Consider the following 72089-nt stretch of genomic DNA (forward strand, 5'->3'; position numbering starts at 1 on the left):
GTTTCTCCCATCACAACCAGTGCCTCATGACAGGTACTTCAAAGGTCTATGGTATGTACTGTAGTGCTTGCGGAAAAGATCTTTATGCTGTTTTGTTTGGTATGAGCAGCCAATGTGGCAGCCGTGGGTTTCTTCTCCCCATCTTGACCATTACACTGACCACATTAGCCACTGAATAGTGGTAGTTTATAATGTGCTGAGGTGTTTTTAAATAAATAAACACTCCTTTCTTTTGTGTGTCAGTATGATATTTCCAAAACCTATCTTAGTTGCTTTGTTGTTTTCATGTCTTATTGCCATAGGACAGAGAGAGATAGTTAGAACATTGTATTGCTGTTGCTTTATCTGTTATAGTTTGTTATATATCTATATATATATATTGATATACTATATATACAAACCATTATAGGAAAATATATTATATAATACTGTGAATGTTTATATTGAACAAAATGTTTGACAAATTTGGTGTTTTGTATTTAGGATAGTTTAATTTTAATCACATTTATGTACAAGCTGTGTATTTGCTTTTAAGAGAGAGAAACAAAACCTCATGTATATGCATTGCAGTTACTGCCATTACAGACAAGTGAATTATTTTGTAAATCCAAGAGTTGTTTTTCTTTGTATTGTTTAGAAAGTATCATGTTTATGCAGCAAGTTACATGTACTTGCTTTCCAGGGTTTATGGCCTTTGAGCGAGGTGAAGGATCAATCCGTTTTCCTTAATCAGTATCCAATGATTATCATTTAAGCTGAGATGATTATAAACTTCATTTCAAAAACTTCATTATGGACATCGTTAAAAACTTCATGATGGGCGAGATAATTAAATACCTCATTGCAAACACTTCATGATGGGCGAGATCATTAGATACCTCATTGCAAACACTTCGTGATGGGCGAGATTATTAAATACCTCATTACAAACACTTCGTGATGGGCGAGATCATTAAATACCTCATTACAAACACTTCATGATGGGTGAGATCATTAAATACCTCATTACAAACACTTCATGATGGGCGAGATCATTAAATACCTCATTACAAACACTTCATGATGGGCCAGATCATTAAATACCTCATTACAAACACTTCATGATGGGCGAGATCATTAAATACTTCATTGCAAACACTTCGTGATGGGCGAGATCATTAGATACCTCATTACAAACACTTCATGATGGGCGAGATCATTAAATACCTCATTGCAAACACTTCATGATGGGCGAGATCATTAAATATCATGAAATACCTCATTACAAACACTTCGTGATGGGCGAGATCATGAAATACCTCATTACAAACACTTCATGATGGGCGAGATCATTAAATACCTCATTACAAACATTTTATGATGGGCAAGATCATTTAAAAACATTACAAACACTTCATGATGAATACTGTTAAAAATGATGAGTAAGATCATTAAAAATTTCATTACAAACTCTTGATATTGTTAAAAAAAACTTGTGATGGGCAACATCATTAAAAACTTCATTACAAACACTTCAGTATGGACATTGTTATAAATTTCATTGTGGGCCAGATCATTAAAAACATTGCAAATACTTCGTGATTTCACTGCAAATAATTCATGATGGGAGAGATCATTAGAAACTTTATTACAAACACTTCATCATGGGCAAGATCATTAAAAAAAAAAATTCCAAACACTTCATTATGCACATCGTTAAAAACGTCCATAATGGGTGAGATCATTAAAAACATATTGCTGAGGTGAACTTCTTGATGTCTTCAGTACCATCATTGCCACCAGCTTGCCAAATAGACATTTAGGCAAATATTTAATATACATTTTTCGTTGAAGTAGGTAAACTGATACTGAAATATTGTTTGCCACTCATGTAAATCTCCATATACCATCATCCCACCAGTATTTATTAACATTTCACACCAATGTCTAAAGTTTTTGCATTTGTGTTACTCAGTTCCTGGCAATATTGGCATACATCAAGAGTAGATCCGGGAAATTGGAACAGGGGATGAAGGTTCTGCCTTTTGTTATGAGACTTGCAATTTTTGCACATTTTCAGGATATTAAATTGTTTTTAAAAACAAAGAGTACCAGTGAGGTACATAATACACCCATCGGATTTGATGAAAAACAATAGATATTAATGAATATGTTACAGGTATGATTCAATTCTAATTATGTGAAATTTTTGCAATGGAATGGAAGAACAGTTTGTTTTGGACCAACTACATGTGAGGTTGGATGGTCCTGTATGCAGGATTTGATCCTGAGAAGGATTTACTGTTATGTGCAGTAGACCATGAAAAGTAGGCCACAGAGACCTAGTAATAGTACGTTACACACCACCATCCCAAGCTGTTCCTACATGTGAGGTCCTGCTTGATGGTCCTGTATGCAAGATGGACAACAGACGGACAATGCCATACTATAATATGATCCATCATAGACGGGTGTATAATTTTTTTTATTACAAAGTGTTTTGGATTGCACAAGTGAATAATTTGTCCTGTATGAGTTGATTATATACTGTGTCAAAAGAAACCCAAGTAAGTACAAATACCGTATCTCCATTATGACAGTGTAGTGTCATAAAAATAATAAACAAGAAAATATAAATACCGTGAACATAGTCTCCACTATGAAAGTGTAGTGATAATCTCCATTATGACAGTGTAGTGTCATAAAAATAATAAACAAGAAAATATAAATACCGTGAACATAGTCTCCACTATGAAAGTGTAGTGATAATCTCCATTATGACAGTGTAGTGTCATAAAAATAATAAACAAGAAAATATAAATACTGTGAACATAGTCTCCACTATGTTAGTGTAGCGTCATAAAAATAATAAACAAGAAAATATAAATACTGTGAACATTCTCCACTATGATAGTGTAGCGTCATAAAAATAATAAACAAGAACAATTATTTGTACAAAATTTACTTCCATTTTATACATTTTAAGAATACGTATAAATAAATAAAAATTAATTAAAACAAAATTCCGAGATAATTTACAAATGATTGCCATCAGATCAGGGCTAGCTCTGGGTGATCAGAACATTTCGCCAAATTTCTCAAAAATGCAATTCCTATAGCTATTGTGCAACAAAATATCAATTATTACACAATTTGTTTTCGCCAAATTAAAATAAAATTTGCCAGTTGTTCTCAAAATTCGCAATTGTCGAATTTGGCGATTGTCAGAGCTAGCCCTGCATGTGAAATATAAATAAGAGTGTTGCCAGAAGAGGCAACAAAGCTTCTCTTTAATATAAACACAGGTTTAGGGTTTCTTTACTCAAATGGTTATCACAATGTTTGTATGATATGTATGACACAATAATGGAGAGCTGTACTTTGGGGGGATGGGGGGCTTGCAATGGTCAGATGCCACCCCAAAAATGTGCCCCTTTTAGAAGTGACTTTCTTCTTTAGAAGTGCCCTTGTAATGTACATGTAGCTGTCCCGCCATATATTCCTCAGAAGATAAACAGTAACAGCAGGAGGGCTGGTTATACATTAAAAATGGGGGAGGGAGGGGTACAATGCATTATCATCAGGGTTGGTGGTATCCCTCTGCCCCTCCCACTATCGATGTCCATGAAAGATGTATATTTTTTTAATGGGCCCCCACCCCCAATACCTGTTTCAGATTTAACATGATATTCATTGGTGAACATTCTGTCATGGGACAATTCCTCAACCTCAAGAAATCCTAGACTGGCCAGAAACACAGATCAACTGTAAAAGCATTTGCCTCTAATTCCATTTCCAATTTAAACAAATCTCTGCCTTGTAATCATGGGCCTTGTTACAACTATCGTAAAACTGTTCTTTGTTTCAACAATAACAAAGTAATAATATACAAATATGTTTTCTTTAACAGGTCAAATATGTGATAACAATTTAAAAACATTTTCTCATTTTCAAACTCACACTTACAAGACTAAAACTTCAAATGTGTGCACTACAAACAACAAATATTGACACAATATTGTTTACGAGGGTTTTCTTTCTTTTTTTCTTTCTAAATCCCCCCGCCCACCCCCAACTAGACTGAAACCTGTGTTAATTTAAAAAGCCTCCTTAGGGACTAACAAACCGTGCTCTATACTAGTGACTGCTTAATACAAGTCAATTTTTAGCACATTAGATGATTTGGGACAAAATAATAGGTCTCCTTAAGAATTCTGGCTGTTTAACAGATGTCTATTTGTTATGATATTATATATTTTATCAATTAATATTATTTTATTATAATTTTTGGGCAATATTTTTATTTTCCTTCAATTGTAAAATTTATTTTAAAATCACACTTAGCAGCGTAATATCCAACGGTACATTTAAATAAAATTTAAATGCTTTATTCAAATTATATTTTCACCTTTTTTTTCTACATGAAAAATTATTTTATCTTCATTTAACTGAAACAAAATTGTATTTGCTTTCTTGCTTCTTCCCCTAATGTTTGTTAATGACAATATGGACATATTTATTTATACTAGGAATGTGTTAGTAGAAAACACTTTAAAAGGTGATAATAGAAACCAGTGAACACTTCAGATGAAAATGGATGGAATAAAAATAATGTTAAATTTAAAACATGATAGTCATTCCCATACTCTGTCTCTCATTCACTTGAGATTCTTGTATTTTATATTTTAAAATATTAATTAACAAATAATCTTCTCCCTTCTTTTTTTAATATATAAAGGGGCCAACAAATTAATCCTCAAGACGATACCCTGCTTTTAAAAATCCACTACTAACATTAAAATTACCTAAATATATACAATGACTTTTTCTGTTTACCTGCCAGCTTCTATTGTCTGTATAAAACACATTTGCCGCATTACAATGTACAATTTGCCAGTCGGCAGTTTAAAATGTCTCCCCTTCAGTGTTTATCTCCCTTGGTCCAACAAATCTTTACAAAACAATGTCAGCATGTTCACTACTGTACAATGAAAATAAATAACATTTGTTGAATTTGCTGCAGGTCAGTGTGAGATTTGCTGGTTTGCAGGTTAATTTTTTTTTTTATCTCGCTTTCTATCATTTATCTCCCTTGATCCCAAGTGACTTCATCAAACATGTCGGCCTGTCGATGGCTGTACTTGTCCTTGAATTCTGGACCAAGCATTTCCAAGTCCTGACTGTCTCGAATAACTCCCTGAAAGAAATTTTTAAAATGATGATAAAATAAAAATAGAAAATTGATACGTGATCATGGTGATGATGATTCTTTGTAAATAATGTTTGCTTGTTTTGTTTAATGACACCACTAGAGCACATTTGGCAATTATGACATACAGTCTTATAGAGAGGAAACCCGCTACAGTTTTCCATTAGTAGCAAGGGATCTTTTATATTCATTCCAGACAGGATAGCACCTACCACGGCCTTTGATATACCAGTCGTGGTGCACTGGCTGGAACGAGAAATAGCCCAATGGGCCCAGCAACGGGGTTCAATCCCAAACGAACTGGGCTACGTCCCTCCCCTTATTTCCAAACACGGTTCAAACACTGTCCTAGATGTTCAACTCGGCTGCCTGGATGGTGATTAATGTGATAGTGGCAGAGCGAAGTCAAGAAAACATTGTCCGTTTATGAGAAGCCAGCACATTTTCAACTATGGTGTCAGTCGGTTTTATGACAAGTTGTTTAGAAAATGAGAAAAGAAACCCGTACAGTTCTCAAGTCTACTTTCATGTGGTAACCGTGTGGTAATGTGAACCTTTCTACACTACTTTCATAGAATTAAATATCTTGCCTACAATAAACTATGTTGGTTATGAAATAAAACAAAAAATGTCAACATGAATTAATTATAAATAATAAAAATAATAGTAATTAAAAAAAAAAAATGCATTGAGATGACCATTTGTAGGTGCAACAATAAATTACATTTCATTGATCTAAGTAGATCTGACAGTTTGTGAGAAATGGAGCTAAATGCAAACACTTGTAGTGCAAAAGTTGACATTGTCACTGTCGTAAAAGTAATAACTATATCTCACCATCTGACTTGGTCATGACTAAAATCTGAAACACATTCTTAACAACTATGATAAATGACTCTTCTACCTTCAAGTACCTTTAGATTTTCCCAAAATTTTGTCCAGATAGAAATCGTGAAAAAACATTACATTGACCTAGATTCCACATACAAAAATGTCACCTATATTGATTTCGCTAAGATCTCCTAGGACAAAATGCATGCAATTTTTTGCCTTCTGCCAACTTGCTTTTTCATGGAACAATCTTCAAGAGGGTTGGAAGCCTCTGATGATTGTGACATAATTAATATGATGTCATGAGGATTGCCCATACTATAACACATGTCATGACGTTGTTAGATTACGTCACATCCTTTGCCAGAGTATTTCATAAATAAGCAAAATGGCAGCCTACATGTTTTTTGTCCTTGGAGATTTGAGTAAAGTCCATATAAATGACATGGTTACCATCTAGTATGTAGAATTTGTGTCATTGCAAAAAACATTTCACGATTTCTGTCTGGACAAAATGTTGGAGAAGTCATTTATCGTAGTTGTTAACAATGTGGACTTTAGACAAGAAGGTGATCTCACTTTGGGTAAGAATCCCAGGAGTTTTCCGGCGTGTTCTCTCAGCAGCCTCTGTCTCTCCTCCTCGATGATCTGCTGTCGGAACTTCTCCATGCGCGCTCCCTCCTCCCGCTCCTCTGCCAGACGCTCTTGTTCACGCGCGTACTGCGCCTGCCTCTGTTCCAGCAGCGCTTCCACAGCACGCTTGTGTTCCAGCTGCTTCATGCGTCGCTTCTGGGCGTTCATCTGTTCTATACGGTCGTCCTCCGCAAACTTCGCCAGCATCTGAAATACATAACAATGTCATATTTTAAATAAGGGTTGTCTTGGGTGGTTTTTTTTTTTATCCCACTGCCCCCTTTCCTTTCTTTCCTTTGAATTCCATCTCATTTTTTTTCCTGATCTGGCAACTACCCCTATCTTTAAACTTCTGTCACTGTCCAACTCCACATCCCAGTCCTTGTCTCTCCTACTGTGACACGTGCCTGTCTCTTGTGGCTGTCCGTGTCACATATCTGCCCATTTCCCATCAGCTTTTAGCTGTGGGCGCAGCCTGACCATTTTGGAGAGTGTTCGGTGGTTACTTCTGGCATTGTTAAGAGGCATTTGTAACCACCTACTATGCTCCCCATCCACCGGTGGTTGTTAGTTAGTGCTGGGTCAGACCAGCTTTATTAGCAGCAGAGGACAAGGATGTCAGGTGGGTGCAGGGAAGTACACAGAGACTGCACCCGTGGGGGAAGTTGAGACAAGTAGGTGATGGTTTGGACACCTCAGAAGATAAGAGTCGGAGGAAATTGACAGACAGGGTCGAAACAGATTGAAATCGTGGGAAAAATTGGAAACTTTTTATATTAAGATAATGAGAATGATAGGCAGAAATGATTTTAAATACGTTTCATATTCATATGTCTTCAATTGGACAAAACATAGTGAAATTCATTTTGTATAATGGCAGGGAACATTTTGTCAGCGATTCGCTACTCAAGTTTCAGAGATCGCTACACAATTTTAAAACATTAAACAGTAGTTGATAATCAATTTTCAATTGACTATAAATATCGCTAATCAAGATTTTGAAAACAAAATGTTCCCTGAATGACACCACTACAGCACATTGATTACTTAATGACAGGGTTCGACAAATCCACTAGGCCTTGGTCTCACCTAGTGAATTGTTGGTCTGGTCAAGTGGAAATTATCAACTATTACTATAATACAAAGCTCCTGTGAGGGCTAGTACCTTTCACAAACATTTGTGGAATACTGTTAATGATGTCAAACATTAATTTTTGTTGAACACTGTTAATGTCAAACATTTGATATTATGATTATTCACCCAGTCTTCAGTTGGTTTGGTTTCTTTAACAACAACACTAGAGCACATTGGTGAATCAATCATGGGCTACAAGATGTCCAATTGTTAATAATTCTGACACAACGTTTTGAGTTGAAGCCACTACATTAGCAGCAAGGGATATTTTGTCTGCACTTTCCCAGAGACAGTACAAAACATACCATATAGCTACGTCCTATACCAGATGATGTGGACACACCCTGCTTAAATTATTTTTACAGAACACTGACATTAACACATAAATAAAACTAAAATGCATTTCATATTGTTGGTTCTTACTTGATTGACTTCAGGACTGCATCCAAATATCAATAAAGAAATTGGTTTAAACAATATTTTTATTAGCAAATCAAATTTGAGATTGGCCAACAGGCAAGTGCCTATATTAAGGCCTCTCCCTACATTTAACAAATATACATGTTATACATCAAGATGGCTAGAACAATATTACAATAAAGATAACACGGATAGTTGGGGGAATAGAAGAGAGGAGTGTGTAGAAGAAACAAAGAATAAATAGCAAACAGTTAGAATGGTTAAATGGTTAAATGATCTCGAAACGCTTACTATTAATAAGAAAATTCTGAACAGATTTAAATATAGAGATATTTTCTTGGACACTTAAATTTGAATCTCCAAATAGCAAAGTATCACACTTGAGATTATAATAGTTCAGTAAATGGGTATTGCGAGCTGCAACATATATTGGGCAAAAACATAGAAAATGTTCTGCATCTTCAACTGGATGGCCACAAGTACAAGAAGGGGTATCTGTTACATGTCGTACAAATTTGTGACCATACAAATCACTGGTACCCAAACGGAGTCGGCTATGTAGAATCTGTTGCCATCTATCACCTTCATAAAAATAAGATGGAACAGCAGGGTCGTGTTTGTTCATTTGTATTTTAAACAATTTTAATGAAGAAGAATTTCTAATATCAGGCAAAAGATTATTCCATAATTTTACTGCTGAAGGAAAGAAGGAGTTCGAAAACAATTTTGTTTGACAAAAATATGTTTGTAGATTCTCTTCATTACGCATGTAGTATTCATTACTTTCTGCAGCAGAGCGAGGTAGTTGTAAGGTTGAAAAAGTTAGTAACATGTTATTTGAAAGTTTATATATCATACAGAGTTTGTCGCTTCCTCCTTTCTAGTAAAGGTATGAAACCGGTTTCTCTATATAACAATTGGTGAGATGTTCCTCTACAGCACCACAAATTGTACGAAGAGCATCTAATTGGAGATTTTCAAGGGTGTTTGCCTGATATATAGTACAGTTGTCCCAAATTATATCTGCATAGTCAAATATGGGAAGAATAAACAATCTATATATTTTTTCTAATGCCTTTCTAGATAACCTGAATTTGAATGAATGAAGAACATTTATCATTTTACTGGCCTTATCCACAATATCTTTTATACAACAGTCCTATAAATAAAGGAATTGAATGTTTGTTTAATGACACCTCAGCACATTTTACACTACAGTTATATGAAGTCTAACATGGTTATTTTGACACTTAACGAGTACAAGAAGGAAACACAGGCTACTCCCACCAAAAAGCAACAAGAGGTCCTTTGTATGCACATTTCCACAGACAGGAAAGCACATACTAATACCTTTGATACACAAGTCATGGGGGAGGTGAGGGCTGGTTGAATAGGAGAAAACCCTCAAAAGACTGATCAGACACAAGATATAGCAATCATAAAAAAACGGAGTGGATGGATAGATAGATGGAAGGGTGCTCTGATAGACGGACATCCTGACAACACAAACTGGCAGAAAAAAAATCTGTATAAGCGCTGTATGACTGACCTGGATCCCACCCCTGCTGAATACCAGATTCCAGACTGCTGAATAATGAAACTCTGTACCCATCACACCCCAGACAAGCACTGTATGACTGACCTGAATCTCACCCCTGCTGAATACCAGATTCCAGACTGCTGAATAATGAAACTCTGTACCCATCACACCCCAGACAAGCACTGTATGACTGACCTGGATCTCACCCCTGCTGAATACCAGATTCCAGACTGCTGAATAATGAAACTCTGTACCCATCACACCCCAGACAAGCACTGTATGACTGACCTGGATCTCACCCCTGCTGAATACCAGATTCCAGACTGCTGAATAATGAAACCCTGTACCCATCACACCCCAGACCAGCACTGTATCATTTAGCTACATTCCATCTTATGCCAAATATCAGTCTACAGAGTTGAGTGATTAAGACTCTATACCTGTTTTCTGAATTCTTCCTCCTCTGCGAGCTGAGCCTGCATTCTCATGGTCTTGTACTGCATCTGTTTCTGGTGGGTCTGCTGTAGATCTATTCTCTGTCGTAACTTCCTCTCCACTTGCTCCTGTACAATCAAACAACAGTCAAAAATAATATCAGGGTTCAAATTTTAACACAGCACTGACAGCAATTGCCATGCACCCCCCCCCCCCCCCAATTTAAATTCAACCACTGTAATATTAAAGAATAAAAAAAAAAATAACTGTATTCATCCACACCATATAAAATAGCACTTTACTATTTAAACACAAAACTGTAGTTTCTTGTAAAAGCTATAATAAATTTTTTGGCAATGTTTTCTCATAATTTTTTTTTGGTTTTTTACTTTATTTTCATCAATATAGATAAAGACAAAACAATAGTTAAATTGAAGAAGTATACCATCAATGGATGTAGGTGAGCACAGGATGGATATAATTAATTACTGTGGAATATATTTGTCTGTATGTTACCTTTTCCATCTGTCGGTCCTTCTCCTGCTGTTCTTCCATATACAGATCGAGTCTCACTCTCTCCATCTCTTCACGCTCTGCTTCCTTCGAAGCAATCTGTTCCGACAACTGTAAATAAAATAAATAAGATAAATACATAAATAAGTAAATAAATAAGTAAATAAGTAAATAAGTAAATAAATAAGTAAATAAATAAATAAATAAATAAATAAATGAAGAAAGATGAAAGAAAAATAGATAAAACATAATAAAGAAAATAACAATAATAAAACAGAAAAACTAATTAAAAATAAAATTAATTAATGTATCGACTGAAAAATAACAATAATATAATAAAATCAACTGGAACATTGAAAATGTGCCGATGACGATGCACACCACTCGAATGTTTATGCTGTAACTCTAACTTAACCCTAACTCAAGTTTCAGAATGATCCAGTCAAAACTTTAAGACTTAGACTGATATTTTTCAATGTCAAACATAATTTTAATTCACATCAAGCATTCTGAGAGTAGTGCTGAAAGCAATAAATGTTCCCTACTGGGCCCAACAAATCTGCGTATCCCCTAAGTTAAGGGACATAACACGACTGGTAAAACTACGAACCTTGTTCTGAATTTACTAATACAACTGTTAAAAGTACAAACCTCCTTCTGTATTTAGTAATACGACTGTTAAAAGTACAAACCTCCTTCTGAATTTAGTAATACGACTGTTAAAAGTACGAACCTCATTCTGAATTTAGTAATACGACTGTTAAAAGTACGAACCTCATTCTGAATTAAGTAATACGACTGTTAAAAGTACGAACCTCATTCTGAATTAAGTAATACGACTGTTAAAAGTACGAACCTCATTCTGAATTAAGTAATACGACTGTTAAAAGTACGAACCTCATTCTGAATTTAGTAGTACGAACCTCGTTCTGAATTTAGTAATACGACTGTTAAAAGTACGAATCTCGTTCTGAATTAAGTAATACGACTGTTAAAAGTACGAACCTCATTCTGAATTAATACGACTGTTAAAAGTACGAACCTCATTCTGAATTAAGTAATACGACTGTTAAAAGTACGAACCTCATTCTGAATTAAGTAATACGACTGTTAAAAGTACGAACCTCATTCTGAATTAAGTAATACGACTGTTAAAAGTACGAACCTCATTCTGAATTAAGTAATACGACTGTTAAAAGTACGAACCTCATTCTGAATTAAGTAATACGACTGTTAAAAGTACGAACCTCCTTCTGAATTAAGTAATACGACTGTTAAAAGTACGAACCTCATTCTGAATTAAGTAATACGACTGTTAAAAGTACGAACCTCATTCTGAATTAAGTAATACGACTGTTAAAAGTATGAACCTCTTTCTGAATTAAGTAATACGACTGTTAAAAGTACGAACCTCTTTCTGAATTTAGTAATACGACTGTTAAAAGTACGAACCTCTTTCTGAATTTAGTAATACGACTGGTAAAGTACGAATCTCATTCTGAATTAATACGACTGTTAAAAGTACGAATCTCGTTCTGAATTTAGTAATACAACTGTTAAAAGTACGTACTTCCTTCTGAATTTAGTAATACAACTGTTAAAAGTACGAACCTCGTTCTGAATTTAGTAATACGACTGTTAAAAGTACGAACTTCCTTCTGAATTTAGTAATACGACTGTTAAAAGTACGAACCTCATTCTGAATTAAGTAATACAACTGTTAAAGTACGAACTTCCTTCTGAATTTAGTAATACAACTGTTAAAAGTACGAACCTCGTTCTGAATTTAGTAATACGACTGGTAAAAGTACGAACATCCTTCTGAATTTAGTAATACAACTGTTAAAAGTACGAACCTCGTTCTGAATTTAGTAATACGACTGGTAAAAGTATGAACCTCGTTCTGAATATAGTAATACGACTGGTAAAAGTACGAACCTCCTTCTGGAGTCTCTCCATCATCTCCTCGCGCTGTTTCTTCTGCATCTTCTGCCCAGTGTCGCGCTCATGCTGCAAGTTGGCGTACTCAATGATGCGGCGGTTTTCCGCCTCCATGCGCTCACGTTCCTGCATCTTCCACTCCTCACGCGCCTTCTTAAACTCGTCGATGTACCGCTGGGTCATCTGCCGTTTCATCATCTGTCGCTCGATCTCCCTACAAACAAATATCAACATGTCATACAATCCAGGACCCTGTTTCATGAAACAAATGAAGCTAAGGTTCATTGTAGTGACTTACATCAAATTAGGGATGGGACGGTTTCGCTTTTTTTATTTTTGGTTCGGTTTGGGTTTTTTGGTCCACGGTTCAATTTATTTGTGGTTCGGTTTATTCACGATAGTAGTACAAGTACGCCAATTATCATACATACATTTTAATAAACTATTTTACTATTTTAATTCTAAATACATTTGTATAAAATTATATCTTGACTAGAAAACAAAAATTGGATTTTTACCATGTCATGTTAGTGTGTTGGGTCAGGGATATTTGGGCTATGAGTCCCCCAGGATTTGAGTTCAGAGAATTGGTAAAATAATTTGGGGGCGAGAATGCTAAGGATAGTCTCTCCGGTGTTTTTAAAATTCAGTTGTCTTTAGATGCATTCTGGCAAACATAATATATGGATGTGACCGTGTCATGTATATGTTATAGAAATCTAAAAGAAAGATATATGTCAAGACATATTTCTGTAATGTTTATTATTACTTTGATGATGTCAAATCTTTGATGAGAAGTATAGATATTTTTTAAATATGGATTACTCGATATAAGCACAAATACATAACATATAGGCCTACTGTTGATTATTTAACTCAACACAAGTTACATAAAAAGCTATCACTGATTTAAAAAAAGAAAGAAGATAAGCAAACACAAGTGCATGCATATAATATACAATAGTGAATTATTTAACTAGTTATTATTATTTATTTATTTTTTGCTTGTACTGAAAGTGAAAAAATAAATCTGTAAAGATTTATTTTTAAAAATATATAAAAATTGCAAAGTAGTTTGCGTACATTGTAGTTCAGGAACTGTGGACAATTTCGTCCCGATAAAAACTTACAGAAATTAGCGATGTTGAATCATTTTAAATTAATATGACGGAAACTGGGTGCCATTTTATAATTCTTAAAGTTAACACGTGTTTACTTTTTTTTTTAATTTTGACAGCTTGGACAAAACATACTAAAAAAATTTATTCTCATGGCAGATTAATCACTGAGGTCAGTCCCTATTTTGGGATGTTAATTTTTTTACAGACATTTGTGGGTTCTGTGCAGGATCCGAACAGCACCTATTGCCCGTGCAAACATGTCTGGTTTAAGGGAATCGAAAGCTGTGATTGGCCAAAATACTTTAAGGGTCATTGGGATTACCAGCAATGTGCGGAAATGTTTATACATGTACATTTTTTAAAAAACCCCACGAAATTGGGAAACAGTGCACCGAACCGTGGGCCTAAAATAGCAGTTTTAGGTAACATCAAATATGGCAGATATTTGATTTAGCTTTTCATTCATTTCAGATGGTAAATTAGCCACCTATATTTTCATGTTTACCTGTTATTTCTATTCCTAATGAAAAATAATAATTATAGCTTTTATAAGAAACTACAGTTTTGTTTTTAAATAGTAAAGTAACCTTATGATTAAAGACTTCTGTACAAATAAGTTAAATAGTAGGGTACATGTAGTTCTAGACTATTTGGAATATATCGTGGATGTATTTGATGATACTGATGCAAGTAACTTTGCCAGTTGATGTCCAGACCGATCATTTCCAAATAAATAATATTGATGGTTGACATTTAAATAAGCCTTTCTTAGAATGTGAGCATGGTCAAATGGATGGAACACAGCCACAAACCTGAGCACTTTTCTGGAGAAAACCCTCATAGGCCATGTTACCCCTATCGGGTTTACCCCTAGCCTCTTTACCCAACACCCTCCAAACCTCCTTTTTCCAACTGCCTCTCTAGGATAGCAGTTTCCCTCCCTCTATCCTCCATAGTGCTAAGAAAGAAAAGCCACTTACTTCTGATCCATTTCATAAATTTTTCACAACCTCCTACACTACCTCTATGTGATTCCTACTGCCCCCATATGACACCCCCACCCACGTTTTCCTTTATTTCCTCCATAATTAAATCACTCACTTCTGATCCTCCTTGTATATCTTGTGTACGATCTCGTCTATCATGAGTTTCTCCTTGTGACCCCCTACTGCCTCCCTGTATCCCCCCCCACCCCCCCCATTTCCCCACCTCTCCTCCATAGTACTGAATTCAAGTAAAAGTACTCACTTCTGATCCTCCTCGTATATCTTGCGTACGATCTCGTCTATCATGAGTTTCTCCTTTAGGAACTCCTCGTAGGCCTGCTGCCTCTTGTGCTCCTGCTCCTCCAGCTGTCTCTCGAGCTCCTGCTGGTAGCGGACCTGCTCCTTGTACCGTTCCATCGTGCGGGCCTGCTCTGCCTCCTCCGCACGCTCATGCTGCTCCTTCATCTCACGCGCAATCTCAGACTCTCGCTTCTGTAATGTAAACACACTTTTACTTCTCATAATGAACTAAGGGTGGACAACCCTACTGAGTTAGACTCTCACTTCTGTAACGTAAACATGCTTTTACTTCTCATACTGAACTAAGGGGGGACAACCCTACCGAGTTACACTCTCACTTCTGTAAGGTAAACACGCTTTTACTTCTCATACTGCACTAAGGGGGACAACCCTACTAACTCAAACTCTCGCTTCTGTAATGTAAACACGCTTTTACTTCTCATACTAAACTATATAAGGGGGACAACACTACTAACTCAGACTCTTGCTTCTGTACGGTAAACACGCTTTTACTTCTCATACTGAACTAAGGGGGACAACCCTACTAACTCAGATTCTTGCTTCTGTAAGATAAGCATGCTTTTACTTCTCATACTGAAGTTAACTTCTCAAACTGTACTTAGTCGATTACCCTACTTAGTTTTCTGATGTCAGACTCTCGCTTCTGTAACGTAAACATGCTTTTACTTCCGATACTGAACTAAGGGGGACAACCCTACTGAGTCAGACTCTCGCTACTGTAATGTAAACACGCTTTTACTTCTCATACTAAACTTAGGAGATTACCCTACTGAGTTTTCTGATGTAAATTGGTGGTTTTATTGTCAGACATTTAGCTTTATTGGTGATGTGTTAGGGTGACTCAGATGGGATGTACAGTGAGGTAGTTTATTTTGTTGTGTGTAATTACCAGTGTACCATGGCCATTACAGTCACTTTATCAACCAAATATGAAAATAAACTGGAGGCATACTGAAAAATTACTGGAAACATACAGCAAATATACTTGAAATGTTTTGCAAATATACTGGGAGATATACTCCAAATATAGTGGAGACATACTGCAAATATACTGGAAACCTACTGCAAATATACTGGAAACATACTGCAAATATACTGGAAACCTACTGCAAATATACTGGAAACATACTGCAAATATACTTGAAACCTACTGTAAATATACTGGAAACATACTGAAAACCTACTATAAATATGCTGAAAACCTACTGCAAACATATTGGAAACCTACTGCAGATATACTGGAAACCTACTGCAAATATACCTACGGCAAACATGCTCAAAACATATTGTAAACATAATGTAAATATGCTGAAAACATACCATTTGATCAAACCTCAGAGCATCTTTCTCAGCCAGCTGGGCAGCTCGTTCCTTGTTCACGTAAGCAGCCTTAAGTTTTGCTTCCAACTCCCGCAGTTCCAGGCTGTGGAAAAAACACTCACAAATGAACAACACTTTGAGCATCTTCTCTTTCATGAATAATAACCTAACCTCTTTAACATGTATGTGTTTTCCCCTGCTAATCTGTACTGGTCCGAATGTCTCAACATCCACCGACTGGCTAAACTGTTCTACTGTCAGGGCTTTAGATTGCATCAAAGTCAAAGCGATAAACGTTATTGTATATGTATATATGCCCAAAATAATCACACCCAAATTAAGTACAAAGATGCTGACCTCAAAATATTTCACCTCAAAACCACTGAAATGTTAAGTTTAATTAGATCAAAATAATCTGAAATGCATTTGTGAATATTGATAACTCTCCAACAGCTGTTAATGACAGTACAGAACTAAACCGACCTTCCTGCACTCACAAAACATAGGAAGTCCCCGTTGTGACCAAATTAATGAAAGCTAAAGCTTTGACTTTGTCACGGGTAAGCAAATTTCAGTCCTTATTTTCCTGGAGGTCAACATATATAACTTAAAAGTTAAAGAATGGTGTATAGTAATTGAACACAATTAACCAGGGGTGGGGAAAAGCACTTTTTCCCCGGTCTGGGACCGATTCTCGATCTCTGAGACCGAAATTATTTTTACAAAATGTGTGTTTTGACGGTCCCACTTTTGTCATTCTAGTCGGCCCGAAGCACCTGTCCATTTCTATTACTGGAACAAATTCCTATTCATCAATTGGACCGGCCTGCCCAGACATCGGTATCTTGTGCATGATTTAAAATAATAAATAAATAGTGGTCAATATGACTGGTGTTTTAGATGTCTGTGATTTTAAAGTCTGCCATAAGTCGGACGGTCCTACAGTAATATCAATCCACTGCTACTAGGCTAGACATTTGTCAAAGCGACTGAGCTGGTCATGAGATTAAACAGATGCCATTCTTGGTAACAAAGCTATCAAGGTATTACACTTCAGTTAAAACAAAGGACCCAGAGTGTGCAACTGGTTACAATCAACACCTGTCAACACCTGTGTACGGAGCTATGTACGGTCAAGTGTTCGAGTCCGAGGCAAGAGGCTTTTGTGAAATATAAACTGCTTGAAATAGCATAAAATATACTGATAATAGTGATATAATCTATACATGTATTTTTGTTGACTGTTCAATGTAGTGTATCCAATAATTATAAAGGACTTCAAGTGGGCATGAGCAGAATAGCTACACCGGCCATCTCTAGAGACAGTAGAGGTCAAATGTCATCCAATCAGTTACGTTATTGTTTTGTCTAAACATGTGCTAGCTCACGCTGTCAAATGCTTCAATGGTGTCATCTTTTATTAATTTTCAGGACACTGTACTGAATACTCATACTTTTTATACATACATGGGAGCTAAAATTCATAACTTTTATTCCTGATGTGATCAAACATTTTTTTCTTTCATGTTTTGATGTTTATCGTTTCACGTTCATGATTCAAGATAAAAATATAAAAACGCCACTAAGATTTAAAAAAAAAAACACTAATTGGAAAATATTGCCTTTTAAATGATTTTATAATTTTTATTTTTATTCCTTTCCTCGCCTAACCCCTGAACCTCACGGTAGTGATGACATCACATGGAACCGATTGACAATATTATTTTCCCCACCCCTGCAGTTAAGCATGGCTGCTTGGTGTCTTAACAGTGACGTTATTTATACACTTTATCAAGAGACAGAGGTGGGAATCATAGCAAAAGTGCAGCAAGGGGCGGGATGTAGCCCAGTGGTAAAGCGCTCACTCGATGCACGGTCGGTGTGGGATCGATCCCTGTAGGTCTTGTTCAAGCCAGTGCACGACGACTAGTATATCAAAGGCCATGGTATGTACTACCCTGTCTGTTGGATGGTGCATATAAAAGATCCCTTGCTGCTAATCAAAAAGAGTAGCCCATGAAGTGGCAACAGCGGGTTCCCTCTCTCAATATCTGTGTGGTCCTTAACCATATGTCTGACACCATATAACCGTAAATAAAATGTGTTGAGTGCATCGTTAAATAAAACACTTCTTTCTTTCGTTTTTTTATATGCAATATAAATTCGGTACACGTTTTGAACATGGCACGGTTTCATTTGCAATGCAAACTGGTCGCCATTTTAACTTTGCGAAAACAAGGCAGAGTTTGGAAAACCCTGTTTACCTGTGAATATAATGCCTATTTTACCACATCCACATGATGTTTTCTTATATGCAAGTATGTCTTCTGCAAAAGTTGTCAGTGTTTCTGCCATAAAGACATTTTTGGGGATGGCGCTATGAAATTTAATGCAACCACAGTCAACAGGGGGGTATGGGGGACCTCACCCAGAAAGAAAATGAGTTACATTTAGGGTTAGGGTTAAGAAAATCATACAGTAATGATAAGAGTAATTAATTTTGTCAAATTGTTAACTTTAAAAATTAAAATCTGCCCAAATATTTGGGTATGGTGCCATACCCATTTTACCCTCTGGCAGAAACCCTGGTCGTCCATGTTTATTATTTGTTTGAACCCTTCATTTGTAACCATACTTTTTTTTATTTCCAGTGGGGTTTTCAATATCGGCTATTTTTGTTAATTTCCGAGATTGGAATATTTTTTCTTTGTATCAAAATGAGAACCAAAATAAATTGTTTGTTGAAGTTAATCCGGATTACAAACGAACACAATTACCATGATGTCGGCCGTTCTTATCGTTTTATGTGACATTACCTGAGGACTTCCGATACTGACCCATTTGAAACAACTCGGCCATTTGATTCTTAATTACACTTCAGCCGAGGTATTCCCAGGGAGTTTGTTTTGAATTACATTTTTTTTTCTTTTTTCACTACTTTTTTGTTTTTGTTGCAAAATAAAATCATGCTGACAAATAATTTTATATATGAAAAAAAATTAAATAAAAAATGAGGGAAAGAATTTTGAGCTAGTGATTATATATATATATATATATATATATATATATATATATATATATATATATATATATATATATATATATATATATATATATATATATATATATAGGCTAATGTATTTTTATATTTACTAACCCGGATGACTGGCATTTTTTTTTTTTTTAATAGACCTACAAGCCTGGAACATGATGAATTTCTCGGCAGTCACAGTGTAATGACTAGATGTTAAGATACAATGTACACAATGTATATGAAAATAATGTTATACTGACAGTCCAGGTAGAAGGAAGGATTGTAATCTGCATGGTTAATTATGTTTTAAGCAAATCGTATTTTATTTTATTGACAAACACTAAAATATTGTTCTATGTCCAAACTTAATGTTTTCTCATAGTATAATGTTGTTTGGATATTGATAAATGTATTTACTTTACCATTTGAAAAAGTTTAAGTTGGGCAAGTAAAAGTGCACGAACACTGCCACTTAGATATTGCTCGAATCTTTGTAAACTTCAGATAGGATGAATAAATATGGAAAGACAAGTTGAGGTTGAAAGTTAATGAAGAGCAGGGAACATTTTGTTCAGTATTAAGTCACAATTCGCTATGCAAGTTTCAGAGATTGCTACAAAATTTAAAACATTAAACAGTAGGGGAGGGGAGGGTTAGTTGAGCCACTGGGTTAGTTGAGCCACCCCTTCCCATTTCTCTGTAAAGAGTACTTTCAGACAGGTGGTGACACCTATTGACAGCTGATGACCCACTTTGTCCTTGACCTAAGAAATAACATGTCTGCCATTTGTATAAAATTTGAGAAGGAAAAGAGTGTTTTTCACATGGAAAAGTTGATTTCAACAAACAAGGTAAGTTGTTTACTATTTAAATAACTGTAAAGATTGTTAAAGTTATATTAGTGGTAATCAATAGTATAATAACTTATGTCTTTTCAAAACAAGTTTGAATCAAATACAAGACATAACTTTTCCTTGATTAAGCAAAATGTCAAAATGGTGGGAATGGGGTAATTTGTGCCACCTTGAGTTGGGCAAGTTGTGCCAGTTGGGGCAAGTTGAGCTATGGCTCATTTTACCCCATTGTATTTTTCAGGATGTTTTGTGGAAGACCTAAACATGTAGATATATAACACATAATATGCATCAGTATGCCACGTCTCTATAAACGAAAAACCAGAAGGGGAAATACCCCATAGATATCTTAGAGAGAGCTGCTGCGGATGTTAGAGGTGGTAAAAGTATACGCTCTGCAGCTAAGGATTTTGGAGTGGACAGAATGACATTAAAGCGTTTTATCTCAAAGCGTGATGTTGACCCTGAAGCTATAACTGGATATTCTGCCATCTCTAGATCACATGCAGTGTTCACACCCAAAATGGAAGAGGATCTTGCAAATCATGTGAAACAGCTTTGTGATCAATTCCATGGTTTATCTCTACAAAAATGTCTTAAACTTGCATATGAATTTGCATCATGTAACAATCTGCTTATGCCAGACAATTGGCAAAGAGATGGTAAAGCAGGAAAGGACTGGTGGTTTGGTTTCAAACAAAGACGTCACCTAACAATTCGCAGCCCTGAGGCAACATCTATGGCTAGAGCTACGGCTTTTAACAAACATTCTGTCAGTCAATTCTATGACAATTCTGCAGCTGTAATGGACAAGTATCACTTCCAACCTCAAGATATTTATAATACTGACAAAACTGGTTGTACAACGGTGCAGAGGCCTAGTAAAATCATTGCTGAACAAGGGAGAAAGCAGGTGGGATCCATAACCTCTGGTGAACGAGGACAGTTAGTAACAGTAGTTTATACCATTGGAGCCTCTGGTAATGTGCTACCCCCAATGTTCATCTTTCCAAGAGTGAACTACCACGACCATTTCATCAGAGGTTCTCCAAATGGTTCAATTGGGCGTTGCACCAAAACAGGCTGGATGAATGAGGATATATTTGTGGATTACTTACAACACATAATTCACCATACAAGATGCACACAAGAACGTAAAATACTTCTGATACTGGACAATCATGAAAGCCATGTTTCACTTCGTGTTGTAGACACTGCCAAAGCCAACGGAATAGTTTTGTTAACCTTGACACCTCACTGTTCCCACCGCCTTCAACCCTTGGATAGATCAGTATATGGGTGGATGGATGCGTTCGAATCCAGGAAAGACTAACAATATACGACATCCCTACTCTGGTGAATGAAGCCCACCTGTCAGCGATAACACCAAGAAATGTGCTATCTGGCTTTAAAAACACAGGGATCTATCCATATAACAGAGATTTGTTTGCAGACACTGACTTTGCAGATGCTGACTTTGCAGCCGCAATGGTCACTGATCGTCCCATTAAAGTAACACAGCCTGGCCACGAAGGGGATCAACCTGATTCCACTGATGATACCACTGCTTACTCCCTTACAGGTGCTCCTAGTTCATCAACTACTGAAGCTCAGTCTAATGCTGAACATGTAACTACAGATGAGATCCAGAACAGCATGGAAGGTCCGTCCACCTCTCTGAATTACTCTGAGGATGTGACAGGATATGTGTCACCATCTTCAATTTTGGAACTTCCTAAAGCAGAGCCACGCAAAAATGTAACTTCGCGTAAGAAAAGAAGCACCAAGATATTGACAGATACTCCAGTTCGAAATGAGATAGCAGCAGCTCTGGTTAATAGTAAACCCAGAGGGCAGAAGACAAACAAATCAGTTAAAAAGGCCCTGTTCAAAACCACAAATGTTCGGAAAAAACGACGAAAGGTGGCATTACCTCTTGACTCTAGTAGTTCCACTGATGATGATAGGGAAATGGAGTTGACCGACGAATCCGAATATGAAGATGATGGTGTTGACGAAATTATTCAAGGTGATTTTGTCATTGTCAAAGTAGCAGGAAAGACACGCGTCGTTCATTTCATTGCTAGTGTTGACTCTATTGACGGTGATGAATTTGAAGGTGTTTTTCTTCGAAAAGTATCTGGGAAAGTTCAAACTGGACCTAGTACCTTTGTCAAAAACCCTGATGATGTTGCTTCCTTCCCTCGTGAAGACATTGTATATAAATTGCCTGAGCCAAACCAAGCTGGAGGTACAGTTTGTAGAGCAAATCAGTTAATTTTCAACTGTGACCTTAGCTTGTGGAACCTATAGGCTAACATTAATATCTATGTCTATAGCAAGCTGTTGACATTACAAAGGTATACCCAGTGAAAGCTTTACTGATACCAAGATGGTTTTGTTTGACATTTTGTTAATGATGTGTTTTTCCAATTAATAGTAACCATGTTTGTGCATTCTGAAAACAAAAAACATTTACTGACATTAAAATTGTTATGTTTGACATTTTATGATTAATTGCCTTTTGTTGTTTGGTTACTGTAGAGTTTTGAAGAACGCTTTTTATTATATGTGTGTTCACATTTCTAGTAACCATGTTTGCATTACTAAAGTGCATTCAGAGAGCCGTATTGATGTTAAGACCGCTATTTTTGACCTGTCAGACCACATGTATTTGATCTATCATGCTAGCATCACTGGTAAGTATGAATGACATGATGATGTATGCATTACAATATTGATCATCCTCTAATATCTCATATCTTACACACAGGACACAACTTTGTAAAAAGTGGCTCAACTAACCCGCCCCTCCCCTAGTTGTTAATAAATTTTCAGTTGACAAGAAATATTGTTAATCACAATTTTGAAAACAAAATGTTCCTTGAAGAGCCCAGCTCAGCAACCTCTGTCTAGCTCTAAAATTTTGCCGTAATATCTAAATATTACATTTCCAAAATTGTAGAAACCCAGTTAAAATCAAATTCTCCAATTGTTTTTCAAACTGCAGTTTGCAAAGCTGGCATGTACCAGAGCCAGCCACGGGACCACTGAGCTACGTTAACCCCTGCAAAACGAACTGACCTAGTTTCGCGAATCTGCTGCCGTGTTTTCTCATTTCTCAGTTCTTCCTGTTTCTTCCTTGCCAGCTCCCGTGCCAAATTCTCCTCCTGTTCGTACTGCTGACTCTTGATCAACCGGTCGCGCTCCGCCTTAAGTAAACACAACTCACATGGTTACTTTCAACTCTACTTCACACTCATGTGGAAAATTCAAATATATCATTAAAATTACATAAAATGGGGAATTTAAACTGCAAATAAAAAAAATATAAAAAAGCAAACGGGTGCTGATTCAAAGGCAGGCTGCTTAGGGTGCACACCCTATCCTCCAAATTTAATGTGCCCTGAAAATTCTATTTAAAGTATGAATTTAATGGATTTGTCTCACTGGTGAAGATATAATCTTTGGGGTGAGCTAGATGTTTCTAACGGAAGATTAATTTTTAATAATGCATGTTAGTTTATTTGTATGTGCTTTTTTGTTCATAATGCACCACCCCCACCCCACTAGGAAAATCTGGCATCTGCATTTGATGGAGAAAGGGTGAAAACCTGCTGCTAGCACCGGCCACTTCTCCCAAAACAGCAGAGCAGTGGATCTTTTAAACATGCACTTTCCCATTCATGTATCATAGTCTGGATTGGACGGGAAACGTCCCAGGTCCATCAAGAGCGATGAGAGTGAGTCCAGTGTTCTCGCTGGGTGAAAATTAAAGGAGGGCGGCCGCTCGGCACCACACCCTTCAAAAAAAAAAAAAAAAAAAAACACCAATAAACGAAAAGAAAAAAAAAAAAAAAAAGGGGGGTGGGGGGTGGGGTGAGTAGTTTGGTTACCATATTGTTGTGTGTTGGTAGACTTTGTGAAAAAACATACTCCTTATTTTGCCTACAAAAAAGTGCAAAGGGGTTTATAAAAAGACTCGTCTTTTAATTGAACCGAAGATGATATCGGTCTGACATTTACGGGCAGTTCCGGTTTTGCTGGACCGATCAGTTTTAATATTATTATTTTTAATAAAGATTTCAAGATATACGAAAAACAATAAAGATGTTTGTAAAGTGATCTCCTAATGTCAGATACATTTTTGTTATTTCCATCTTCATCGAATGAATCAATAGCTGTGATAAAATATTATCGCCAGCTGATAAAAAGTAGTTTTGTTTTTGTAAAGACGGTGTAAATATTATTTGGCACTCAAGATAAATGATTTTAATGATAAACACTACCACTTCCGTTGTTTTTATAAGCGTTCATATCCCCTCAAAAAAATGAAAAGTATACAATATTTTATAAAGAACTGCTGAATAAACAGAATAACAGAAAGTAAAAATCATCAGTTTCAACCAATTATATCTGCAACTGAGGACAAAATATCAAACGATAGTTAGTGGAAACAAAAGACAGAATGACCGTTCTGATCACGTGACAAATTTGGCACCAAATAAGGTTTTTTTTCAATCGGAGATTGCCGAATCAGTAAAAAATTAAATGTTTTCATTGCTTACATAAAATATAACTTTTATTGTGTCTATCAAACATACAAATGGATACAAATATTGGACAAAATAGAGGCTGTTAAAAATACTGTTAAATTATGTTACGGTAACTGTCGTAAATGTTTCGTCAATTGCTTTTTTGTACACAACGCGGTTGGTTTCCTTTGATGTCCAGTGTGCAGACTGATCGTTGTTTTTTGTGTGGAAAAAAGTGCATTTGGAAATAGCAGAGATAGGTGCTGGAAAATAAAGAGGGGCGCTCAAAAATAAAGGAGGGCGGGGAACGTGAAAGGAGGGCGGCAAAATGGAATAGCGGGGAGGGGCGCCCTGCTTAAATGGAGCAGCGAGAACACTGGTCCATAGAGTGAGAGAAGAGTTGTATACGTACCCTCAGTATGGCTTCCTCCATCTCTCGCTCCCTGTTCTCGACCTGCTGCCTGCGCAGGATGCGTTTGTCGACGACGCGGTTCTCACGCTCCAGGTTCGACTGGATCATCTTGGCGCGTGCCACATCGCGCAGCCGGTCATGCTGCTTCTCCTCGTTCTCACGGTTCTGGTCCATCATCTTCGTAACCATGGCCGCACGACGTATCGTTGCCTGCAATCAAAATTAATGTAAAAGAAAATTAAACAACTAGTCCAAATTGACTGACATAGGTAATTTTGATGCCTGATAAGTGACAAACTGTGACATGTAGAGGCGAAACATAGCCCAGTTGTAAAGTGCTTGCTAGATGTGTGGATGGTTTGGGATCAACCCCTGTCAGTGTGCCCATTGGGCTATTTCTCATTCCAGCCAGTACCCAATGACTGGTATATCAAAGGCTGTGATATGTACTATCCTGTCTGTGGGATCCCTTGCTACTGATGGAAAAATGTAGCAGGTTTCCTCTCTAAGACTATATGTCAAAATTACCAAATGTTTGACATCCAATAACCGATGATTAATAAATCAATGTGCTCTAGTGTTGTTAAACAAAAACAAACTTAACTTTAGTTATCATCTAAGGTCGATGACAGTCACTCTTCGCACCCTTGTTTTGGCTTTGTACACAATAAATATAATGTATCTTACTGTAATTTCACTTGAAATTCATATTACGTAAAAGATTCAATTTTTTAATCACAAGATTTTCGTCAAACACATTCAGGTACTTTATTAATGTTCAAGCAAAAACATTTCAAAAGCAATTTGACATTGGAATTTTTCCAGCGTTCTTTTATTCAGTTTATAGTTATTGTAAAGAGATGAAAAGTGACATTAAAATAAAAACTGGTCTACTAACCTTGACCCCTATCAAAATTCTATAACAAGCAGACAATGCTGTTTACATGTCAGTATGTTTTTATTTTTCATAATTGTGGACAAAATATTACGTTTAAGTTTTAAAAGATGAAAGAAATAACATATACCTTTTGTCAAATATATATATATATAAAAATTACCATTGGATATGTTTTGATGGTAGGACTTTCCTTTACTATTAGCACTGTCACATATAAAGAATATTATAAATACTTATCATAGAGTTAGGGTTAGTGACAGTGCCAAAGGAAAGTCCTTTCATTTTATTTATTGTGTATGAAAGGAACCAAAATAGTGATTTCCCTAGAAATTTGGCAAGGCATGGTAGACCAAACACTTTTGGGGCACTTGTATTTCATTAAAAATACACAAAAATTAATTGAAATAAACATTAATGTAATTTATGTGCTTGCTTTAATAAATGAATGGCAAAAGATATAAAACTTTTTAAAAGGCATATTTTATTAATTAATCATACTTTTTTAGGTGTCTTATAAAGGCAATTTTAGAATTAATTACTGAAAAAGGCTTGTTTAATCTCAGGGCAGCATGGTGCTGATTAAGGCAAGATGGTGCTAGACTATTAAGGCATGGTGCCGCACCATGCTAAAACAAGCTAGGGAAAACACTACAAAACAAGGGTGCAAAAAGTGACTGTTGTCCTAAACTAAAGTATACATGTGGAATCTGTCATGACATTGTAATGGGTTTTTTTCAAGATTTCTGGACAAAATGTGGAGGAAATCTAACAGTAAATAAAGGTAGAAGCGTAATTTATCGTAACGGTAGTTGCTGGCAATGTGGTTCGGACTTTAAAATCTTAATTTCTATTGGACACGAAAATACAATCCCCACGAATATTAAACCTTGTACCATACATTGATCAGTGCAAATATATTTTAAATGTCTCGGTAACAAACTTCAAAATAATCATACAGTTAGTTTCCAATGTCGAAGAAGACACACGCTTACCATTTTAATACTGTTTTGAAGTCCCCTTTATTCAGATTAATATGATTAAATTTTATTCAATGCTACTTTCATAAATTGAGCTTCCGTTTGTTGTGTTGGTATGGGCAGGTTTATTTTGTTGTTAAGGTCAAATAGAGAAAAATTAAATAAACTTTGTCAACTATTTGTGTAATTTGCTAACATGCTATACAATTATAACGACAAGTATAACTCCAATGTATGAACATAAATGTTTTACAACGTTCACAAATTAATTTTCTTGATATAAATTTCAAATTCAAAATTGGTTCCCCCTTTGTCAAAATAGCCTGCTCCAAATGAATAGATCGTTTGCGGGTTATTCTGTCACGTGAAGCGTAGCAAACAGTTTCACGATAGGTGTACAAATATTTACTGCGGGCGTAACAACTAATAATAGGTGTTATGAAAAGTAGAAAATTAACAAAAATAGACAAAGCAAAAATAGTTTCACAAATACGGATATCTGGTGAATAATGTAATTTTAAAATTTGCCCAGATTGTGACGATAATTGGTTGGCGTAATATTATTTACTGCTACACTGCTTTTTGTTCAGACGCCATTAAATGGATTTTGTATTAAAGTAATGATTTAAACAATAGTTTATAAAATCGGCGCTTTAACGTGTAGTATACGTAGTTTAAAACAGAAACAGAGTATCCTTTACATTGTTATTACACGATTTACATACTATTTAAATGTTAGGTTTATAAATGAAAATTGTACACGTGTTCTAATACTGTTCAACTTCAAGTATTCTATCATCATCATGTTCCAACAAGTCTCACAGTTACAGTAAGATGTGTAGACAGTCAAGTGGCTAAGAAATTTTAAGCATGCCTATACTATCCAATTATTAATTCATCAAGATTAACATTGACTGCAAGTCGATGTGTAAGCACAAGTCAACATCATCTGCCCAACACATAAGTTCCCATAACGCCTGTACTGCTGTACATAGCAGATCTGAACGGTTCCAGGCAATTTTGCTCGAAACGGAATTGCAGTAAAAATAACAACTACCATCACGTTTTCCCACCCTAATCATGTATTGTGATCTATTTCGAGCTCATGGAGACCAAGACATACTTAATGTGTATTAGCCGACTCCGTGGATAAGCCGACCTCTTAAAGTCTTAGTTTGACCCAAAATATCCAGTACAAAATCATCGGCCTCGTGTATAAGCCAAAGTAATTTTTTGTCCAGTTGTATCAATTTCAATACTGTCAACAAATGACTTATGCTTTTCTGGTTCATTATATTGTTTTCCCATTAATTATTACAAACACTGTAATCGTGATCACAGTCATTGCAGCAATGCTAACGTCTACCATGCCGTGCAAAAATAATTTAGAACTGATAAATCATAACAGAAAAATAAATAATTCCAAGCTGTAACAACATATCACTGCACACAAGTAATTAAATTATTCACTGGACAGCAAAAAGAAAAATCATTACGGCATGTTTAATCCCCCACCACACACCGACACAGAAACAAAATTCACTGTATATGGTATGGTCATGTGACAATTGTGGGAATTGTGGGAGTAATTAATGTCCTAAAATTCATGTTATGTTTTTTTAGTTGGTAATGTTAATAATGAGCTTAATTTATTTATGGCATTACATTAGTTTAATGCACCCTCCTAACAAAACTATAATATTAGAAATATGATACTTGTTTGAAGAATAAACAGTTTTGTGTCTCAAATTCACTATATGAAAGACTGGTCCCAGCACAGGTCAGACAAAAATGGGCAGTTTGAAAGAATACGTTTTTACCATTGAAATGACAATAAAACAAGTAATTTTTTATTGTTATTCATCAAACTTATAAATATAATGCATTCAAGAACAAAAAAAGTGCATAATATTGCATAATAAAGTGTTTTATTTATACTGTGCACAAATTATTGTTACATAATCTGTGAAAGGCTTTAAGAGTGACAAAAATTTATGTTGTGGTCGGGAGTATGTTTTTTTATTAGAATTTTATGCACCAATTTGTTGCCTTCGTGTATTAGCTAACACTTCTTTTGGAAAGTGTTTCTAGACTTCAAAAGTCGGTAATACAGTGCTCTACAAAGCGAGTAAAATACTTGCCATGGCGACTAAAAACATTCCCTGGCGTCTAAAAAATAAAATCACATTCGCCAGTTGGCGACTGTCCAATAATTTTACTTTAATCTGTAAACAAAACTGGACATTGGAAAACACTGTGGACCAGTAGCAATTTATTTTCCATAAAACATTTTCTATCAGTAATTTGTTTGAAAAATAAAAGTTTGAGACCTGTTAATTGGACTATGAAAAACGATTTTCCAGTATTCAAGAGTAAACACAGTGATGTTAAGTGGGAGGTAATACTTCATTAAGATGTTAATATTGTTATTTCCCTTAACTAGAATATCAAGCGTTTGGAAATAATTCGGCCCCAGTTCAGTTTTGAACCAAGTCGGTCTTGTCCCATTTAGAGCCAGGTTTTATTTGACACTGTTGAGCCACTGTATGTCTTTACTTGTCTGTCTGAAACTCAAACGTTAATTATCTTAAATGTTCGACTTATATATCATCTCGTGCTTATCGTTACAACGGGTCCCCCCTCGATAACGACGTCTTCAGTTGTGAATGTCGTTTTAATCACGATGGAAGTCATGTTCACCAGTGGAGGATGAAAACATGGTTCTATTTTCATAACTACTTTAGACGGCTTTAAAGACACAACTATTTACAAAACAGTATTTATGGATTTACAAGGCAGTATGTGACGAAAATAAATATTATTTAAACCAAAAGTAAGGTAGCCGATTCTTGGTACTAGTAACACGTTGACGCCTGGTAGATATTATCACGATGCTTTTATTTAACTTTTAATGAGTACTGCAATTTAAATGCATAAATTTTAGCAGTGCCATTAAAATGGTAATGCACCTAAATTCGTTTAATACAATTATTGGGTATGGAATTTGGTAATGATAGTTAATAGTCGTTCACTGTTTTAGTGGAACCGGACACAAACGGTAAGTTGTAAGGCCAAACAAAAAAATAGGTGTGTTTCCGGTCGACCGACCATCACTAGTTTACCCCACCCGACCCTAAATTTTTTTTCTCTTAAACTGAAAAAAAAATAAAAAAAATAAATAAAAAAAAGAAGTAAAAATAAAAGAGAACAACATCACCAAATAAGAGTATTTCCTTCCTTGCACATTGTTTACGTACTATTATACGATACATTTTGCACATGTAATTCCCTTCCGAAAAACATCGAGAAATTATGGAAAAGCTTTTGTAATAGAGTTCCTTCCCCTGATTAGCTACCACCGAACAGCTTGGTCGGTCACGGAAGTAACCGAATGTACGAACATAGCCTTGGTACAGGTTATTTCGATATTTGAAACATCTGTTTATGCCACAAATCCATATATATCTTATTTATAGATAATGTTATATAAGTACACACACATTAAGGAAGAAAGGGAAGGGGGAGGGGGGGGGGGAACCCTACCTACCTACCTACCCTAATTTTTTGGGGGATGCAATCGGAAACACACCTATTTTTTTGTTTGGCCTAATTACTATTTAACAACTAGGAATCACCTCTTGACGAGTTCATTCAAATGCAGTCCTAATAACAATTACAGCATTAGTAATGTGCCGTAAAATGGCGGATGAATCGATTTAATTACAAGTATATAATATCTGGCTACTAAATATAAGTGGCTGGCGACTTAAATATTATACTTTACTGGCCAGGGAAGAGTAAATTTGAACTTGCTTTGTAGAGCACTGTAATACACGGCAATATTCAAAAGTCATTACAATGCATATGTACCCAATTTGAACTGGATTCAGAAAGAGTTGACTAATTACTATTATATAACAAAGCCTATTGCTTTTTGTTCTTGCAATTCTGATAGATTCACCAAATTTTGGTTGATCTGCCATAATTTATTTAAAATGTAGCATTTGGTTTGGTTTTCTAGCCCAAATATTGAGTACATAATTGGTTTCTGTTGTTTCTGTCTTCTTTTTTATACAAGTTTATAATTTTTACTCACATATATTCACTTGAATGTTTTATAAATACATAAAATAAAGTTCATATTTGAATCGTTAAGTATTATTTTCATGTATTTTTTTAATTTTTATATTTTAGATAGTTAATGTCGATTAAAATTAGGCCAAAAATCTTTGGAAAAAAAGCCGCGTTTACTTAGGGTATTCAGTGTTCGAGATTACATTTTTTGGGCAGTATCCCAGTTGGATACTAACTTTTCAAAATCTGGTATCCCACCTGAGAATTTAGTATCCCACTTAAATGTAATTCATAAATAACATCGTAACAGACTTGGGCGACACGGTTCTTGTTTCCAGTCTATTGCAACGCCGCAATCGCAATCATGGAATTCGTAAAATTTGCATTGAAACGGAATCTATTTTTGAATAATATTAACATAAATTAATATTTGGCAGTAATTTATAAGTGTTTCTGACATTATTAATGACAAACCTACCTATATAAATTTTCTGCAGATGTGGAATCAATATCTCAAAATTTGAAGGGAGGAAACATCCAACAAAAACAATAGCGACTTGGCGGTTCCCAGTCTATTGCTACGCGGCTATTGCTCCAGTGTAGCATAGACTGGGTACGAGTTGGGGAGATATTGTTATGGCATAGCATTAGACTGGTACAAGCTCGAAAATACTGTTACTTAACTTCACCAGTAAATGACGACTTTCATTGTTTAGTAAAAAATAAAAACGCAGGATTAAAAAAAAAAACCCAACATTATATGGTATCCTGGTGGGATACTGGGTTGTTGAAGTCTGGTATCCAAAATTAAATTCTGGTATCCCCGGGATATCGGGATACCATTAATCTTGAACACTGGTATTTGTGGCCGCTGTCCAGTGTTTTTGTCCATTATTCCCAATAACAGTGGTTTTCTGACCAGAATATTTTTTAAAAAACAAATTATGATTCATATCCCAATATTTGGTGATTTTCGTTGTTGGTAAAACGATCAAATTTATTATCAAAATAGCTGTCACAATCAGCTATCGATCCCTGAAAATTACCGTTGCTACAAATGGAAAAATGTAGCAGGTTTCCTCTGATGACTACGAGTTAAAATTAAGAAATGTTTGATATCCAGTAGCTTATGATTAAGAAATAAATGTGCTGTAGTGGTGTCGTTAAACAACACAAACTTTATTTCAAGCCCTGTAAACATGAAATATGGATATTTGAAGAATAAAATGAAGATTATTGATTATGTCAGAGGTATAGGTACAACAATGTGAAAAGCAACTACATATTCAAAATAACGGTAAATCACTATTTGATAATTCTTGTGAGGTTACCATTGATTAGTTATGGTTTACAATCTTTATTTCTTTAATGTATTTGTACGTTTATTGTTTGTTGTTTAATCCCACTATTTTCCTTGACTTTCTTCTTAGACCAGAAAACAGCATGGCAAATCCAGTTCCAACGAAGATTGTGCTTAAAAGCACTACCAAGATGTCACTGAATGATCGGTGAGAATGCCAAGGCTGTGATTGGCTAATTCAGTCTTGACGTGCTGTGATTGGTACCCTGCTTCAGTTCATCACTTGTATGATTTGAAACAAGGGTCATAAGTGGTTGATCGTGATTGCTTGTTGATCCAATCAATTCTCAGCCAGGATGGAAAGATCTGATTTCATTCGGTTGCATTGGTTGCCATGGCTAAAGACTTTAGTAAATGCCATCTTTGATGATGCTGTAGATGACTTTGGTTAAATATAATCTGGGCTTCTACAACGAGATGTTGAAGCCCTCTTTTTGTTCCCCACATTGTTGCAAGTGTAAATCATTCAAAGAGTTAGAATGCAAGGATGGAATGCCCTGCAAAAATTGTTGAAGACTTCTGAATTACTAAAAATAGATGACTGATGCATGGGCAAAAAAAGTGCTTCACAAAATTTGTCAGGGATTTCACCTTGGATGCATTCATACAGTAGTGAAGCAAGATAACTAAAGGCATTAAGTTATATAAGATTGAGTGCAATGATTGAAATGTTCTGTGAAAAATGCTAGACTTGACAACCCTTAACATGCATGACACACTGAAAGCAGGGCTATCTCTTGATGTTTGATCAAATTTGCCAGGTGCTAATTTTAGAAACAAAGTGAAATTTTATTTTAATTTTGTTAAAAAATATCATTTAATGATTGATATTTTATTTGAAAATTACTTGTAATTACTAGATAATTTGGTGAAATGTTTTGCTCACCTAGAATAGCTCTGATTAAAGCAGTTTGTGAGAAGTGCTTCACAAAATTTGTCAGGGATTTCACCTGGAAATTTTATGCATTCATAGCAGTGAGTTGATAGTGAATGCAAAGGTTGAAATGCTCTGCAAAAATTGCTGAAGACTTCATATAGTTTTAGTCTGCATGAATTGTTGAAAATCATTCAAACATTAAAGAAGTGCTTCACAAACTTTGTCAGAGATTTCAACTTAAATTTGTATGCATTCATGAAACAATGAATAGTTTGTATTGGCAAAGAATGCAAAGGTTGAAATGCTCTGCAAAAATTGTTGAAGACTTGTGGTAAGCCTGATATGCATAATAAAAAAGTGCATCACAGAATGTTTCAGGGATTTTACCATAAATCTGTGCATTTGTCAAATTGATGTCCACAATTTGTTGTGATAAAGAATGCAAATGTTGAAATGCTCTGCAAAAATTGCTGAAGACTTTTGTGGTAACCCTGATATGCATGATATATGCATGATAAAAAGTGCTTCACAAAATTTGTCAGAGATTTTACCAGTACATTTGTATGCATTCATAAAATGAACAGTTTATAAAGGTGAAGAATGCAAATGTTGAAATGCTCTACACAGAATTGGTGAAGACATGTACATAATAACTAATATGCATTATGAAAAAAAGTGCTTCACAAAATGTCGGATTTTGCTAGTACATTCGTATGCATTCATAACATGAACCATTTGTAATGTTGAAGAATGCAAATGTTGAAATGCCCTGCAAAAATTGGTGAAGACTTCACACACCCTAATATGCATGAAAGTCATCAAGAAGTGCTTCACAAACTTTGTCAGGGATTCCTCCTCTTGAATGCATTCAAGCAATCTTTCTTGAGCATGTCAGATGAAGATTATTTGTTTCCTAAGATTGTATACATATAATCGCTTTCAAAACCAGGTTATAATATTTAAAACAAAGTTAAATGGTGGGTTGCTAATGAAGAATTTTTTTTGTTTTTGAGTTAAACCTGATTGCTACTTGTAAATCAGGTAAATCTATCTTTTGTCTCCTAACCTAATTGCCGTGTACTAAGAATTTATGACATCATAAACCTGCTAAGAACTGCTCCCATGTTATGTTTACTTCAGTTGTAGATGTTGAAACTACATGCATGTAAATGTATGCCAGTTGATAACAGAAAATTATTCATCTTAAAGAGTGAAGTACATGTAAAACTTAAACTAAACATTTTACAGTTCATTTTTGGTTCAGTCCATATCGGTGTGTTTATATCATGTTCATTTGTAGGCCTACATGTAATTGAATGATATGACACATCTGTTTGACAATATAAACAAAGTTGTATTACATTTCTGTTATTGGAGAATTTCACATCATATATGATAAAATAACCACTCATTGAGATAAATAAGAAATGAAGAAAATCATTGCCTTTAGGATTTGCATTCATCCAGGTGTAAGCAGGTAAAAACGGTTGAACTTTAACTTATAGGAGGTGGGTGACATTTTGTTTTTGTTTTCAAGTCCTTGAAGAGTAAACTTAATAAATTTTAGGACATACATTGTGTGTAATTGCATGCATTTGACACCTGTACATATACGAGACACACCTGTACATGTATGAGGCACGCCTGTACATGTATGAGGCACACCTGTACATGTATGAGGCACGCCTGTACATGTATGAGGCACGCCTGTACATGTATGAGAGACACCTGAGTTTGGAACACAAAACAAATTTAAAAATGGCTACTGCTTGCGTGTACATCATGTAAGTAATTCAGCCAATGAAAGTTCTGGAAAGATAAATTTGAATATTTACACTTGCAACTTCTTTGCTTTCGTCGCCAAGCTTCACGAACATTCAGAAAACGAGACCGCAGCCCGCACCGTCGCCACAGAACATCCGATCCAACATCGCGCAGCAGCAGCAGGCCAGTGCCAAGAATCGCCGGCTGGCGCAGCAGTTTGCAAACAGACCCGGAATGGGTTCGCCTAATTCACTGTCCGAGGACGGGATGGCAAATAGAGTAGGTGTGGTCACTGCTATGAAGAATACAAAGGTAAACATGTATTTTATACATTAATTTCTGATAATACAGTAGTTGAAATACGAAGAGATTCAGGGGTTAATTCCACCTCCAGTATCTATCAACTTGGGACACTTTAGGAGCTGTAGCGATTAATAATTTTGTTTTGTTAGGTGCTTCCTGAAAACACTGGCCTAGCCAGGATTTTAGATTGGAGGGTGGGCAACCCACACTATGTATGTATGATTTTATAAAATTTAATACAGTAATTTTTTTTATTAATGGTCTGATTGGGTTCTCCGCCCCCCACCCCCTTCTCGCTATGCCACTACCTCTACCTTAAAAGTGATGTCACCATTTGCAGTCGGGTGACAGATTATTTCAGAATTTTTCAACCACTAATAATTTCAAATGTCTTCTAATGTCAACTTTTGCATCTAGTTCTAGATTCTGTGTTTGTGTTTAGCTCAATGTCTCATAAAATTATGTTCAGCCATTAAAACTTACATTTGCAAATGTTCATGTCAGTGTGAAAATTGTTTTACTTTTAGGTTGCCCTTTTCTTTTTCAAACTTGCATTTTCATTCATGATTGAAAAGAATTCAGCCAAAAAGAAATGATCATCGCTTTATTTTTTGTAAAAGCACCCATTAAGCTATTTCTCGTTCAGCCAGTGCACCACGACTGGTATACCAAAGGATGTGATATTTGTTATTCTGTTTATGGGATGGCACATATAAAAGATCCATTGCTACTAATGGAAAAATATAGCGGGTTTTCTTTATGTCAAATTACCAAATGTTTGACATCCAATAGCCAATAATTACTAAATTGATGTGATTTAGTCGTCGTTAAACAAAACAAATGTCAACTTTTTTTTCATGATTGAAAAGAAATTGGGAAGGAGGGGGAAGAAATCATTACTTCTTTTTTGCTCTTTTGTAAAAGCGTTTTAATCATCATAATAATAATAAGGGCAACATCCTGATTTTCAATTTTTGATTCTTTACACAGAGAAGCCTACAGCAAAGACTGGGTCGCGGCAACATCAAAGCACGTCTCAACTTCGCAGCAGTTGGTCGGGGCGGGGACCAGATGGGTGGGCGTGGCCAACCGAGAGGTCGTGGCATGCGGCGAGGTCGTGGAGGTCAGCGCGGCTGGGTGAACCCCGTGGGAGACGGTGGCTTCATGTCTCGAGGTCGCGGCTTCCCTAGGGCCCGAGGACAGCCGGGAAGAGGAGGGTTCCGCAGTCTGTCAAGTAAGATGGCGTTGGCAAACCGGCAGCATTTTGTCGTCGTCTTCGTTAGCATGTTTTAGACGTACAGCCAATGTGTTTATTAAAGTATTTTTATAGATATATGCCAGAGCTTTAGATCACTCTAGGTACGGGATTTAGCCTAGTCGATTGAGTGCTTGCTTGAGGTGCTTGCATCACAAGATTGAACCACCTGGTTGGATCCATTCAGGTGATTGGGGTTTTCTTGTTCCAACCAGTGCACTACAACTGGACAAAGGCTGTGGTATGTGCTGTCCTATCTGGGAAAGTGCATATAAAGATCCCGTGCTGCATTAGGAAAAATGTAGCAGGTTTCCTCTTATGATTACGATTCAGAATTACCAAATGTTTGACATCCAATACCACGATGATTAATTAATCAATGTGCTCCAGTGGTGTCGTTAAACAAAACAAACTTCAGATCACTCTAATTTGGGTACAACAGTTTTTTTGTATCTGTTCTGAGCACACAAAGGCCTTTTTAGTGCAGTAATGTCTATAATAGCTGGTAAAGAGTTGTACGTATTCAGAAATACATTACAGTAACAGTTAGGCCAAAAAAAATATATTACTTGTTTCCTATTACATGCTGGAAAAATATAGGGTAGGTAGGTAGGAAAAACATTTTATTTTGGAAAATAATTTTATTTATGGATATTAAATAAAGGTGTTGACTACCGATATCCAAAATAACCTCTGCATGTATAGAAATGCATTATGCAAACCATTCATCACAGTGTTTTCCCTAGAAATGAAGTAAGGCATGGTAAAGTGATGTTTTGGGGGCATATTTTATGTGCACTTTTAATTATAAGGGCTTCTTTTTCCATTATACAATTTTCAAAAGGACAAAAACCTTATGGCCATTTTATTTTCTATATCTATTTCATAACTTAATTTAAAAAAGGAAATATGTAGTACTATTCACATAGGTGTTTTTAAAGGCTTCTTTTTACATGGGCAACTTATAAATTTATAAAAGGCAAGGCATTTTGATTTTGAGGGCAACATGGTGCTAACCTATCTGTGGGAGAGTACATACAAAAGACCCCTTGCTGTTTAATAATAGGCAGAAGGTTTACTCTCAAACTAACACTTAACTTCTGTACTGGTCCAGGACAGACTTGGTTGCACCTTAATTGGATAGAAACCAGTAAATTAAGATATAACAATTTCTTTTTAAAGAGAACTGAAAAGAAGGGTTCTATATTTATCTGTCCAACAATAACATTTAAAAAAAATGTTATGAATATTATCTTTCCTAGTATATCTAAGAAATGGTAGACTTACCAATTTTATCATTTGCAATGTTAGTTTTATTCTGTATGCATCCAGTATTAAAGTACACATTTGGTTTGAAGCAATCAATTGGTCCAATGAATAGAAATGCAGTACAAGTGCTCAGGATGCTCAAACGAATGTTGAAAAGTAAAGTTTGATTTATTTAACGACGCCACTAGAGTACATTGATTTTTATCTTTAATATCGTCGGCTATTGGACGTCAAACACATGGTCATTCTGAAGTTCCCAGTGACCACATACAAAAAATAACGAAACGCATCGAGATCAGTAAACTCCATCAGTATAGGTAAACATTCCCTCCCCTAGATTATCAGAATGTCACTAAACTTCTACAAGGCCAGTTTGTCGCTGGAGTAAATAATTAAATACAGTTATTATTATTATTATTATTATAATTATTATTGTTATTATTATTATTAACCAGAACACCTCGCTACGCTAGATGTAGAGTAAATCGGAAAAGATCGCATATATTCGTGAAAACAATTTTCCAACTCTTCGCCCGATATCTCACGAAAGTTACCGAACTTCAATTTGAAGGGAAGTAACTCCATCATTCAATTGTTAGAAGAAAACACTTCGTGGCTAACGGGTCGCCAATAAAACTAAATTTGTGACAGTAAAACCACCGATATACGTCCGCAAATTGGAAAACACAGATGGGTTATCCCCTAAATGACACCAAATTAGTGCTTGTGATAGTTTTGGAATGTTTTCGTGGAAGTCGTTGTTATATTAAAAAAAAAAAAAATTTGGATATACAAAAAAAGGTTTATGGTTGGCAGGTTCAAAATTAGGGTCGGTCAGGTAACCGGAAACAAACAATATTTTATGATACGCCTTATTATAAACCAATTACAGCTTAACGTTTCATTGATTTTGAGGTAAAATATTTTGGGCATACCCTTTATTGCCTCAGCTTTGGTGCAATCTATGCAGGCTTTCTGCCATGAAATAATTTGAAAGTACGTAACAAAAACAAAACAGATCATAAGTAGTGCCCCTATTAAGTGCTTATGGGTTTGAAATCTTTTAGAAATGGACTCTGCATTAAATATACAGAACAGCAGTTCTCTTACTATAATCTTTCTAAAATTTACGAAAAAATATATCTCATTATTTTCCAAGATTTTTAAGGTACGTAATTTTACCCTTTATACCCTCTGCCAGAAACCCTGATAAGTAATGTAGAAGGGTGTGTTTGAGTAGCAGGGTGTTTATTATGTTTGAAAATAGGAAGCTGTTTGAGAAAAGTTGGCACATAATATTTACTGAGTGCAGAGAGGTTTGTAACTATAAGCTTGAAATGTAATGCAGCAGCAATAGCCAGTAGAAATTGCTGCATTCCACCTACTAAGGAACATTGCAGGGTGTTGCTAGGATTTCCCTATCCAAACTTAGTTGTTATATCAAATTGCCGCGTTTCACCTACTAAGGAACAGGGTTGCACAAATCGGTTGTCCGTGCGCCCGGGACAACCAAAATATGTTGCGGGCAACCATTCTTTGTTAAACAGTTGCCCGTACGGGCAACCAAGAAAATCATAAAACAAGTAAAATGAAAAACAAAACTTCACGACACTCAGACAGTCACGGGCAATTCAAAAGTATCGAAACTGATAACTTGACTGACAGGCGATATAAATATCCACCCTAACGCTGCCATCCACTCAGCGTCCACCGTGCATCATAAAACAAGTAAAATGAAAAACAAAACTTCACGACACTCGGACAGTCACGGGCAATTCAAAAGTATCGAAACTGATAACTTGCCTGACAGGCGATATAAATATCCACCCTAACGCTGCCATCCACTCAGCGTCCACCGTGCATGATTTTGATGAGTTCAATGCAGACAGATACGTTTCAGAATGGTGGTTATTAGCAAAGGTTACAAGACATGAAAGGCCACAGACTATATCAACAACCATCCAGTTATGAGCAAATTTTTTGGCTAAGCCATTTTCTATCTTCCGATGTGAACAATCAGTTACATATTCTATCCGACACCTAACATGTAATAATAATAACAAATATTAACAGGGATCTCGCGACTGGTAACGAGAAGCGGTGTCATCAAGAATTCGGCATAACAATGTTTGCTTATTTTAATAATCACAGTTATTAATTTTAACGGCAACATGTATGCAAGAGAAGTCTGAAAAATCTGTAGCGTGTTATTTTAACTTTGTAAAGTCTTTGAGCCAAAGTAATAAAAACGGACCGAAATTGCATGTCAGTTTCAATACACATTCTAGTTCAGGGCCAAAGACGAGTAGGCTAGGACTGAGTTCAGCTAGACCAAGCAAAACAAAAACGTCCGCTAAACTGGTTTATGCGCTTCACGTTAAACCCAATGTCCACGTCGGGAACCAATCACATAGTGCGCGAACGTTGGGTCAATGTGCATATAGGTCACGCTTGACAGTCAGCCGAGACTGTTGCAGACATTAAACAATACGATTACACGCAAGTAAATCTTGATGTAAATTTGTGAGAAAAAACCTCACCACCAAATAGTTGTTTGCATCAATGAATACTTAATTGTTGTTTCATTTGTTTATTTCCGTTGTCTTTGTTAATTTCGCACTCATGCATTTCGCGATCGCGGGAAAAGATCATGCAGTATTTATACAAATTGCGGTTAAACGTACACTGAATACAATTAGTTAAAAATAATCATGATATTTGTTAGATAAAATATTATATAAATTTGTTGACTGTGAGGTGACATCTCAAAAGTTAGCTAGATTTTAAAAAGACCGTAAAATTTGAATTCATTATCTTTTTAATCAAAACCTTTTGACGTAAATGGATTGTAGTCATAACGTGAAGTCAGCATTCTTAGGTTACATATTTTACAAGATGAAATCAACAACAAGCATATAACACGACGCGGAAATCAACAAAATGGCGCAAATTACGAAATTGTTGGGGTGTGGAATAGATGGGTTACTTTAAAATACAATTAAAAGCAGTTCAAACCAAAATAAAGATTGATATTTTACAGAAATAATGAGCACTGTTTAAAAAAAGAAGAGTATTGGCTCTCAGATTTTTATTAATGCCATAGGCCATAGAATTTGGGATGTGTTTGCAGAGGGCATTGTCTTCCAACTGCATATCTCCCCTCACCCACTGAAAAATCAAAGTAGGCTAATATATTAACTGCCCCTACCCCCATTGCTGTCTTTGATTTTGATCAGGGGGTAATTTTGTTATTCAGATGTATTCCAGTTTGTACATAATTAGCTGAAAAAGAAGCTACACAAAACAATTTTGGCTAAAACATTTTCATTATGGCAAATAAAAATCCCATCTGGCATTTTTTTTGGCTACAAGTATTTTTAATCCTGTATGAGCTCTGAGTTCATCAAAGTATTATGACTCTGACAGCCCAAATGAGATCGAACCGCCTCTGTGGATACATTCAGCTGATTGGGGTTTTTCTCGTTCCAACCAGTGCACCACAACTGGACAAAGGCTGTGGGAAAGTGCATATAAAAGATCCCTTGCTGCATTAGGAAAAATGTAGCAGGTTTCCTTTGATGACTACGGGTCAGAATTACCAGATGTTTGACATCCAATAGCCGATGATTAATTAATCAATGTGCTCCAGTGGTGTCGTTAAACAAAACAAACTTTTTTTCAGCCTAAGCGAAGATGAGCTGTAGTTAAATAATGTTAAAAAAGAAATAAAACTAAACTGATAAGTAATGATAATAATAAAAACATTTTAAATTTTAGTGTGTGTCAAAACCTCAAATTTGGGCGAAAATTAGTTACAATCCATATGAAAATAGTTATTCTTTTGCAAAGAGCCCATACGTCTGTGGTTGTATTTACTATCCTGTCTATGGGATGATACTGATCATTGAAAAGAATAGACCATTGCATGGCAGCAGAGGGTTTCTTCTCATTATCTGTGATCCCATGCCATATAACTAACTAAATATGTGTTGAGTGCATCATTAAATAAAAGTTTAAAACATTGTTTCTTTCCTTCTTCCAATGAAGTAATGTGTTCTAGTGATGTTGTTTGGAAACAAAATAAATTTTTAACTTTTTTCAGGAGGTCGGAACATGCGGCGGGGAGGAGGAGATTTTCGTGGGGGGCGAGGTGGAAGAGGAATGACGTTCAGCAGGTAAAAACAAATCTCCCAGTAAGAGATGAAAATCCCATGCATTTTAAATAATCATTTGTTTTCGCAGAGTTGGTGTAGGCCATATGTTTGATAACCCTTTGTGGACCTGTCAGGGTGTTTTTTCCATCTCTGCTATTATCCTACAACTGGGATATCAAATCTTGTTGTGCATTGTTGTCTGTGGAAGAGTTCACATAACAGCTCACTTGTTGTTTCTCAGAGTAGTTTATATGGTGGCAGCAGTATTTTCTCGCTATCTAAACTAAGTGGGAAAATAACTGTTAACAACATGGCAACGTGAAACATATTGCATACAACATGGCAACGTGAAACATATTGCATACAACATGGCAACGTGAAACATATTGCATGCATGTGAGGTCATTAAAGATTGGAGTCTAAACTTAGTTTTACAAGCACAGACCCAGGACTTGCTGTTGAGGACATGTTACTGGTTATTAAAGAGAGAAGTTAGTGTAGTGGCCTTGCACCTCTTTAATGAGCTGTCGACTTGATCTAGTTCAGTCAGTAGAGTGCTCGCTTGAAGTGCTTGGGTCATAGGATCTAACCCTGTCGGGGAACCCATTTTCTCATTGGGTTTTCCCTTCCCAACCAGTGCCCCATGACTGGTATATCAAAGGAAGTGTAATGAGCTGTCCTGTCTGAGAAAGTACATATAAACAATTCCTTGTTGCTAATGAAAAAATGCAGAGGTTTTTGTCTATGGCTATTTGTCAGTGTGCGCTAGTTCTGTTGCTGATGATGACTATTGTATCCATGATAAAGTGCTTACATCTATAGTTTATATTCTTCCCATCTGTTTTCCCTATTTATCTGAACCTAGCTAACGTATGTTATGTGGTTGTATTGTATACATTAATTTGTTGTATTTATAAAACATTCATTACTGAACTGAAATATATTGTTTTGTCACATTCTATGTCAGATAAATAATATTTTGCGCCAGTTTAATATTTGGTCTTTAAGAAAAATAGCACACAGGAAACTTTGTTATGCTGATCCTTACTATATCAGGCAACTATTCTGATTTTTGTTTTGTTTAAATGAACTTGGTACTATTTATTTCTGTGTCGAAATATCTTAATGCTCCTGGACTATGAACTAATCTAAAGGTTACGAATGAAGTGGTGACAACACTACACCTAAATGTAATAAATGTGCTCTCATTAATCAAGGTGATCGAGCATAGCTCATTTTTAGCTTCAAACTGATTTCTGCTTTCTTGGTTGAATAAAACAATACACAATTACCTCTCTTCTAGTTCTTTGCTCCTCTGTACATTAATGAATACATTTCAGAGCTTCTAGAATTTTTTATAAAATCTACTAGCCATGGGATCAGTGATTTTTAAAATTTACTAGCCACGATTAAAAGTTTACTAGCCCTACTTTACTTTAATTTCAATACAGTTTTACTAATAGTAATAATGTCACCTACTAGAGAGGGAGATAGAGCTTAAAAATACTGGAATAGGGGATGGGTGTGAGGTCGGGATATTTATATATAAGTTTACAAAATAGACTTAAATACAGCATTTGACCATTTTTTTTCACTAGCCATCGGGCATGGCAATAGTAGATATTTGCTAGCCCAACATTAAATATCACTAGACATGGGAGTGGGGCTATCATAATCTAGAAGTCCTGTATTTATTGCTGTGTTTATTTTACATTTATTCTTTATTCAAAGCCTGGTAATGAAATATTAATTTAATACACACATCAATTACTAATTATGTGAGGAAATAAAACATTGTTGGAAAAATATTTTAATATGTTTGTCCAACAAAAACACAGGCCTCTGAGAATTGAAAATCTGCGTTACCCATTTATCAGTTCCGTAGAAATAAATCCAGGTAACCCATTTCGTTTTTGCTTAATCTGTTATATCCGCATAATCTGTTATATCCATATAATAGGTGCTCAAAATTTTACGCAAACAAAAAATAGGTTATGCAAAATTAGATTTGTGCAAACAAAAATACCATTCTCGCAATTTTCAGAGGCTTAAAAACTTATTTTTTCCCCCCTCCCCTATCTTTACTACAGTTACTACAATATAGAAAAAAACCTACACCTCGGGATTGTTTGTAATTTGTAAAAGCAAAAAGTATGGATCTTTGATTGTTTATTAATTGCTGATGGTTGGTTGAAACTGGTTATAGGTCCGATTCCCAACACTACTAGGTACATATACATGTAACCGATCCTTTGAATGTATTATCATGGTATACCTGAAATGGATGTAGCTCGGCTACAGTGTATGCCATCTCTTTCCTATTGTGCCAGGGGTCGGGGCGACCAGAATAGTCGATTCTTTCGAGGACGAGGAGGGGTCAGAGGTCGTGGGAATTGGAGAGGTTTCCAAGGCGATGTGTAAGATGGATGCTATATTCTAGATGTTAGCATGTGGGCGTAATTTTTGCATAGAGGGTCAGTGTTTATAAAAGTTTATGCTCTTGGTTCATGGCTCAAACTTTGTGTGACTGTCTATGGACATTTCATATGGATTTAAGGTACAGTTTGCTCAGACTAAGATTGTATGCAATTTTTAGGTAATCACAATTTTTATTGAACTTTAAACTTTAAAGAAAAAGAAATGGCACTTAAAAATTCTGAAATGCAATATTAATTACAGTTCATCTAATGTTGGCTTTTACAATAAGAAAATGCTACAGCAAAAGTAGTTTGCTGCTGCTGAAATACACTTTGTATCAGCATTTGTATTTTAAATGTCTGTTTTAGTATCTGCTCAATAGAATATGCATCATCCAAACGAATGATGACATTAATCAGTTTTACGTTTCACACAGGATTCAAGTTTTACGTAAAAATCCGTTTTCTGTTTTTTTTTCCTCCAGTGTGATAATTTTAGATGTAAGAAAGAAACTATGATATGCTAGATGACTTTATTTTGTTGTGTACTGTATCAGTATTAATTGCCTAGTATCTATTAGTACCATTGTTTATTACATGACTAGATATGCTACATTTTAGTTTAAAATTTGTATTTTCAGTATATATTCCATTAGGATAATTTTGTAACTTTAATGTCCATTTATACACTTAAAGTTTGAACCTGACTAGATTAAAACTTTTATAAGCATGAGCTTTGAACCTCAATTTATTTGCATATTCTTTCCTTAGCTTTAAAGCTGGTTTTAGTATGCCCATAATATGATGATTCCCTGGTGTGTATTTTCACTAACATTTACGTTCACTGCATGACAGGAGCATTTCAGTCATATATTACATTGTATCTGTTGGTAAAAAAAACTTAGGAATCTGACAATAAAATCTGTTATAAAAAATGTGAGACTGGAGTTGCAGGAAACAACATAAAGAACTTTTATGCTGAATACATAGCACCAAGTTTTCAAAGGGACTAATACTAGTAATAGTAATGCAGTCAAGTATTATTCCAACATTTGTTATTTTGTTAGCCATGGAGCACGACATAGCCTAGTGGTTTGTCTAGGATCGATCCCCATCTGTGGTCCCATAATTGGGCTGTGTCTCGTTCCGGCCAGTACACCATGACTGGTATATCAAAGGCCTGTTTAAGAGGCCATCTCTAGATACAGTGACATCTTTAAGAGGCCATCTCTAGATACAGTGACATCTTTAAGAGGCCATCTCTAGATACAGTGACATGTTTAAGAGGCCATCTCTAGATACAGTGACATGTTTAAGAGGCCATCTCTAGATACAGTGACATGTTTAAGAGGCCATCTCTAGATACAGTGACAACTTTAAGAGGCCATCTCTAGATACAGTGACATGTTTAAGAGGCCATCTCAAGATACAGTGACATGTTTAAGAGGCCATCTCTAGATACAGTGACATGTTTAAGAGGCCATCTCTAGATACAGTGACATCTTTAAGAGGCCATCTCTAGATACAGTGACATCTTTAAGAGGCCATCTCTAGATACAGTGACATGTTTAAGAGGCCATCTCTAGATACAGTGACATGTTTAAGAGGCCATCTCTAGATACAGTGACAACTTTAAGAGGCCATCTCTAGATACAGTGACATGTTTAAGAGGCCATCTCTAGATACAGTGACATCTTTAAGAGGCCATCTCTAGATACAGTGACATCTTTAAGAGGCCATCTCTAGATACAGTGACATCTTGACAACACCTGACAGTCCTTTTTTAAATAGGAGTACATAGCTTCAGCCAGGATACCGCTTAAAAACCAGACTTTTTATTTTATTTCATTCCACATGTGTACAGTTTAGATGGGTTTCGCTGTATTTGACACTGGATGAACTGGTAACATTTTCGTACAAGGACTTTTGACTGCAAGACTGATCAGTGTTGTATTACACTTGTCACAGCTACCTGATGGTTATTTCCATACTTGATCTAGCATGTTATTAAGTGTTCGTTTTGTTTGCATTTTGTGTGACTTACAAACAATTGAATTAATGTCAGTTTACTACCAATGTTACTTCAGCAGGGTTCACACTGGAAATCATTTTGTTTTAGCCCATTTTTACATTTTTGAAAATTATTATGAAGTGGCTAATTTAAAAAAAAATCTTTGCCAAATACCCAATGTTGTAGCCACTTTGTATACAAATTAGCCATTTGTCAATGTACATGGTTAATTACATACATGTACCAAATTTTCAAAAATCTACTTTTTATGTTTACTTGTTTTGGACTTGGTGAAATGTTACAACATTTATGTGTATTTGAGATGAAATCTTTGAAGTAATTGATTTTGCATGTAGTGTCATTTGTTGGTCTCTTGTGGGGCAGGATGTAGCCCAGGGGTAAACCACTTGTCTGATGCATGGTTGGTTTAGGATGTATCCCTGTAAATAGACCCAATGGGCTGATTATCGTTCCAGTCAGTGCACCGTAACTAGTACATCAAAAGCAGTTGAATGTACTATCCTGTCAATGGGATGGTGCATATAAAAGATTCCTTGCTACTAATTGGCAAAAATATAGCTGGTTTCCTGTCTAAAAATATGTTTGATTTACCACAAGTCAAAATGACCAAATGTTTGACATTCAATAGCCGATGATTAATAAATCAATGTCCTCTAGTGGTGTCGTTAAACAAAACAAACTTAACTTTTGTTGATCTTTTCTTCTTTTTTTTTCTTTTTTTTGTCCCCCAATTAAGGAATCGTCTATTTTGTTGTTCACTAATGGGTGCAAGATGTAGCTCCGATGTAGAATGCTCAGGATTTCAGTCAGTGCAAAACATCAATAAATGTTGAGGTAGATGCTGTCCTGTCTTTCAGAAAGTGCTTATAAAACATCAATAAATGTTGAGGTAGATGCTGTCCTGTCTTTCAGAAAGTGCTTATAAAACATCAATAAATGTTGAGGTAGATGCTGTCCTGTCTTTCAGAAAGTGCTTATAAAAGATGCTTTGCTGCTATTTAGGAGTTCCCTATGTATACAGGCATAAAGCCACATTCATGTATCTTTTCCCCATGGTTATGGGTCATCAGAATTACTTTATACATTTGGCTTCAAATTACATGTATACTGCAGAAATATTTAGTTATGTTTTATGCATGTTGGGTACTGGAACAGTTGACTTAATGTCATAGTCACAAATGAACAAGAAATGGAGTGATGCATAAATGGCTGTGTTGAAGGTTTCCATTCTGTTTCACTGGATGGTGCAACCAGAGTAAAGTGAGAATTCAAAAGTAGGTGGGAAAAACCAACATACCGGGGGGGGGGGGTTCAGCTTGTTATTTTTGTTTTCAGCTTGTTATTAGGTACTTTTAAGAAACCAACTGTGGGCTGCTTACTAACTTTATTGTCATATACTCTAATGGGGATGGGCTCATTCTAGCGACATTGACTAAAAGTTCAAAAACATTTTAGCCAAATTTGATTGTTTTAGCGAGAATGATTGCAAAAAAATACTGATTTATATTAGTTAAAGTGGGTTAATAAAAGGAAATGAAACTTACAAATGTAATTTTCCAAGCTTGAAAAAACATATATATTTCTTGTGAGTGTCAGTGGAAAGAAAATTGGGTGACTGTTGTTTTTGGCCACAGGAACAGATTATAGCAGGTTGCATTGCCCAGGTGTCATGTATAACCACCCTCCTACTTTTTCCCACATCCCTTCTTAGTCCCCTACCGGTCCAACCGGAGGGGACTATAGGTTCAATCTCTGACCGTCCGTCTGTCTGTCCCACATACGTTTTCCGGATGTTTTTTGCAGAAAGCTTTGAGATATTCAGCTGAAATTATAGTTTCATCATGTACTGTTACAGATAAAGTATGACTTTCATGACGATTTACCCGTTTTTGATAGAGTTATGGCCCTTGAACTTAGGAGATGTGAAAATTTGTTTTCCGAACTCTGTCTTCAGAAGGCCTTTAGATATTGAGCTGAAAATTTGTGTATAGGTTTATCACATACTGTTACAGATCAAGTTTAAGTTTCATGGCGATTTACCCATTTTTAATGGAGTTATGTCCCTTGAACTTAGAAGATATGAATATTTATTTTCCTGATTTTTGCCTGGAGATACCAAGATGAAAGTTTGTATATAGCTATATCATTTGTATATAGCTTTACTGATCAAGTTGAAGTTTTGTGGTGATTTACCCACTTTATGGCCCTTAAATTTAGAGGATACGAAAAATTGTTGGGCCCATTTATTTTTAATTAGCAGCTAACTGTTACATAAGACTGAACAAGTTTCTTTGTAAGATGCTTGTCTACATGTACATGTAATTAACAACTGATGTACTCATGACAGTTATTGACAAACGGCTGTCTAGTGTATCAAGCAGTTCATTCATTATTGTATTTATAATCTAAATAATCTTGTCCTATATTTACTTTATTACATATGTTTGACTGTGCTGTTGTCGAATGGTCTGAGTGTAAAGAAAGTTCTGTTCAGTAAGTGAACACTAAACTGATGTCGCATACAATGTATGTCTGTATTTCGTTATGTTCGATTTGGCTTTGAATGTCTGGAAATACGTTTTGATGGTTCTTGTCAAATGACCTACCAGGTATGTCAATTAATTTGAGCCTGTCATAAAAACAAATGCTAGAACAATGTTACTGTTTTCTATTATTAATCATTTAGTTAATGATACAGTGGACTCCACCCCCACCCCCCTTCCCCCTTAAACCAGACACCCATGGGCCAACTTAGGTCCAAGTGAAACAAAAATCTTGTTTTTAGGGGTTTGGATTGAGCCTTTGTTTTTTGTTGTATATTAAATTCAATTTTAGTTGCTCAATGAAAACTCTATTGTATTTTGCAATCTTTGACTGCAGCTGTTCACTTCACTCCAAAATAGCAACCCAATATCAGAAACAGTCTTTACTAGTTTTGTGACCACCAACATTTGTTGCTTATGTTGCTTTCAGTTGCACTTTAGTAGTGATCTTTTATTAACATTAGTTGTTCATTTTGCTTTATAGAAAATACAAAAATAAATCTATGCAAACAGAGGAAGTTGTCAGTTTCTTCTTAAATATTACATCTTGGTTGATAAATTTAATGTACACCGATTTTATAAAACGAAACTTCATTATTGTGGCACCCGGTTCTCAAGAAAATGTTTTTGAAAATTGTATAAAGATCTATAAATTTTTTATTTAATTACTATGTTCAGTGACAGGGAATTTGGCGAACATCTGCTGTGTGACTGAAGTCTTCCTGAACTCATTGTAAATGTGTGCATCAAAAAAAAAAGAGAAAAAAAAAAGGTTTCCAGCATATTTAAGAATTGCTCTTGTCAACAGTGTGATCTAATTAGAGAGTAAATTTAAAGCAGTTTGGTTTGGTTCCAAAAGAGAATCGATGGCGAAGAATGTTAGCACTCCATTGAAGAAATGAACTACAAATCTCTAGTTGACTTCATGGTTGTCATGTACTGTGAATGGTTTCACTAGTCGTGAGCACCCAAGCACTGTAAATATAATAACCTGTGCACTATGACTAATATAATAACCTGTGAAGAATCACGACTGTAAATATATTAGGCTGTGAACCACAACTATAAATATAATAAGCTGTGAACCATGACTAAATATAATAAGCTGTGAACCACGACTGTAAATATAATAAAGCTGTGAACCACGACTAAATATAATAAGCTGTGAACCACAACTGTAAATATAATAAGCTGTGAACCACAACTGTAAATATAATGAGCTTTGAACTACAACTGTAAATATAATGAACCACGACTAAATATAATAAGCTGTGAACCACAACTAAATATAATGAACTATGACTGTAAATATAATAACTTTGAACCATCACCGTAAATGTAATAAGCTGTGAACCACAACTGTAAATATAATAAGCTGTGAACCATGACTATAAATATAATAAAGCTGTGAACCACGACTGTAAATATAATACACTGAAACACAACTGTAAATATAATGAACCACAACTATATATATAATACACTGTGAACCACAACTGTAAATATAATGAACCCCGACTAAATATAATAAGCTTTGAACCACAACTGTAAATATAATGAACCACGACTGTAAATATAATAAGCTTTGAACCACGACTGTAAATGGAATAACCTGTAAACTGTGACTAAATATAATAAGCTGTGAACCACAACTAAATATAATGAACTATGACTGTAAATGTAATAAGCTGTGAACCACAACTGTAAATATAATGAACCATGACTGGTGTTGCAAAGGGTTCTTCTGTAACAGGGTGATATCAAGCACGTTGTGCAAATGGGCTTAAAGAAATTTGATATGTTTCTCCATGGTGATGACATACATGTACATATAAAAGTAAATTTCAAATCCATGCCGTCCACTGAAATTAACACAAACAATACATATATTTATTGATTGTAATTGATGATGCACACAAGTGATAGTTAAAGCACCATAAGAACAGAACAGAACAGAACAGACATTTCAATGGGCTTTTAACCTGTTCTCTGAGAATAAATAAAATACTACACTACATGTATCATGTACCATTTATCTTACAACTCTCCTAAATATGTATCAAACTTAATTTTGCTTGTTAGTTGCAGTTTGAAACCACTTAAAAGGAACAGATGGTATTTAGTGGTCGTTCATGTGCAGTGTTTCTGCCAGAAAGAAATATTTGAGTATGGTGCTATCGAATTGACTGCAACCACAGTCAACGGGGTATGAGGGGCCCTCCCGCAGTCAACAGGGGGTATGACAGGCCCTCCCACAGTCAACGGGGTATGAGAGGCCCTCCCACAGTCAACGGGGTATGAGAGGCCCTCCCACAGTCCACGGGGTATGAGGGGCCCTCCCACAGTCAACGGGGTATGAGGGGCCCTCCCACAGTCAACAGGGGGTATGAGAGGCCCTCCCACAGTCAACAGGGGGTATGAGGGGCCCTCCCACAGTCAACTGGGTATGAGGGGCCCTCCCACAGTCAACGGGGTATGAGGGGCCCTCCCACAGTCAACGGGGTATGAGAGGCCCTCCCACAGTCAACAGGGGGTATGAGGGGCCCTCCCACAGTCAACTGGGTATGAAGGGCCCACCCACAGTCAACGGGGTATGAGAGGCCCTCCCACAGTCAACGGGGTATGAGGGGCCCTTCCACAGTCAACGGGGTATGAGGGGCCCTCCCACAGTCAACAGGGGGTATGAGGGGCCCTCCCACAGTCAACGGGGTATGAGGGGCCCTCCCACAGTCAACGGGGTATGAGAGGCCCTCCCACAGTCAACGGGGTATGAGGGGCCCTCCCACAGTCAACGGGGTATGAGGGGCCCTCCCAGTCAACAGGGGGTATGAGAGGCCCTCCCACAGTCAACGGGGTATGAGGGGCCCTCCCACAGTCAACGGGGGGTATGAGAGGCCCTCTCACAGTCAACGGGATATGAGGGGCCCTCCCACAGTCAACAGGGGGTATGAGAGGCCCTCCCACAGTCAACGGGGTATGAGGGGCCCTCCCACAGTCAACGGGGTATGAGGGGCCCTCCCACAGTCAACGGGGTATGAGAGGCCCTCCCACAGTCAACAGGGGGTATGACGGGCCCTCCCACAGTCAACGGGGTATGACGGGCCCTCCCACAGTCAACGGGGTATGAGGGGCCCTCCCAGAGTCAACAGGGGGTATGATGGGCCCTCCCACAGTCAACAGGGGGTATGAGAGGCCCTCCCACAGTCAACAGGGGGTATGATGGGCCCTCCCACAGTCAACGGGGGGTATGAGGGGCCCTCCCACAGTCAACGGGGGGTATGAGGGGCCCTCCCACAGTCAACGGGGGGTATGAGAGGCCCTCCCACAGTCAACGGGGGGTATGATGGGCCCTCCCACAGTCAACGGGGGGTATGAGGGTCCCTCCCACAGTCAACGGGGGGTATGAGGGTCCCTCCCACAGTCAACGGGGGGTATGAGGGTCCCTCCCACAGTCAACGGGGGGTATGAGAGGCCCTCCCACAGTCAACGGGGGGTATGAGAGGCCCTCCCACAGTCAACGGGGGGTATGAGGGTCCCTCCCACAGTCAACGGGGGGTATGAGAGGCCCTCCCACAGTCAACGGGGGGTATGAGAGGCTCTCCCACAGTCAACGGGGGGTATGAGGGTCCCTCCCACAGTCAACGGGGGGTATGAGAGGCCCTCCCACAATCAACGGGGGGTATGAGAGGCCCTCCCACAGTCAACGGGGGGTATGAGAGGCCCTCCCACAAAAACAAAATGGGTTATGTTTAGGGTTAGGGTTAAGAAACTCATACAGTAATGATAAGTTATTAATTTTGTTAAAAATGTAAAATCTTCAAAAAATTTGGGTATGGCACCATACCTGTTTTACCTTCTGGCAGAAACTCTGATGTGGTTTGTGCATGTACATGGCTGTTAACTGTCCGTCTTGAGACGGATTTCCGTCGTCAGAGAAATTGTGAAAATTATTTTTTCAGTCTTTTTTTTTTTTAAATGAGAATCACTTCGGCTGTTTTCGGTTTCCGTAATATCAACCCGATCACTTTGGCCGTTTTCTTTGCCCCACTGACCGCGCGCCCGCCCCCTTTAGGTACCTAACGTAAATTCCCAATCCAATATCAAACCTTTTCCCAATTACAACCCAACAGTTTCCCAATAAAGATTCCCAAAGTTGCTCTTATTGCGGATACTTGAACTCATAAAAATGTTTTAAAATTTAGCTAATTGTATATTTAAAAAAACAAAAACCTGACATCGAACAAGTTTCGTTTTGGTTTTCCAATCGATTACGAACAGTGACGAAAAAGTCTGACCTGGATATGCAAATTAGTTTTATCCTGTTTTGATACAGTCTGTTGTGTCGTAGTTTTTAGTAATAATGCCTACATTGTCTGATATAATACAGTTTTGGTAGAAGAATACAACTTTTTGTTTTAATTCATCCATTTGCATCAACACATATTTAGGATCTATCGCAACACGTCCAATCCGCTATTTACATTTTCCGAACGGACGTAGAAAGTAAATTATTGACTTAATGTGCACCCTTGCACTATCATTTGCTGTGCTATTTTAAGCAGACGATCTTATTTTGTAAAAAGGTGTGTACATATGTTTCGTACTTTTTTTTCAAATATTTTATTATTATTTATATATTTTTTAAAATCATTTTTGGTATGGTTTTTGTAATTAAAAACAACAACAAAAAACGTTACTACAGTAGTTGTAAATGTTATTGAAAAAAAACCCACCTTTAATTTAAATGTGCTACTCACTCCCTTTGAAGTAATGGCCGTACCCGATGTCACATCATATGATGAACAGCACGTGCAAGTTTGAACACTGTTACAATGTAATAGTTAGATTGCATATTATAGATATTGAAACTTAATAAAGTTGATCCGGTCAAATATAACATTTACCGACCAGCGGTATGTTACTTCTTTATTATTTACGATTGAATAATGGGATCATTCGAGAACTACACAACGTGCACTAAGGCTCCCCCAATCCCGGGAAATGTTTACCTTTTTGCTTATTAATAACTTTAAAAAGGTTCCTGTGACATATCCCACTACACAAGTGCCGCCCCCCCCCCCCCCCCCCCCCCCCCCCCCCCCAATACAAAATCCTGCCTACGCCACTGCTATTTCCATTAATATAGGTTCACTGCAGGACCCATCAAATTAATGTTTTTGTCCAATAAAATAAATAACAGGGTTTGGGATGGGAGAAATACATGTTTAAAGTGGACTACAATTGTCATATAAAACATTACCATTTTTAATGCCCTGTACCTTGAAATTTCAGTCACAACATTTTACTTTTGTTAACAGCCATGCATGTATATAATGTATCAAATGTTTCACTATATTATACAACTAATAACTGCAGCTTAAATCACTGTTCTAGAAGGTCAAGGTACTTTCAACAATAGCACGTACAGATTTGTCCAGTGTACCACAACCCAAGTTTAATGTTTCAAATTATAACATATCCTGATGATTCACTGGATATATGTTGAAACGGTTCTTTCAAACCCCAGTAACATCATTACCATTCCTATAAACCATATCCATCACTGTAATTAACTCTTAATGAATGTTTCATAGGTTAAACCATATCCATCACTGTAATTAACTCTTAATGAATGTTTCATAGGTTTAACCATATCCATCACTGTAATTAACTCTTAATGAATGTTTCATAGGTTTAACCATATCCATCATTGTAATTAAGTCTTAATGAATGTTTCATAGGTTTAACCATATCCATCACTGTAATTAACTCTTAATGAATGTTTCATAGGTTAAACCATATCCATCACTGTAATTAACTCTTAACCTTTAGACTACTGGATTAATTTTTAACAAAAACCACGTTGAGTGGGTACAAGTTTATAATTTTTACTCACATATATTCACTTAAATGTTTTATTAATACATGAAATAAAGTTCATATATGAATCGGTAAGTATTATTTTCATGTCTTTTTTTGTAATTTTTATTATTTTAGATCGGCTAATGGTGATTAAAATTAGGCAAAAAATCGAAAAAATTGCGTTTACTTTCGGGCATTTGTGGCCAGCTGTCCAGCATTTATGTCCATTATTCCCGATAACAGTGGTTTTCTGACCAGAATGTTTTTTAAAACCCAAAATACAATTCATATTGCAATATTTGGTAATTTTCGTTGTTGGTAAAACGATCAAATTTATTATCAAATTAGCTGTCACAATCAGCTATCGATCCCTGAAAATTACCACGACGTGCCGCTATTGTTGTCAAGCAAAAATATTTGCCGAAAACCACTTTTTGAACTCGACATTTCAAGGTATTTTCAATTGAAAAAATCAAAACAAAACCCACTATTTTGAAAAAAAATCTTTTTTCTTTAATTATATTTCCGTTTCCGGTGAGTGTCGTGTGCAAAACGGTGGGAAATATTAATTGGGGAATGCACTGTATACAGTGTACAGTATATCGACTGACGTGACGTCGGGCGAGATATCTCGCCTGCAGTACTCAGAAGGTTAATGAATGTTTCATAGGTTAAACCATATCGATCACTGTAATTAACTCTTAATGAATGTTTCATAGGTTAAACCATATCCGTCACTGTAATTAACTCTTAATGAATGTTTCATAGGTTAAACCATATCCGTCACTGTAATTAACTCTTAATGAATGTTTCATAGGTTTAACCATATCGATCACTAATTAACTCTTAACGAATGTTTCACAGTTTGAACCATCACTGTAATTAACTCATGGTGAATGCTTTATAGATTAAACTAAATCCATCGCTGTAACTAATTCTTGTTGCATGTTTCTTTTTGAATGTTTTACAGGTTAAACTAAATTCATTACTGTATTTAACTTTTGTCAAATGTTTTACAAAATAAATCAAATTTGTGCTGTCATTAAAACTCCTGTTGAATATTTTACATGTACATGTATGTACACTATTGTCATCAACTCTTGTTGAATATTTCACAAATTAAACCAAATACATCTACATCATTGAAATAGAGTTTTGTTTAACAGATTAAGCCAAATGCATCACTGTAATGAACTATTGTTGAATGTTTTACAAAGTAAACCAAATGCATCACTGTAATTAACTCTTGTTGAATGTTTTGAAGATTAAACAATATTCAACACTGTAATTAAAACTCATTGAATGGTTTACAGATTAAACCAAATAGATAACTGTAATGGATTCTTGTTGAGTACAGATTGAACTAAAAACATTGTTGTAATAATCCTTGTTGAATATTTAACATATTAAACCAAATAGATCACTGCAATAAATTCTTGTTGAATGTTTAACATTAAACCAAATAGATCACTGCAATAAATTCTTGTTGAATGTTTAACATTAAACCAAATAGATCACTGCAATAAATTCTTGTTGAATATTTAACATATTAAACCAAATAGATCACTGCAATAAATTCTTGTTGAATGGTTTACAGATGAAACCAAATATATTGTAATGAATTTTTCTTGAATGGTTTACAGATTAAACTATATAGATCACTATAACGGATTTTTGTTAAATGTTTTACAAAGTAAACCATCCTGGGTTGTTACTAAAGCAAATGCATAAGTGTATTATTAAAATGTCTTGTTGCATATTGTACAGATTAAACCAAATAGATAACTAATGAACTCATGGTGCATATTGTACAGATTAAACCAAATAGATAACTGTAATGAACTCATGGTGCATATTGTACAGATTAAACCAAATAGGTAACTAATGAACTCATGGTGCATATTGTACAGATTAAACCAAATGGATAACTGTAATGAACTCATGGTGCATATTGTACAGATTAAACCAAATGGATAACTGTAATGAACTCATGGTGCATATTGTACAGATTAAATCAAATGGATAACTGTAATGAGCTCATGGTGCATATTGTACAGATTAAATCAAATGGATAACTGTAATGAGCTCATGGTGCATATTGTACAGATTAAACCAAATAGATAACTGTAATGAACTCATGGTGCATATTGTACAGATTAAACCAAATGGATAACTGTAATGAACTCATGGTGCATATTGTACAGATTAAACCAAATGGATAACTGTAATGAGCTCATGGTGCATATTGTACAGATTAAATCAAATGGATAACTGTAATGAGCTCATGGTGCATATTGTACAGATTAAATCAAATGGATAACTGTAATGAGCTCATGGTGCATATTGTACAGATTAAATCAAATGGATAACTGTAATGAACTCATGGTACATATTGTACAGATTAAACCAAATAGATAACTGTAATAAATTTGTTGTGCGTATTGTACAGATTAAACCAAATAGATAACTGTAATAAACTCATGGTGCATATTGTACAGATTAAACCAAATAGATAACTGTAATGAATTCATGGTGCATATTGTACAGATTAAACCAAATAGATAACTGTAATGAACTTGTTGTGCATATTGTACAGATTAAACCAAATAGATAACTGTAATAAACTCATGATGCATATTGTACAGATTAAACCAAATAGATAACTGTAATGAACTCATGGTGCATATTGTACAGATTAAACCAAATAGGTAACTAATAAACTCCTGGTGCATATTGTACAGATTAAACACAGCTGCAATGAACTCTTGGGCATATTTTACATATTAAACTAAATAGATAACTAATGGATTCTTGGTGCATATTTTACAGTTTAAACCAGTGTGGGATGTTACTAAAGTAAAGTGTATAATAAACAAGTCTTGTTGCATGTTTTACAGATTCAGGGGAGGTCGCGGAAGGTCACGAGGACGAGGTCGGGGTCCTGGAGGAAGAGGTCTGCAGAGGGGTCGTGGGGGCAGAGGTCGTGGTCGGGGTCGAGGTGCGGCCAATCCAGTTTCTCAGGAGGAGCTGGACAACCAGCTGGAGGAGTACATGTCTAAGACGAAGAACCACCTGGATCACGAACTAGACGTATACATGGCAGAGGCCAACCCCAGCTGAGGCGCAGCGACATGCTTAGGACTTGACTGTGACCCTTTATAACAAGCATGGTGCCCACGATCATGTAGGATAGTACATGTGGAATTGGACATGGCTGAATTCAAACTGTTTTTTAGGCATTTCAAACAATATGTTTTAGGCATTTCAAACGACGTGTTTGGGCATATGATCATGTAGGATAGTAAATGTGGAATTGGACTGTATTCAGTGGCTGATTCAGACTGTGTTTTAGGCATTGCAACCAATGTGTTGTGCACATGATCAAGTTTACTGTAGGACAGTAAATGACTTTAGAAGTGAAGTGTATTCAGTGCAGGAATTCATGTATTTAAGGCATTGCAATTTGTTTTAAAATGAGTTGTGGTCAGAGTTGAAAATCTTAAGATTTTAGCACTTTCCAAAGACTCTGCCCATATTTTCAAGACCCAGTCACGTTTTCTGTACTTTTTTTTTTTTGGTCCAATGTCTCATTTTTATCTGTGTTATGTACATGATCATGTCCTGACTAGCAATTGACTTTACAAACTGGACTATATTCAGTACAGGAATTCAGATCGTCCAATTATCGTACTATGACTAATTTTTAAATAATATGTTGTTCACACTTTCAAGTCTAGGATAGTAAATGATTTTTGCAACTGAACTCCATTTATTGCAAGATTCAGATTGTGTTGAAAACATTGTGACTTGTTTTTAAAGGATGTGTTGTCAGAGATGAAATTCATCCTGACCTCTTTTTTTTTTCTTCTTCTTTTTATAATTCTGTATTTTAGCACTAGCCAAAAACTTCCTGTTTCTGTTAAAAACTCACATTCACTCACTTCTTTTTACAAGACCTTGCAAAGTTGTCAGGATTTGTCTTTCTGATGCAATTTCATCCGTCTCTTGTGTACGTGAGTGGTCTTTGAATAATAATTCTCTTTATAAACTAAATTGTATTCAGTGCAGGAATTCAGACTGGTTTAGGTATTATGACTTGTTTTTCAATGATGTATTATTCACATGGATCAAATCTGGATTATAAATTACTAGAAACTGAACAGATTTCCTTTCAAGATTAACTCCATTCGTTAACTACTGCAAAATTAGGGCTCAATCTTCATAATTTGTTGCCTACTGGAATTTGAAATGTTTTGCTGCATGCAAGGTACGCACAGTAATTTTGAGCCTGCCTACTCCAGTTTTAGACATGAAACTTTTGCAACAATATATAAAACAATTTAATAATCCCTTGAACAAAAATATGGGTAAAGCCCCTGTCCTATATGTATGGTAATTCATATCGCAACTGAATTGCAACAATGGCCATCGGTGCCATCATTAAGTTCAAGCCCTGAAAACACAAGACTTGCCTCGGGGATCACGCTGGGATTAATTTTCTTTTAGCCAATTTTCAGTCATGTAGAGTATTTGATAAGTGTTACAAAATGGCTTATTTAAACACAAGTTTATTAGCCAAACACTAAATGTTGTATAAAAAATTAGCAATTGGCTAATTTGATAATGGGCAGGGCGTGATCCTGTACCTCCAGTTTTAGTAAATTTGTGTGTTATCACTATCAATAATTGTGGGCAACTGCAACATAATAGAAATCTGTCACCATGGATTTTTTCTGTTTTCTTAAAATTATTTTATAACACAAAGTAGTGAAATAATGAAGAATAATATGATTTTATGTGATGTACATTACTGACTATTGCCAAAAGCTGTCTAGGAATGGTACGGTATGTAAAAGAACACAAATTAATTTGGATGATCATTTCAAATGGTAAATAATTAAAATATACTCACGATTACATCTTAGAAAACGTCTTGGTTAACTGCGAGAAAATAAAGGTTTGTTGTTGATGCTCCTGACACATTTGTTTTAAAGTATTCAACAAAATCCTAATGTTAGCGATTTAAGTAACATTAGTTTAAACATTTTCATGTTATGGGTGAAATAGATGAAGAAGACTAAAATTGTCCCATATTTATTGAGATGTCATAAATACATAAAAAACGTAGTAATGACTGCAAGTTTTAAGCAATATTTATGCTCCCATCTTCAGTGTTAATATAGACCATGAAGATGATTTTATGTAAAAATTCCTGAATGAAACATTTTTGAGCCCTGGAATTTTTTAGAATTTGTGTTTTCTATTTTACTTACTTTTAGTTGCTATTTGACATAGGACGTGAATCTTTATTTATGTTTATCTGGGGGGAGGGGGGGGGGGGTGGAAGAGACAAGAATTCAACTGGTCTTGTCCTTCCAAGGGGACTCCAGACACTCGCCTCCACCACCCCACCCCACAGAAAGAATGCAGGTACATGTACCCTTTAAAGAAAAAAGAAAAACAAACTTAGAATATACATCGATTATCCATGAGCTATGCATTGTGCAGTTTTTACTTCTTCCGTAATTCATATTGTTAACAGTGCTTCATGTACATATAAACAAACTTCTTTTACATATGCACAGTTAAGATTCCTTCAGTACTGGACACACACTGAAGTCAACTAACAACCCATAGTTGGTTTCCTACAGTTAACCACACCTGCAGCACACCTAACCCAGTAGTACTCAATACCCTCAACTTCACCTACTCCGTCCTTATGGCTTGACACAAGCAATTGCTCTCGCTCATGCAAAACTGTTACTGCTTGGGGGAAAAACTGCTGGTCTTGTCACATGCTGATGTTGCTAATTGATTTACTAAAATTGCTGAGAATTTGTACACTACAAGCAGTTGTTCTCCAACATGATTTCAGGAGGGCAGTTTATTGCACACCATCGATTTTCAAATCATAAGCACTGCTTGACTATTTTTACACTTCATTTCATCAGTTACTGGTTGTTTGGTAGTAACTTCATTGAACTGACCATCAGTGTCTTATTCATTATATTTAGATTATTATACAAGCTTGTGTGTCATACTGAATTTACAAAAAGAGCTTCAGGATTTTTGTATTGACATCGCTTCTCAAAATTACGTCATTACACTTGCTATTACATGCGTGCTTCGTATGATTTTTATTAACTTACTTATGTTGAACCATATGGATAATAAATAGAGGATAATAAACGAGTTACCTGTTATTATCAAATTTATGTCCCAAGTGAAATTTACTCGCTAAAGCTCGTGACAAGTAAAAATTATTTCACTCGGGACATAAATTTAATAATAACTGGTACCGAGTTTGTTATTCTATTTATTACCCCAGCTATTTTTTTTTAAGCCTTTATTTTCGATATAGCCTGCATCGGTTACACATCCATGTATATAGAAACAATGTAAACTACTTTACTGTTTTGGGTATTGCATTAACTTTGTATTTTATTCACAATTCACATTTAATTTTCAAAACCCACAGTTCTATATATTCTGTGAAACATTTTTTATAATGAATGCATTAAACTACCATTTTATTACAAGTTTAACACTGAAACCAGAAAGACATAAACGCTTTAAACTACATGTACGTGATGTCATTGTGTGTGCTTAACCAAACCGAGATGACATCATATTTAGTACCGACAAGGTGATTGGTTTGTTGGCGTCAAATTGTCCAATAGTAGTGTACGTTAAACCAAGAAATTATGATTTTTATTTTCCCTGTTATGAGTGCCTGCTGAGGTAATAACTTAAAATACACCATACATCCCTCAGATTACCGTTGTGTTGGGGAGTTTTCCCCACTAAAACTGTCGAAAAACTGTCTTGAGAGTAAAAAGCTATTATTACAATGACTTCTCACTGATGACTAACCAATAAGCCTTGTTCTGAACAGTCGTCCCAGGGCAGTGTGTTTGAACCTCAGTTGTAAAGTAGTTGGTATGAATGGTTCTAGTTTATTTTTGTTTAACAGATCAACTTTGGGTTGGTATTTGACTTTGTTGGTGTGTTAACATACTGTACATCAGGTTTTCTTAGGGCATCTCAAGATTTCAGATGTATCATGTTTGCCAGTGATACCACTGTATTTATTTTTTAAATGTTCAGGTTGTGTGTTGTCATTTTGCTTGTAAATAGTTAATTGTTCAGACTGCAGTAACCATTGGAAGCTAATGAACAAATATGAATTTTTTTTAATGTTTTTTTGCAAGTTTTATTTTGTGGTGGAATTATAGGCATTGTGTTGTGTATGGAGTTGTGTCCCTTTAACTCTTATTCCTAGTGCATATAACATTAAAAGTTGACAACGGAAATCTTGTAAAGTCTGAGATAATAATGTCTGATTATCAGTCTTATGTTTCGTGGCTTGCTTTTTTATTGGTGATTTTTATTTAAAGGTGCAGTCCTACCTCACCATATTATAACAGTGTCCTAAAGCAAAAACACGAACACAACTACAGATTAAATGTATGTTTTCTCTGGTCAACTGCCTTCCATGTTTTTAGTCTCCTACTGGTCCAAATGGAGGGGACTATAGGTTTCATCTCTGTATGTCCGTCCGTCCGTCTGTCCCACACAGAGTTTTCCGGAATGCCATTGAGTATAGCTTTATCATGTGCTGTTAAAGGCCAAGTTTGACTTTCATGGCGATTTGTCCATTTTTGACAGAGTTATGGCCCTTGAACTTAGGAGATAAGAAAAATAAATTCTGGACTTTTTTTTGCAATGCCTGAATATATTGAGATGGAATTCAGTATATTATTTTATCATGAACTGTTTCTGATCAAGTTTAACTTTCATGGTGATATAGCCCTTGACCTTAGAAGAAATACCAATATTTATTGGGCCCAGTAGTGGACATGTATTGCTTAACCAGTACTCCCAGAAAGCGTGTTTGCAGCTTTATAAGCACGTGTCACCAAAATCTGTAGGTTTTCATTTTAACTATGTGAAAAATAGGTGAAATTATCTGTATCACAAACAAGAAATATGCATTCTTAGTAATATGATGGGTTGGGTGGGAATATTAATTGAAATTATGCACATTAAATAAAACAAAATGTGGCAAATCCTTTTGCTCCTACCCATTGGATTCATCATTGATCACAATGACAAAAGTTGATGTTGGTCGAGGTACTAGGCACCTAAAATCTCGCAGCTTTGTGATCGCGCATTGTAGTTAAAAAAAGGTTTAGGAGAGCTATGTTAATTAGTGCTCCTGATCTTTTTACTCTCATTTCATGGGATTTCTCGTCACGATGTGGGATTCCATTTTGAACTTGTAGTTTATAAAACACCAGATGCGTTGGGTTTTTATATTAAATGTACACGAAATGTAAAAAACGTTTTGACTATTTATTTTATTTCATTTCAGCTTATTTTCGTGCATATATCCAATTAATGTTCAAGCATGCTGTCCTGGGCACACACACCTCAATTTGACTGCATTGTTTTAGGCATGCAGGAGATAGCCAAAAAGTGCTCTAAAAATGACCGAAGTGGCAACTATCTTACTACTATACCAGCTAATTTGGATTTTTATGAAAGTATGGGTCCTGACTATCCCCTGGGTAAAAATTATCCAGAATACCTGTGGGAGAACATGGTAAAATGACATCATCAATATGGCTGCCTCATATTTGATATTTTTGCATCTAGTTCTGACAGTCTTCATTCTATATAGTTTTTTGACATTTTAAGCCTTTTGAAAGGTTGAAAATGTTATAATACAGTTTAAAAACAACATGTATTAATTTTTGGGTGTTAATAAATTATTAAACGGTAGAGAGCGCTTCCAATATGGCTGTCTTCTAGGCCCGTAATGCTGTTATTTAGCGATGATGGCCGTAGTAGCTTGTTTGATTGTAGATACTATAATGTCTTGGTTACTAATACAAATTCATTTTAAAAACATTGTTTTATACTTTGGCTTCTGATACTTAGTGTCCGATGGTATCCTCATAATAAATATACTAGTATTAATTTCGTCAAAAGCGTGTGTACGTTTGAAGATATCTAGCTATGTATGTAATTTGTTTCAAACATTCCTACACATGTAATCATATAATATTACCACACACAAACAAACGCATTCACATTCGCACGCACACACACACACACAGAACATATTCCCCTGTCATCGTTTCTAGCATGCTAGTTTCATCGTGATATAATATTACCACACACAAACAAACACATTCACATTCGCACGCACACACACACACACAGAACATATTCCCCTGTCCTCGTTTCTAGCATGCTAGTTTCATCGTGATATAATATTACCACACACAAACAAACACATTCACATTCGCACGCACACACACACACACAGAACATATTCCCCTGTCCTCGTTTCTAGCATGCTAGTTTCATCGTGATATAATATTACCACACACAAACAAACACATTCACATTCGCACACACACACACACACACAGAACATATTCCCCTGTCCTCGTTTCTAGCATGCTAGTTTCATCGTGATATAATATTACCACACACAAACAAACACATTCACATTCGCACGCACGCACACACACACAGAACATATTCCCCTGTCCTCGTTTCTAGCATGCTAGTTTCATCGTGATATAATATTACCACACACAAACAAACACATTCACATTCGCACGCACGCACACACACACAGAACATATTCCCCTGTTATCGTTTCTAGCATGCTAGTTTCATCGTGATGAAATATTACCACACACAAACAAACGCATTCACATTCGCACACACGCACACACACACAGAACATATTCCCCTGTTATCGTTTCTAGCATGCTAGTTTCATCGTGATGAAATATTACCACACACAAACAAACACATTCACATTCGCACGCACGCACACACACACAGAACATATTCCCCTGTCCTCGTTTCTAGCATGCTAGTTTCATCGTGATATAATATTACCACACACAAACAAACACATTCACATTCGCACGCACGCACACACACACAGAACATATTCCCCTGTCCTCGTTTCTAGCATGCTAGTTTCATCGTGATATAATATTACCACACACAAACAAACACATTCACATTCGCACGCACGCACACACACACAGAACATATTCCCCTGTCCTCGTTTCTAGCATGCTAGTTTCATCGTGATATAATATTACCACACACAAACAAACACATTCACATTCGCACGCACACACACACACACAGAACATATTCCCCTGTCCTCGTTTCTAGCATGCTAGTTTCATCGTGATATAATATTACCACACACAAACAAACACATTCACATTCGCACGCACACACACACACACAGAACATATTCCCCTGTCCTCGTTTCTAGCATGCTAGTTTCATCGTGATATAATATTACCACACACAAACAAACACATTCACATTCGCACGCACACACACACACACAGAACATATTCCCCTGTCCTCGTTTCTAGCATGCTAGTTTCATCGTGATATAATATTACCACACACAAACAAACACATTCACATTCGCACGCACACACACACACACAGAACATATTCCCCTGTCCTCGTTTCTAGCATGCTAGTTTCATCGTGATATAATATTACCACACACAAACAAACACATTCACATTCGCACGCACACACACACACACAGAACATATTCCCCTGTCCTCGTTTCTAGCATGCTAGTTTCATCGTGATATAATATTACCACACACAAACAAACACATTCACATTCGCACGCACACACACACACACAGAACATATTCCCCTGTCATCGTTTCTAGCATGCTAGTTTCATCGTGATATAATATTACCACACACAAACAAACACATTCACATTCGCACGCACGCACACACACAGAACATATTCCCCTGTCCTCGTTTCTAGCATGCTAGTTTCATCGTGATATAATATTACCACACACAAACAAACACATTCACATTCGCACGCACGCACGCACACACACACAGAACATATTCCCCTGTCATCGTTTCTAGCATGCTAGTTTCATCGTGATATAATATTACCACACACAAACAAACACATTCACATTCGCACGCACGCACACACACACAGAACATATTCCCCTGTCCTCGTTTCTAGCATGCTAGTTTCATCGTGATATAATATTACCACACACAAACAAACACATTCACATTCGCACGCACGCACACACACACAGAACATATTCCCCTGTCCTCGTTTCTAGCATGCTAGTTTCATCGTGATATAATATTACCACACACAAACAAACACATTCACATTCGCACGCACACACACACACACAGAACATATTCCCCTGTCCTCGTTTCTAGCATGCTAGTTTCATCGTGATATAATATTACCACACACAAACAAACACATTCACATTCGCACGCACACACACACACACAGAACATATTCCCCTGTCCTCGTTTCTAGCATGCTAGTTTCATCGTGATATAATATTACCACACACAAACAAACACATTCACATTCGCACGCACACACACACACACAGAACATATTCCCCTGTCCTCGTTTCTAGCATGCTAGTTTCATCGTGATATAATATTACCACACACAAACAAACACATTCACATTCGCACGCACACACACACACACAGAACATATTCCCCTGTCATCGTTTCTAGCATGCTAGTTTCATCGTGATGAAAGAGGTCTTATCTTGGTATATGAAGCCCTTATACAGATCTTTATTACAAATATCTGAAATGATTGGAAGATAAACATCATCTTCAGGATAAGCTGACAACTATTATAAATCATCTGTGTGATGTACAGAAGATATTCACCTAGTAATACAAATGGTACTGGTATCTGTAAAACTGCAACGTTTATTGAGTCTTGCTAGTTTCTTGTTTTGGTATCATTCTGTTCAGAGTGCAGAGTACAAGGCAATCAATTTATTCATGAGAACTTTCTTTGGAAATAAAGAAAATATAGTCATGGCATATATCAACCCTATTAATAATTGCAATATGTAGGTGCATATATCGATTAAAATGCTTTACTTATTCAGTACACTAATGAAGATGCACGAAATTTCTAATGAACTTTTTACTTGTCACAATAACAAATGCATGGTTCAGAGCATTTTCATCCGGCTTATTTTGGCATATACATCTAGTGTCCCACTCGCTCTTGTAAAAAATACTGCAGGTTTTTTGTGGCGGGGTCACAGGTATGGTACTGCATCCCCAACCCTCTGAAGTAGATGCAATTTATTCATTCTGTCCATTGGTGAACCATATTCCAGCTTGGTAGACAACTTGTTTTGGGTGCTGTTGTAGGGCATCCTAGGTGGATGGAATGGTTTCCACTGTTGTATCTTTCTGGCAGTACAACATATTATTTGCTACGTCCACATGGTCCAGGTAGCTGGTCTTCTCATACAAGCTAACCGTGAAGCGTTTTAGTAGATGGAGTGTGGATCATTTGTATATACTTGGGTAAAGGCACTGGCCATCTTTTGCCTTTTATCAAAGAAAGCATTGTTAGTATAAGATCCTGTTAAGCTGTGGAAATGAAGCAGGAACAGGTATTTTTCTTTACCCAGGACATCTTATATACGACTGATGTGATATGTACCTGTAGCAAAGGTAACGCACATTCTCAATTTTTTTTACCCAAGGTAAACAAATGAAAGAAAGAAAAATGTTTTATTTAACGACGCACTCAAGACATTGTATGTACGGTTATATGTTGTCGGACATATGGTTAAGGACCACACATATTGAGAGAGGAAACCTGCTGTCGCCACTTCATGGGCTACTCTTTTTCGATTAGCAGCAAGGGATCTTTTATATGCACCATCCCACAGACAGGGTAGTACATACCACGGCCTTTGATATACCAGTCATGGTGCTTGAACGAGAAATAGCCCAATGGGCCCACTGACAGGGATCTATCCCACACCGACGCGCAGTGCTGTACCACTGGGCTACGTCCCGCCCATCTTCATAAATCTAGGCTAATATTCGTTCCTTGTATTCAGCCTTGATACATGTCAAGAAATCGTGCCACAAAATGCTTAAATTTCATTGGATGCGATGAGATCTGATTGCAACGAATCGCAACGCTCCTTGTAGATTCCCTTGTTATGTAAACTCCATGTTGGCGGGCGAACACTGATATTGCTTTCAAGATTGTCACATGTTACCGATGCTGTGATTGGTCATCGATGTCAAAGTTGTAAGGGAAATAATCGGTGTTACAAATTTTCTTCCAATAGAGGGCGCTAGTAGTGGATATCAGTAATCTTGACTACATGTATCAAGGCTGAATACGAGGAACGAATATTAGCCTTGATTTATGAAGATGCGTCCCGCCCTAGTAAACAAATGATTAAAACTTGCCCATTGCAACGACATATACATGTGTGTGAACAGTGTGTACAAGAGAGTTGGTACAGCCTTTCAGAATAATGCCCTGCACATGAATTAAAACTGGTGTCTGATTTATAGTAGTCATGTGGTGGCATTGAATGGCTTGAAGAATAAATGTGGCGCCATATGCAATGTCCATTTCCTTGTCTGCATGGCAGTCTACGGTAGTGTGAAATACAACAAGTTCATCTTTGTTGGTTGGATCACATAAAATGTCAGTCCATTTCCCCTAGAACCTTATTTTTACCAGTAAACTGACATTTGATGAGTATACTAACCACCTCTTTTCTTTTTTCTTTTGACATAAACATAATTATATGGATGTTGATAAGAGGAATGGTGAAACCATAGTACTTCCATTTCGGTATGGGACTATTGACAGGGTCGTACCCCATGTTCTCTTTCAGATGAGCTATCTTGGTATCACCCGAGTCCGGGATACAGGGATCCTACAGTGAGCAATCAAAGCATCCTCAGGAGAAAAGCAAAGAAAAATATTCAAGGAAGCAGACATCCATCCTATCTGAAGTGAAATCCCTGGCCCTGCCTTTCTGCAAAAATCTTCAGAGGTTGTGACAATGCTTTCCTCGAAAAAAGAGTAAATGGACACTGGTGTGCATCGAACTGCTACACTGGTGTGACCCGTGTCTTTGAAGTACTTCACAGTTATCTTGTATGGTAAGCCATGCGACCTGACAATTGTCAACGAAGCAAGGGGTAGACAATAGAAACTTATTTCATTCACACCGGAATGCCCTACTGTAGCATTCAAAACCGATTGCCTACCGAGTTGAACTATGTGAACAGTTAAAAAATGCACCCACTCTAGATGGGTGGGGATGGGTTTTTGATAAAGACAGCTTTTCCACCTGCGGCCTGCAAGGCCTGTATTAAGTTAAGTGGGTGTCGTCCCATTACGTCTACGTCTCGATTACAATTGGTCTAAAAGACTAGATCTGTGTAATAATGAGCAATTCGGGTACAATTTTTATTTGGGATGTTTGGATGCTTAAAGGTAGACTAAACTCCAACAAGAGCCTTGTGTGTTGGAAAGGTGCATACCCGGACCACCAACACATACTGACACTTTAACAAATGAAAAACGCGTAATTTTAGAATTGATAAAAAAAATGAGATTATTCCTGCTAACTGGGGGCAGCCATTTTGTTTCGTTTTTGTGACGTCCGGTGGTATAGCTTGGGGCGAAGTGACGTCAGCTCAGGTCCAACTTCTCTATTATGCAAAGTGTAAACAAATGCTCTAATTTACGACAAGGCGCTTCGACTTGTAAAACAACATAAATGACTTGATAGTATAACAAACTATTTAACTAAATATATTTCAATTTGCATCAATATAACGAAATGGAGTTGTAGTATTTTTTCTTTTAAAAAAATCCTAAGAAAAAATGCATATTATTAGGCCTATTGGTAGGATACGTTCGAGCAAAAACGACTACTCACGATACCCAAGTGATAATTTTCTTTTCTCTGAGACTACGTAATTGGTCAGTTTTGTGATTTTAGATGGAAAAGTCTACTTAATCAAGGGTTTTACAGAATTACTCACAGTAATAAAGCTGGTAAAGTCCATTACGATTTGAGGTTATCACACAATACCCTGTGATCTTAATAAAAGTGGCACGTCTTTTTAGTGTGTCTAGACACAGTGTAAATATACACCTGCCAATCAAGAACCACAGGTACAAGCCACGGAAAGAAAAGACCAATTAAGCAAGAAAACACTCCGACTATTATTTCAGTACGTGGGTTAAGTTATATACAAAATATAATAGTTATTTCAACACCGACAATGGTGGTTTATTTTGTATTGAAAAATGAACCACATATACACGTTGCTGTGTTACTGGGATAGATATTACTACAGAATATTGCGATGCATCCGCAAAAATCGGGTATGTTTTGTTTCTTCATTTCGAAGACTAATTCCTGACGTGACACGTTAGGTATTACGTAACCACCAGCTCGCCAGAGGGCGTATTCACTGGGATGGTACAAAATGGTTGCGCCCGTTATATATAATAGCCGTCACATTTAACCGTTTTATTAATTAACTATACGATTATACTTGTTGATATTAAGCAATAATGTGCATTATGTATCGTTGAATATGCACACCAGTCCAAAATCCTTGCTTTAGCATTCCTTTAATGAATGGATTTGTTTGAAATGACACGATCAAGCTTCTATTTCGTTTAGGTCTGTTTACTACTAATAATAAAAGAGGTGAATAATTTAATTGCATTAACTAATGTATTAAATGAAATGTCTTATTTGTTTTGCATTTGTTTAAAATGTCTTGGGACTGATAATGATATTAAGCGACGTATGTTGCGGTACTATATTATTTCATATTAATAATAATATTAAACTCTGATAACATTAACGTTTATCAAACATTAACTTTCAAACTTTCAAACTATTCTTCAATTATTATTCACTAAAATTGTCATTAAAATGTAATGTTTCCTAATAGTTTCATAAATTGTTGTTATCTTTCTTGTTATTCTGTTAATAAAATGTGGACTGGTGATTAGCGATTCGCTCGTTCATTTCTACAATTTATTTTATTGTCCAACCAAATGGCATTTTAACCAAATGGAAGTGAACCATTATGTGTAGTTTCAAGTCTGAGGGGATGTGGAAATAGATGTGCATACACCGGAGTGCACTGAAATGTATTTGTTACTGTGAGAATTAGTTTCAATAGAAACTCCTTGCCTGTGAAGTGGCATACGAAATCAGCAAAGCATATTCAATTATATATATATATATATATATATATATATATATATATATATATATATTGCAATGTTTAATTGGGTTAATTTATGCCATGACTACAATATAATCTATTTTCATGTATGTGCTCATGAATTAATTGATTGCATATAGAAAAGGGTTGCCCATCGAGTGGCAGCAGCTAGTTTCTTCTCTAATTATCTATGTGGTCCTTAGCCGTATGTCCGACGTCATAATGTTTTTGTGCGTCGTTCAGTAAAACATTGTTTTCTTTCTGTGTACATTTTCGTCTTAAAGACTATCTAAAACACAACGATACTGAATCGAGAAGCTGGTAATGAACAATAGACTTGTTTTCCTCAATAGCGTTTGTCTTTATTTCGTTCCTTTTATAAAAATCTAGCTAGTAATATTTGTAATTATACAGTTGCATTCCTTGCCCCTAAATGTATTAGGTTAGACCAACAAATTACGATCCTAGGTGGCATGGGTGCTGATATATTGGTACTAATAGTTTTTACGTGGCGGTCATCTTGCAAATCCAATTCAGCCACTATAATATAATTTGGGCTAGTGGTTCATATTAAAAGTTGAAAATTGTGGTAATGGGCAACTTGTGGACAAAATTTGATGTTTTTGTCTGGAACGTTCACGTCGTTTTACTGAACTGCTTGAAAAATATACTAAATACGGTCGCCATTTTGATGACGTCATTTGAGCATGTTCCCCCACATGAGTGCTGGCTAATTTTCACCTGGAAGATAGTCAGGACATATACTATCAAGAACTCAGTCTCAGTGAGCCTATTTCTCTTCATTTATAATTGAACCTAAAATGTCTTGGTTCTATGGTGGGTATTGTGTAACTGTTTTAAGGATAGACCACCCTCGATGTTTTTAGGTCATCTAAGCCGAAGGCTCTTCATGTTGAGATATGTTTTTGTCCAGGTAGACCGATATGCCTGGACTTGTTTCTACAT

At 36.2% G+C, this 72089-nt stretch overlaps 2 protein-coding genes across 3 annotated transcripts; one reads left to right on the forward strand and one right to left on the reverse strand.

Moving 5' to 3' along the window:
• Nucleotides 1-2925: 2925 nt before the first annotated feature.
• Nucleotides 2926-27210, reverse strand: LOC121373360 (meiosis-specific nuclear structural protein 1-like). Its single transcript, XM_041499958.1, has 10 exons — nucleotides 27110-27210; nucleotides 25220-25429; nucleotides 23357-23484; nucleotides 16385-16487; nucleotides 15006-15235; nucleotides 12634-12850; nucleotides 10699-10806; nucleotides 10188-10310; nucleotides 6599-6859; nucleotides 2926-5176 (listed from the first exon to the last, which is right to left on the reverse strand). The coding sequence occupies exons 1-10, from the start codon at nucleotides 27110-27112 to the stop codon at nucleotides 5063-5065; spliced, it is 1497 nt and encodes a 498-aa protein (XP_041355892.1). The 5' UTR covers nucleotides 27113-27210; the 3' UTR covers nucleotides 2926-5062.
• Nucleotides 27211-27639: 429 nt separating this feature from the next.
• Nucleotides 27640-60244, forward strand: LOC121373363 (chromatin target of PRMT1 protein-like). 2 transcript variants are annotated; one of them, XM_041499961.1, is made up of 7 exons: nucleotides 27640-27784; nucleotides 32599-32676; nucleotides 35271-35481; nucleotides 36463-36706; nucleotides 42099-42171; nucleotides 44481-44567; nucleotides 57902-60244. In XM_041499961.1, exons 2-7 carry the CDS (start codon nucleotides 32612-32614, stop codon nucleotides 58122-58124), a joined length of 903 nt encoding a protein of 300 aa, XP_041355895.1. In that variant the 5' UTR covers nucleotides 27640-27784; nucleotides 32599-32611; the 3' UTR covers nucleotides 58125-60244. The 2 variants fall into 2 exon arrangements, with proteins under 2 accessions (XP_041355895.1, XP_041355897.1); XM_041499963.1 differs by lacking the exon at nucleotides 44481-44567 and having other exon boundaries at nucleotides 27641-27784.
• Nucleotides 60245-72089: the final 11845 nt, after the last annotated feature.

The sequence above is a fragment of the Gigantopelta aegis genome, chromosome 5 (genome assembly GCF_016097555.1).
Source record: "Gigantopelta aegis isolate Gae_Host chromosome 5, Gae_host_genome, whole genome shotgun sequence".
Taxonomy (NCBI): Eukaryota; Metazoa; Mollusca; class Gastropoda; order Neomphalida; family Peltospiridae; genus Gigantopelta; species Gigantopelta aegis.

What these genes read in the sequence shown, in the direction of transcription:
- LOC121373360 (XM_041499958.1), bottom strand. An exon ending in CAGCAGATTCGCGAAACTAG is followed by an intron (nt 16,488 to 23,356) that starts GTCAGTTCGTTT and finishes TTTTTTCCACAG; the next exon opens with CCTGGAACTGCGGGAGTTGG. An exon ending in CTCTGAGGTTTGATCAAATG is followed by an intron (nt 15,236 to 16,384) that starts GTATGTTTTCAG and finishes TTTACATTACAG; the next exon opens with AAGCGAGAGTCTGAGATTGC.
- LOC121373363 (XM_041499961.1), top strand. Translation starts at nt 32,612, where the DNA reads ATGGCAAATCCAGTTCCAACGAAGATTGTGCTTAAAAGCACTACCAAG. An exon ending in AAGATGTCACTGAATGATCG is followed by an intron (nt 32,677 to 35,270) that starts GTGAGAATGCCA and finishes TTCGTCGCCAAG; the next exon opens with CTTCACGAACATTCAGAAAA. An exon ending in CTGCTATGAAGAATACAAAG is followed by an intron (nt 35,482 to 36,462) that starts GTAAACATGTAT and finishes TTCTTTACACAG; the next exon opens with AGAAGCCTACAGCAAAGACT.